The sequence below is a fragment of the Lycium ferocissimum genome, chromosome 1 (assembly GCF_029784015.1).
Source record: "Lycium ferocissimum isolate CSIRO_LF1 chromosome 1, AGI_CSIRO_Lferr_CH_V1, whole genome shotgun sequence".
Taxonomy (NCBI): domain Eukaryota; kingdom Viridiplantae; phylum Streptophyta; class Magnoliopsida; order Solanales; family Solanaceae; genus Lycium; species Lycium ferocissimum.
The window spans coordinates 64,260,183-64,332,271 of record NC_081342.1 but is presented as its reverse complement, the minus strand read 5'-3'; the positions used below and the strand labels follow the sequence as shown (position 1 = coordinate 64,332,271).

The 72,089-nt window shown below is 33.1% G+C and overlaps 7 protein-coding genes and 1 pseudogene across 7 annotated transcripts in view; 4 read left to right on the top strand and 4 right to left on the bottom strand.

Annotated features, from left to right (window-relative positions):
- Window positions 1-7,668, bottom strand: part of LOC132066257 (uncharacterized protein At1g32220, chloroplastic-like) — a 16,446-nt gene extending 8,778 nt beyond the window's left edge. The window contains exons 1-6 of the mRNA XM_059459605.1: window positions 7,495-7,668; window positions 4,578-4,695; window positions 4,392-4,480; window positions 2,653-2,708; window positions 2,510-2,565; window positions 1,051-1,144 (exon numbers count right to left, since the gene is read on the bottom strand). Of these exons, the coding sequence (XP_059315588.1) occupies window positions 1,051-1,144; window positions 2,510-2,565; window positions 2,653-2,708; window positions 4,392-4,480; window positions 4,578-4,695; window positions 7,495-7,538 (457 nt within the window). The 5' untranslated portion in view covers window positions 7,539-7,668. The remainder of the gene's footprint in view (window positions 1-1,050; window positions 1,145-2,509; window positions 2,566-2,652; window positions 2,709-4,391; window positions 4,481-4,577; window positions 4,696-7,494) is intronic.
- Window positions 7,669-14,069: 6,401 nt separating this feature from the next.
- Window positions 14,070-15,156, bottom strand: LOC132030537 (protein GLUTAMINE DUMPER 2-like). The gene has a single exon (XM_059420219.1). The coding sequence runs from the start codon at window positions 15,026-15,028 to the stop codon at window positions 14,489-14,491; it is 540 nt and encodes a 179-aa protein (XP_059276202.1). The 5' UTR covers window positions 15,029-15,156; the 3' UTR covers window positions 14,070-14,488.
- Window positions 15,157-35,364: 20,208 nt separating this feature from the next.
- Window positions 35,365-39,816, bottom strand: LOC132066246 (extensin-3-like; annotated as a pseudogene).
- A 6,166-nt stretch (window positions 39,817-45,982) lies between these two features.
- On the top strand, window positions 45,983-47,000 carry LOC132066237 (serine/threonine-protein phosphatase 7 long form homolog). Its single transcript, XM_059459590.1, has 3 exons — window positions 45,983-46,087; window positions 46,174-46,602; window positions 46,692-47,000. Exons 1-3 carry the CDS (start codon window positions 45,983-45,985, stop codon window positions 46,998-47,000), a joined length of 843 nt encoding a protein of 280 aa, XP_059315573.1.
- A 2,097-nt stretch (window positions 47,001-49,097) lies between these two features.
- LOC132057165 (zinc finger protein CONSTANS-LIKE 4-like) lies at window positions 49,098-51,453 on the top strand. The gene is made up of 2 exons (XM_059449634.1): window positions 49,098-49,864; window positions 50,923-51,453. The coding sequence occupies exons 1-2, from the start codon at window positions 49,196-49,198 to the stop codon at window positions 51,220-51,222; spliced, it is 969 nt and encodes a 322-aa protein (XP_059305617.1). The 5' UTR covers window positions 49,098-49,195; the 3' UTR covers window positions 51,223-51,453.
- A 4,032-nt stretch (window positions 51,454-55,485) lies between these two features.
- On the bottom strand, window positions 55,486-59,213 carry LOC132057155 (peptidyl-prolyl cis-trans isomerase FKBP13, chloroplastic). The gene is made up of 5 exons (XM_059449623.1): window positions 58,788-59,213; window positions 56,888-56,980; window positions 56,183-56,243; window positions 56,033-56,101; window positions 55,486-55,763 (listed from the first exon to the last, which is right to left on the bottom strand). Exons 1-5 carry the CDS (start codon window positions 59,148-59,150, stop codon window positions 55,699-55,701), a joined length of 651 nt encoding a protein of 216 aa, XP_059305606.1. The 5' UTR covers window positions 59,151-59,213; the 3' UTR covers window positions 55,486-55,698.
- Window positions 59,214-67,750: 8,537 nt separating this feature from the next.
- Window positions 67,751-68,785, top strand: LOC132057139 (putative late blight resistance protein homolog R1B-12). The gene has a single exon (XM_059449602.1). It carries the CDS (start codon window positions 67,751-67,753, stop codon window positions 68,783-68,785), a length of 1,035 nt encoding a protein of 344 aa, XP_059305585.1.
- Window positions 68,786-68,894: 109 nt separating this feature from the next.
- On the top strand, window positions 68,895-70,006 carry LOC132057148 (putative late blight resistance protein homolog R1A-10). Its single transcript, XM_059449611.1, has one exon. The coding sequence runs from the start codon at window positions 68,905-68,907 to the stop codon at window positions 69,934-69,936; it is 1,032 nt and encodes a 343-aa protein (XP_059305594.1). The 5' UTR covers window positions 68,895-68,904; the 3' UTR covers window positions 69,937-70,006.
- The last annotated feature ends 2,083 nt before the right edge of the window (window positions 70,007-72,089 follow it).

The window sequence follows — 72,089 nt, the reverse complement described above, 5'->3', positions numbered from 1 at the left end:
TTATTAATCACCGCACCAAAGAAATTAGGTTCTTTTGAATATCCCAAATACTATTTACCGAATAAGGAAATGTTTTCGGAGTCTTTCCTCCTACTTAGATAGGGCTCACAAAGTCCAATCAACAAGACACCCCCACCCCACCCCCCCCCCCCCCACCCCCCAAAAAAACCCTCAACTATACCTGTCAAAAGAAATTTATACATCGAATATCAATACTAAACTCCCATCGGGATTTGTAATAAAGAGCTGAAATGCTTGGTTAGAGCAATATGCTCCTCAAAAGTAATAAAGACCCTTTCCAACAGTTCAACATCACTTACAAATGCTATCAATATTGGGTCCTTACAGGCAATTAACCTACTTTTACCTTCTTCAGGCAGCAATAAATATTAAAAATCCAGGTCAAAACGAAGCAATCAACTGTATAAGCAATATTCAATGTGAATTCCCAACAGGAATTGTTGAACTGTGTGACCATCTCATCTAAAATCTTAAGCTGTTAGAGAGAGTAACTTTTATTTATTTAATCATATTCTCGACAACCCCTCACGTGCAAGCCTGATTCTTTTTCATGGTTCAAGCACGTGGAAATTCTTTTTGATAATAGTGGCGGTGAGACTCGATCCCAGGACCTCTGCCTGCTCTAATACCATGTTGAACTATGTGACCATCTCATCTAAAGGCTTAAGTTGTTAGAGATAGTACACTTTTATTTATTTAATCATGTTCTCAACAGGAATCTCTAAGACTTCAAAATTCAGGCCAGAGAGAAAAATAATTTTAAAAAAAAAAACAAGAATTATCTTAATACTGTGGAAGGTGCTTTGATTGGTAGAAAGAGGCAGGATTCCATCCATAGCAATTAATTAGGGACTTCATAGCATTACATCATTCTAATTCAGGTAAAGTTATCTACTTATACAACTAAGCTTCTCTTATGGCAATGAGGAATCATAGTTTTCATGGTTTGAGGAAAAAAAAAAAAGTATAAAGCTGATCTCATACCAATATGGAGAGGTGCTTAAGTAGACTTTTATAACTAGCTAATACCTTCTTCTGAAGCAGCTCTGATGGCATTTATATTAGCTGTCCCATTGATTTTATACATGTGCGAGTTAGAGCCGAACCCACCAACACAAGAAATCTGCAAAAATGTTTTGCCATTGCATAAGAGAGAAAACAACCAGTCGTCATAACTTCTCATATAAATAACATAAGAAGAAACTGTGAACATAGTGGCAGTTCAGAGAGACTTCACGACAATCAGATTGAATTGGATCAGTAACTTTAAGTCTTTAACTGGAAAAAGCATAGACAAATATCTCAGAACCTAAAGAGGAGGGAAGACATACTTTATCAGTAAGTCCATTTAATTGACGCTGTGAATGAAAAGAAATAGATAAGGCTATCCACCAGTACAGGAAAATTTAAATGTTTTCTGGAGATTGTGAAGCTCTATAAATGACCCTATTCATTTTCAAACCACTAGGGATCCAACTTACTTTCCTTTATTCACATAGCAAAAATTCTCAGTTTTGAAGGTAATAAGATAGTAGAGTCGATAACATCTAGTCTCACACCAATTATACACCTGCATCAATTAGTCCAATTATTCTATGACTCTGTTCAATAAGCAGCATAAGAGACAAACTCTCTCTCTCTCTCTGGTTTTTCTTATGTAACCATCCAGTATCCGAAACACGAAGCCCACTAGCCCAACGAATCCAGGTTTGCGCCGGGTAGGCCGCTAGGCGTAAGAGTCTCTAGCAAGAAGTTCTTATTAGGGCTTGAACCCAAGACCTCTGTGAAGGGATCCCAGACACCCCATAGTAACAAACACACTCTCTCCCTCCCTCTCTCTCTCTCTCTCTCTCTCTCTCTCTCTCTCTCTCTCTCTGGTACAACCAATCTGACTGATTGACTACTTGCATACTGTATCTAACTTCTTACACCCTATTAAACAAAGATAAACCAGATAGTCCCTTCATAACATGGAGAATCAACTCTTCCTAATATTATCATGCACATAGGTCAGGAGAAGTTTCAGTACGAAAAGAATCCATCAGCAACAGCCAGCGGAATTATATCAGCATCAATGACCCAAAACATATTCTTCAGTTTTTACCACAGATGAGCACTTCTGTCATAAAAACGATTCTTCAGAAAATACCACATATTAACAACGCATCTTTTGCAAAATTAAAACACGACTACCAATTTTTGTAAAGAAAAGGGAAAATCTTTAAACGTGGCAGCCAACAAGTTTCTTAGAAGGATTACCGACTAAAAGGAGGAAAATCTTGCCAGCAACCACTGAAACTTTCAAATTATCCACACCCTCAAAAAGGAGGAGATAAACAGAACCAACAAAAGAATTTTCAAAAAAAAAAAAAAAAAAAAAAACAACAACAAAAGATAGGTAGCAGCATTTCTGCTTCAGCCTGCTTTAACCCACTAAAGATTACAGCTAGCAATTATGGTAAAATTCAGGGCTAGAGGCAGTACATACAACAGAAGTTACTCCCTTGAGTGCATCCTTCCATGAATCAGTTGAAAATAGGTTTCCTGTCAGGAGGAGAAATGCATAGAAGGCCCATCAGCATCATACAAAAGAAGAGTTAAGGGTAAGTTGCACGATGAGAAATAGCCAACCTTGATGCCAAATCACACTGTTAGCCCACGAATCTTGTATCGACGACCTTCCTGTTCTACAAAAAGGCCAAAAAATGATTTGAGCAACAAGATTGGCAACCTAACAAGAATGCCAACTAGAGAAGGGTCATAGCCTAGAGGGACCTCAGAATACGATAGATGATAAGAGGACACAACAGGACACTTAGACTGCCCCACTCCCTTTGACTAAGTCCAAAAACTATTTTAAGCACATTTATATTACATATAGACGGTATGCACGTGGAACTTAAAAAAGAGGGGAGAAAAAAAAAACTTCCTGTCATCCATGGTTTTGCATTGACATATGGAAACAGATAGCGCAAGGAAAAAAAGAACCTACAACATGGTGCCTAATATTGAGAGGATTGATAGGCAAATTCTCTTCCCCTAAATGATTATAAACAAATTGCATTCACTTTGTCAGATAATAATTCCTCTTCAGTTTTCGTTTGGATAAGGAAACAAAGACTCCGTCACGAGAGAGAATTCATGCAAGAGGAAAACCCATTAAGATAGAATGTTCAGAACAAGTTAACTTTAATGCAACAGCCAGTTCCAGTCCTTCATTAAGCTTATTATTATTTTTTTAATTTTGAGAATGGTAATGTTAAGCTTATCAATCTTTACAAAGTAACCTTAATTCAAGTTGATTGGTAAAGAGTAATTATGTACATGTAAACACTTTTTTCCATATAAATGAACCCCCTAAAGATTTGGAGTAGTGTGGTGTGCCAAGCTATCTAATGCTGTAAAGGAGTGGAAGGATGTCAACCAAGTGGAGCAAGACTACCTTGATTCCAATACATAAGAACAAATGAGATATTCAAAGTTGTGCGAACTTCATCACGTCAAACTTATGAGCTATACAATGAAATCGTGGTAAATAATGATAGTGCTTAGAATTAGAGGAAAGAAACCAATTTGGATTTACGCCTGCTAGATCAGATGTTGTATTTGTTGCTGAAAAATGGAACTTTATAGGAAGAGGAGAAAGGATCTACACATATTGATCTGGAGAATAAGCATATAAAAAGTGGTCTCAGCTACGACCGGAGAAAAAAAGAAATTCACATTAAATATATGAATCTCATAGAAAGTAAAAGAAATTCATATTAAATATATGAATCTCATAGAAAGTATATGTATGAAGGAACAGTCATATACGCGATAGGACATACAAAGGAGTTCCTCTTCCCCATGAGTTTACACTAGGGATTTGCATTGAGCGCCTATTTTTTTACTCTAGTTATGGATAAGCTAGTGAACTATATATAAGATAGATTTTAATGATGTATGCTATTTGCAGATGATATTACATTAATGGATATCTACCAAATTGAAAAGAAAGTTCTATAAAACAATAGTGAGACTAGCAAAGTTATATAGGGGTGAATTTTCGACCTCTAAAGTCAAACATATTCCACAAGATGAGTGTAAATGTGGATGTTTAGATTGATATGCACTTTCACAAGATTAGACAAAATAGAAATGATCATATTCGCCAGAAGGTGCAAATGGTACATATAAAAGAAAAAATCGGAGGTCACTCGTCACTTGAGATGATGTAGTCAAGAATATTGGATTTTGTTAGCACCCAAAAAAAGGACAAATTCCTGCAAAAACTAGAAGTACCTGACGAGACAGTTCCTAAGGAAATGCTCATGCTCCAGTACAGCAGACATATATAACTAACTGACCATGAAAGTGAAGCTAAATACCTGCTAAGACTAGCAACTGTGAGACCACGATCCAGAGCTTCTTTGCACACATGTGAGCCGACAAATCCATTTCCACCGAGCACAAGTAACTGAAGTGAAAGTTTAAAGAGACTTCAAATGAGTGAGTGCAAGCAGCAACATATTGAAAGTGATATAGTCCCACTAAAACTTTAAAAGCGTTAACACCTTCTCCGTTGGTGGTGGAGGCGTATTTACTGTTTCTGCTTCCTCAACTTTAAAAGGCTCATCTGTTTTATTGAATTCAGTTGACAAAAACCGCACATTTCTGGATGATGCAACACTCCTGTTTAAAAAATTGTAAATCAGCCAAACTAGAAGGACATAAATCTCCAAATGATTGAAATTATACCCCAATTTTACAACAAAAAAAGTAATGGTTTCCCAGTAAATTAGGCAATAAAGCAAAAATGAGAGGAGAAAACTTACCAAATGCACAGTCCTAGGAGTGTATAGATAATCTACAGATATCTAAACAAGAATAACATCATGACCAGCAAAAATATCTAAACAGAAGTTCAGTGGCTAATATGGAGGAATTGAGATACCTTGGAATTCCATGATCATTCTAGTCATGTGCAACAGAAATAAACTGCTTCAGATGTTTTAGGCTTATTTATCAATAAAAACTTGAAAACTCAAGAACACATCCCATATTTAGACCACAGCTTTAATATTGTGGTATCTTTCTTTATTGTTAATAGTGTTGTGGTATCTCGCACCAAAAATATCTCTTCAGCTACGCATATAATGAAGTATTGGATTCTTTTTTCTTTGGCATAACACATAGTAGACACCTTAACTTGACCTCAACTGGCAAGTAATTTTGAGAATGCACATCTAAACACCTTGACTTGATTTAAGTTTCCCCGTAAACACACCCATCCTACATGGAATTTAGTGTGAGTTACATGACATCCTACATGGCATTTCGCACGTGTTTATGGGGCTAACATAAACCGAGTTGAGGTGCCTAGATATGCATTCTCAAAGTTGGGGTGGTTACTTAACAGTTGACAACCTTAACCCCCAAGTTAAGCTGTCGTATTATGCCTTTTCCTTTCAAGTTAAAAACTAGGGCATTTAAGAACCAATAAGACTCTATAGGGCAATCTGTTGGAGAAACAAGGGAAAATAGAACAACAACAACAACGACATACCCATTGAAATCCCACATAAGTGGGTCTGGGAGGATAGAGTATACGCAGACCTTATCCCTACCTTGGGAGGTAGAGAGGTTGTTTCCAGGAGACCCTCGGCACAAGAACAAGCAATTCAAAGCAGTAAAACAAGTCATGGCAGAATACTATACAAAGCATGATAAAGCTGACTAAAAAAAGGAGCCGTAAAAAGAACAGCAAATGTTATTTATACAGTGCACTGTTCTAAGAAACTATTCAACCGTGTGAAAGTTTCCCAGAATTAAACAAGCCTTCCTCTATTAAAGGATGCAGGAACAACAAAAAGTAGATAACTATCCCACCAAGTTGTGAAAGAGAGTAAGTATGAACCAGTGATAGTTAGGCTAATTCTTGGTATTCAAATGATGAAATCATAATGAGGTATTTATAGGTATAGCCGTATAGGAGATGGACCCACTTTTCTAAGAACATGACAAGTGGGACATTCGTTACTAACCATGACACATGTCACATTTTGGTTCACCTTTTAGACACTTGTCCTAAATAGTGACAAGTGTAAAGAACCTCCCATTTTGGCCAATTAAAACAGTACGACTTGTCCAACTTAGGACAAGTGTCACTAATCTTCCCAAACAGCCAATAGTCTTTGGACTATGAACCAAACTTAGACGGGTAAAATATGACTTACAAAATTATTGGTGAAAAATAATATTTTCATGAACCAATAATTCCTATTGTATGTCAAAGATTTTAGCAGTCCACATTGTGACCCCACAATTATGCTGTTCGACGCGGTTTTGCACGAATAGGTCATGTGCATGCCTGATTATCCATGAGAGCCCTAGAGACTTGACCAAAATCTCATAGAAGCGGCCCCACTCCACTCTCATTAAGTGAATTCATCAAATGTGCCTAGTAGCACCAGAGTCTATCACTCAATCTCTCATATTGGACATAGGTTTTATTTAAGAAATGACCACAACAATTATATCATCCCCTTTAGCCAAAATCATTTTGGGCTTAGCCGAATTGTCATTTTTCCAAAATCTTTTCTTGCATTGAGATGCACTTCCCTTTAAAAATTTTGGTAGTATCAGCAATAGTATCGGAAACAACATTGTTTGTCATAATTTCTTACATTGTTGGAGAAATAAGGGGCACATAGAACAATAAATGTTGGCAATATTAGATATTTCAAAAGAATCTTTGTCCAAATGTCATGTCTTGTGGACAAGTGCCCAAAGACTATTGGCTAACCAGCAGGTTAGTTACACTTGCCCTAATTTGGACATGTATCAATGTTTAATTAGCCAAAATGGCAGGTTCTTGACACTTGTCATTTTTTAGGACAAGTGTTCTAAAGGTGAACCAAAATGTGACACGTGTCATGCTCTCAGCAAAGTGGACTCATCTCCTACACCTATAAATACCCCATTATGATTCCATCATTTGAATACCAAAAATTAGCCTAACTATCGTTCCATCATAAATACTTTCGTACACAACTTGTTCGTCTCTTTTTATATTTTGTTGTTCCTACTCCCTCTAATAGACGAAGACTTGTTTAATCCTAGGAAACTTTCATACTGCTGAAATAGTTTCTTAGGACAGTGCATCGCACGACTCAAACCTATTTGTATTTTTTTCCATAAATAAATAACATTTATTGTTCTATTTTCCCCTTGTTCTCCAACAGAATGTCGAGGTATATATTTAGGCCATTTGTTTCACATTATAAATTGGGATTTAAAACCTCTCTTCACACGCAATACGTTCCTTAACTCAAAATTAACAAAATCCACAATATACAGATACAATCAACAATGCAGAAAATTAAACATAACCATTAAAAACAAAACAAAACGAGCATTTCAGTTTCTTCTTATATTCTGTACTAAATATTCGAATGAAAAATATGAAGTTAGGGCCAAAAAATGGCTTACAAGAATCTGGAGAGAGCCAATCGAGCTTGGATTAAACGTGACATGATCCGTTCACCTTTCCACTGAATTGCAAATTGAATACAGAAAAAGTCTGGGTTTTTTTTAATTGTAGTGATGCTGCTGCTGCAATGTGTATCTACTGTTTAAAGGTTAGTTAGAGAGAGAGAGATTTACGTGGACGGTTTATGTAGCAGCACGTAAGTGGAACATGTGGCTTAATGTGCGCCCAACCAGACTTTTGAGTTTTCAATTTTTGTCATTTTAATATCATAATAATAATAATAATAAACTTAAGTAAACACTACTTCCCCCTTTTCAGAGGTATTTTTTTGGCACAACAATTAAAAAAAAAAGGGACTACTCACTTGTTCTAGAGAGTAAGAATTATTTTTACTAATTTATCTTTAATCAAATATCTTGAATGAGAAGTGGATCTTTAATGGTTTTTTGGTCATGTGAAATTACGTTTATTTAAATAATAAGGTAAAATCGAAACACAAATATTTTCTTGATTTTGTGAAACAAAACTTATTTTGAAATGGAGGAAGTAGTTTGTTTTGTGTAGTAAATATTTATAAAAGAAATTAATTAAGCTAGTCATATTTAGTTTGGGTAGTGCAAAGTCTAAATAAATTAGAAATAAAGGACAGCTAAAAAGGGCTAGTGCACATATACCAGATTTTGACACACCCATTTAAGTTGTAGCTGCAGTGTTTAATTTTTTATAAGCTTAGCAATTTTAGAATTAACTTTCAAGTTTCAACATATGTAATTGAATTTGTGTCCAAAGTTACACAATTCGCGTGAAAGTCTGGCATATTTTTTGTGCTTGCGACATGCGCTCAGAAGTTTGACTTGCTATGGCCAAACTTCTGACATATACGTTTGAAATTTGTATTGAAAGTCTCAAACTGTAAGTGTTGAAAGTTTGGCTTGTCAAGACCAAACTCCGATATTCACATCTAAAGTTAAGCTTCTAATGTCTTAATTCAAATGTATATATTTGAAACTGAGAGTAGTTTTTTTTTTAAATTTAAACTACCAATCTTCATTCCCAGGGGCAGACCCATGTATTAGGTTTTGGTGCTCGAGCACCCATTAGCCCAAGCGGATACTCTATGTAGACATATAGAAAATATTGAAATTTTGTATAAAATAATAAATAGCACCCAAGAAGTAATAAAAGATCGTGATGCTTTGGTTAAAAGGTGGAAGGCTTAAGGCTAAGCCAAGGCCAAGGAGTAGTGGAGTTCAAACCCTACACAAAGCAATATATTTTTTTGTTGATTTTAAGATGAGCACCTAGGACCATTGAATTCTAGGTCCGCCACTGTTCATTCCTACTAATGTTTTCAAGCTTTTTCGATAATATTCAAATAATTTGAACTCACTTTACATATTCGAATTTCAAAATTCGCTTTTTCTGATTTGTAGATGGTTTTATTCCATAAAAATTTATACATAGGAGTTGTTAAATATTTTTGAAAAAAAAGGCTATAAATTAAATGGGAACATCCCAATAGGCTGCGTCATGAAACTATGATCCATGCTTGATTATGGGCTAAGTTCTATGGTACAAAATGGACCTCGGCATGGTCTCAACTCTTAATTTTTGTCCACCTCCATATTTCGATGTGCCCACTTTGGAACTCCTTTAGCTTTCCTAATAAAATTAGGGGGAAAACATGATTAGCCAGCCGATTATCTCCTTTTAAAACACTGCTTATTTTGAAATGGAGGAAGTAGTTTGTTTTGTGTAGTAAATATTTATATTTATTTTTAAAAGAAGTTAATTAAGCTAGTCATATTTAGTTTCGGTAAGTGCAAAGTCTAACTAAATTAGAAATAAAGGACCGCTAATAAGGGGCTAGTGCACAGGTACCCGATTTTGGCACACCCATCTAAATTGTAGCTTTGTTGTTTAGTTTTTTATAAGTTTAGCAACTTCAGAATCAACTTTCAACATATGCAATTGAATTTGCATCTGAAGTTACAAAGTTAGCCTGAAAGTCTGGCATATTTCTTGTGCAAGCAAATTTGCGACATACGCGCGGAAGTTTGACTTGCTACGGCCAAACTTCGGACATATGCAATTGAAGTTTGTATTGGAAGTTTCAAACTTCAAGTGTTAGAAAGTTTGGCTAGCTAAGGGCAAACTTCCGACATACACATCTAAAGTTAAGCTTTTAATTTCCGAATTTCAGACGTATGTGTTCGAAATTAAGAGTAATTTTTCTGAAAGTTGAACTATCAATCTCCATTTCTACTAATGTCTTTGAGCTTTTTAATAATACCAATTGATTTGAACTCACTTTACATATTCGAATTTCAAAACTCCCTTCTTCTGATTTTTAGATGGTTTTATATCATAAAAAATTATATATAGGAGTTGTTAGATATTTTTGGAAAAAATAGCTATAAATTAAATGGGAACGTCCCAACAGGCTGCGTCATGAAATTATGATCACTGCTTGATTATGGGCTAAGCTCTATGGTACAAAATGGACCTCGGCATAGTCTCAACTCTCAATTTTTGTCCACCTCCTTATTTTCGATTTGCCGACTTTGTAACTCCTTTAGCTTTCCCAATAAAATTAGGGGGGGAAACATCATGGTGTTGTAATTGTTCGTAAGATTAATAGAGATGGTGTAAACTCATCTTAGATATTCAACTGTAATGTTAGAAATACAACAGCTTAAGAGGCAATAAGAACGAATGAAATATAAAAAACACATCGCAAAGGGTGAGGACAAACGGTAAGCCAACCATATTAAATGAGTGACTTATAAGTAGAATGACCATATATCACAACGAGAAGGATAGAAGAATGTTAGCACAAAAAGTGATAAACGAGTGGTTAGACGGCGATATTTAATAAGAAATACAAGGAATCAGGAATTACTTTCAGGAGTCAAGACTACATGAAGTATGAAATTATTTATAGGCTTAATGCATATGCAGTACCCTAACTTTGTCCCTTTTTTCCATTTTGACACCTCAACTAAGTGTTGTTCCTATTGAATCTTTGAACTCGTCCTCAAGTGTGTCTATTCCCATTACTTTCGTACCCCTGAAAAAAATCAAAACTATTTACCCCAAATGCCCCCAAATTACGATCTAACAATACATGATATAAATATCTTTATTGTATCATGGAAGACTGCTTCAGTCTTTTTTTAGTCCTCCATGATACCATCATGATATATAAATATACTGAGATGGTATTATGGATGATCATGTTCATTTATTCAAAAGGACACACTTTTCTCGAAAAAAAAACTCTATGATACCATCATCTTATATACATATATTGTGTCGGTATCATGGAGGACTGCTTCAATCCTTCAATGAGACAATCCTTGGGACCATGGATACCATCGTGGTATACAAATATACTGAGACGGTATCACGAGGACTAAGAGAAGGACTTCTTAGTCCTCCATGATACTATCACGACATATAAATATACGGCGATGATATCATGGAAGAAGGGTTTTGAGCGAGGGGGTACGTCGGGTAAATAATTTTGGGCGAGGAGGTACAGTGGGTAATTAGTTTAGAAGGGACATGGGGCGGATAATTATATATTTGAGGGTTATTTGGGTTAGTTTTCCAATTATTTGATCTCAAAGGTGCAATTGTCTTTTGTTCAGTTAGACATCCAAAATTGGTCTTCGATTATCCAATACTTCAACAAGGTTTATATTAATAGTCTAAATAATAAAAATCTCATAAATTGGAATAGATTAAATAGTGAATATATCTTTTTATTTTATAATAATCTAATATCTTGTATTTAATGGTTCAATTAATTTAAATTTATATAAACTTTTGATATTGCTATATTTAGAGAGATGAATACCTTTCTTTGGTCTATTAATAGTAACCAGTTTACCCCTAGATTGTTTTCAACCAATCTACGCTATGTACCGGAAATCAAGGTCGATGTCCTCCTTCGTGTAATTATCATTTTTTAAAATGAACACGTTGAAATTGTGTCTAACTCCTTCATCATAAAGATGGAACCTTTATAAAGAAAAAGTTAAATTTATACTTGGCAGTACTTATTAAAAGGAAAATATTTTCAATTTCTTGTTTACGCTTATCCAATGCATATATAATTAATACTCTCTCCATTCCCTTTTGAGTGAATACCTCAAAACCTCCCTAAAGTATTCAGGTCGAGTACTAAGGACCCGTTTGGTCATGTGAATTATTCACTTTTTTTTTGGGTTTTTATTTGAAAATCTACATTTGGTCATGAAAATTTTAAATACAATTTGAAAACACATAAAATCCCGGTTTCACTTTTTTTTTCTTCCACTTTTTTACTTTCAATATATTTAAACAACCAAATATTCTTTATATATAGAAACTATAATCAAACACTACTCCATTTTCAACTCCTATTTCAAAAATTTCAAATAAAGTGAAAAATATGTGATTTCTATGGTCAAACGCCTACAAAATTTCCTAAAAGGAAATGTTAATAACTCAAAATAAATCAGTTAACAGTTGCATTAAAAGCTTTCACAGGCACATTTCGCCGCGGCGCCCACTTTCACGGATCACCCACCAGCCTCATTTGCCTCAATTTGACATCAGCCTTCGCCTTATCTAACACTTGACACGATGCTTCCAGAAAACAGTGCCACAATCATTTCACCTTCCACCTATAATTCAACTGCCAACCCCAAGAAAATTGAGACATTGCTTTTTTTATTGATTTTCTATCCGATCTCCGATATTCGCATTGTGGTGTCGACTAATTCGAATTTGCATTACCGGAAATTCATTTAAAGGGAAGCGCTTCTTAATAGGAAGAAATTGCACATTTTGCCCTTCAATTGGGTTGGTCTTTAATTTTTCCCTTTAGCAATATTCAAACTTATGTATTGTGGGTATAAGTCCTTTAAGGGCAAAAGATATTATAATGCGAAGATATAAACTTATACTTTCAAAAAATCATTTATTATGAGGGGCGAAAATTAAAGACAACACACAATAGGTGCACAGGTGCCAAGAGCCCTTCTAATAGTGTTTTTAACATTCAAAACTCGTACACGAAACCTCCAATTAAGGGGGAAGGAGTGGTGTCTATCCTACCATAATCCTTATGGGTAGTTGAGACATTGATAACATCACTTCCCATACAACTGGAGAAGCATTTAACTCCACTTTATTTATTTTTTTAAAATGGCAAACATACTTGATTCCAACAGTTAGAATATATACTTCCATTGTTTCTTCATCACTTTATTCTAATCTATAGTGGAGGATCAAAATGCAACATACCTTTTTAGTAGTGTATGTTAATTACATAAGCACTATGGATAAGATCAAAACCGAGATCTTTCTTTTGAATTTTGAGTTTTCAATTGGAGTTTTATAAAAATATTTAGTTTTTTAAAACTATTCTCTTTCCTCGATACCTACATATGTAATTAGGAGAAATTTGAAAAATCTTTGTGCAGGCACTTTGGAAAAAATTACCAACAAAGTGTTCCACCTTGGATATCAGTGACAATTTTTTTTGGTTTTTTTTGTAGTTCTGACTAATTTAGATTCGCGTTTTTTGATTGATGTTCTCGAAACTGACTTACGCTTCCAACAAGCTAATTTTTAGAAGTGAAGTCTCCTTTAGGGATTAAAACGCTCCCTATCCAAAGCAATGCCATTTTAAACTCGAACCCAAAATCTCTAATCAAGAATGATTAAGTATTTATCACGCTACCATAATCTTTTATGCATGGTAGTTGTCCATAGTTGATATTTCACTGTTAGTACGTAGCTCTTGTAATGTGCTTGTCCAAATATGGAGTAAATACCCCAAGATTCAAATAACATCCAAGAATGAGTGAGCAGCTGAATTAAGAATTTAAACTTCATAGATTTGGGATATGACTAGATTTATTTACCATTTAGATTATTAAATATTTATACATATTTAATAAATTTCTTAATATATGTACATAATTTACCTTACCTTGTATATTCACCTCGTGAAATGAGGTTTTTGTCATCGACTTTAGAACAAGAATAGATGTTTTTATAATTTGGTAAATTAGAGGATGGAATTATCTATAACCAAAAAAGCCTCGAATTTCGTTTCAACTTATATATTAAACGATGCCATTTTAATTTTCTGATTCAATTAATTGTACTAAATGCTTCTCATTTCATGTGTATGAATATGACTAACAATATTTGCCTTGGTACCATAATATACAATGCGATGATGGTGCGCCATAAACTAAAACTTCCCTCCAAAATGATGGCTAAGTTATGTATTTAAGTGGTAAATATTAATAATAAAACTATTTTTTTTTTTTTTTTACAAATATCCACTACTGCATTTGTCTTAGCTCACTTACAAATTATTACTTCAATTGGAATAAGATTTAACTTATGTATACTGGTAATAATATAATAAATTTTACATTTTATCAGTATATTAATCGCAAATTAAACTCGTTACCATTTTTATTAAGTTATTATATAATTCTAATTAGTAATTATTGTATAGACTTACTCGTAAATATGATGATACAAATATCTTTTTACTGGCAGTGCATAAAAAATTAAACTTTATAAAATATTATAAATTAAAATTTTACAATCTTCTCATCTCAACCAACAATTTTCAATTTCCGTGATCGCAAAACTGGAAATCCAAACCAAAAAAAAGAAAAAAGCAAATAAAAAGTAAAACAAGAAAAAGAAAAAAAAAGAGGAAAAAATAGTTTTGTTATAAAGAGAAAGGAAAGAAGGAGAAGAAGAGGCGTAGCAAGTTGGTGTAGCGAGTGGTTTCCACATATGAAGCTTGGGACCAACAGCCTTTTCAGTCTGAACATATCTCATGAGACTTGCTTAGTATGATTTACATCTCCTGTGCGGTTTGTGAGCTATTGAACTAGAAGCGAAATTTATCCGGAGCGCAACAAAGAGTAACGGTTGCGGGTTCAAAAAAAGTTTTAAATTTTTCAAATTAGCTCACTGGTTTTGCCCATAGCTGTTTTGAGATTCTACATGGCTCTCTTCTCTAACTTCAATCACCACTTCTTCTTTCTCCTTTTCATCACCTAATTCTTCACTTTCCTTTCCCATTTTCTTCTCCTCACATTTATTCAAATTATCATTACTACTTCCATCTCCCAAACCATTTCTTTTACTCAACACAGGCATAGCCAAATAACTCGGCATCAAATCTCCTGCCATTATCACTACAATCTTCTCTTCATACAACACCGGCATCACCTTCACTGGTTTTTCACCTGAATCCTCTTCAGAATCTTGATCATTATCGCGGTGTTCTCTCAAATGACCAGAGAGTTTCCAGTAAGAACATGCTAATATTAGAAGAGCGAAAGCTATTAAACCTAGCATAGCTGCTAAGCCACCGAAGAGATATGGTACTGGAGAATGCCATGGTGATCTTTGTACCATTGCTGGTGGTGAAAATGTAGCTTTTATAGTTGATTTTGTTTGTTCTATTGTTGATGAAGTTGTAACAAAGCTATTTCCTGTTCTCATTTTTTCTTCTTCTTGAAAGTTTGATCTTATAGGGTAGGGGAAAGTATTATGGAAATTGAGAGTTGTTATAGAAATTGAGAGTTGTTTTTCTTTTCTTTTTTCTCTGAGCTTGAGAAGTGCAGAGCGATGAATGTGTATATTTATAAGCAGAGTGGAAGGAAAGGAGAAAAAGTAGAAAATTCCTAAAAGGGGAAATGGGAAAGTTGAAAGAGGAATTAGAAGGTTTTACTGTTCCTCAATTTCTGAAGATGGGATGGATATTTCCTAGTCTAGGGCCCCGTTTAGACATGGTTTGAAATATGGTTTGAAACCATGTTCGGACATTACTGATTTGAATATTTTAAGGAAAGATTTTCTCTTATAGACATAAAAATTCCACAAATTGTGAAAACTATCAAAACATTCTCAATTCTTATTCAATCTTACCAAATGAGCAAGTTATAGTTCATAACAAAATTAATACGCTAATTCATAACAACCGGCTTAAAATTAATACTAGAAGACCTTTCTAAAAATACAACATCAATTGATCAAATATAGTTCAATAAATAAAATTAAACTATGGGTCTTTTTTACAAAATTAAAAGGTTGGTAGACATAAATAAAATTTGGTGGAAGTTAATGAGATTGGTAAATGATTGATAGGGGTAATTGTTAAAAATATCTACCAACTTATGAGTCTTTTTTTACAAAATATAAACTTATGGATTAAATTTTATATTTTAAAAAGTTTGAAACCATGGTTTGAAAATTGGTTTCGAACTCATGTCCAAACGCTAGTTTGAAACCATGGTTTGAAAATTCATGGCCAAACGTCTACTATAGGTAAAAACATTTATCGGCACTCGTGTTATCGCCAAGTCAATAGATGTACGATATGTGTTTGGGGTGGAGACACATTGCAAGTTACGTGTTAGGTAGATTCCAATTTTTTTGGCTCAAACTTTATATGTAAAACTGTACAAGTAATTTATGTAGAACCCAGTAAGTAAAACGAATCGTCGTTCAGAACCAATAAATAAAAGATCTCAGCTTCGCCTCTGTTTGCACATAAACTTTTATCACTTAACCATGATTAATTAATATACATTCTTATATTATTGAACCATTTAATTATAGTAAATTTATACGATTGGCGTAAATACCTAATGAGACTAATTTTTTTCTTTCGTGTTTGGACTTGGGAATCCCTTGCATGATTCACACCTAAAGGTATAGCCTAACCTTCAATGAAATGGGTGAAACAAAGACAAAGAAGTTCTATTTGTATTTGTTTATGTCTTGATCATAGTGAGTTATTTGGTACTAAGGCAGAGTCACCTTTGTTCAATCTTCGGCAGAGCCACCCTTGTCCAATCTTCTTTATTTCTTCGTATGTTTATTCTTTATATTTTGGCTTTTTAGTAAAAATATTGACTTCGCCATTGATCCAGTATACAATAGCGTACGTATAATTTTCTATAAGGGCTGTCAATATTTTAAAAATGAACAAATCACTATCATGACAAGCGATGTCGTATTCTAAAATTTAAATATATACCCAATATTTTCATATTGCTTAGTGTCTTTAATACATATCTAGTAAAGTTTTTTGACAAGGAGGTATCATAATATTTTCATAGTGCTTATTATCTATACATATGTATCTACTATCTAGTAAAGGATGTTGATGAAGCGGTTTTTCTTAACACTACTTGAGGCGAAGTATATCCGCTCCTGCTAGTATATGTGGTGATATGAGACAAATAATCAGATGAAATAGTCGATGTGCAGAAATTTATCGGGACACGACCATTATTATAAAATGTAAAAAGAGAAGTCATTGCACAATTCACTTTGTTAAAAGGTCACGGATTCGACCATGTTAAAAGTGAGCAAAGTCAAAACCGGGAGGGAACTATGATCCTTTCTTTGTTGCAGCTTTGTTGGGCTCAATTTGTCGAGTATTCATGCATCATGATAATAATGGACCTAAAAACATGAAGCATGCTTTGAGGATTCTATTTTTATGTGCAACTACAAAATTCTTCTCATGGCCAATTTTATTGACACCTCTTTATGCGTGTGTTCAGTACGAAGGAAAATGTTTCACAAAAAAATAAGTGGATTTCTTACTTATTTTCTTATGTACGATACGTAAGCAAAAGTTATTATCCTAAAAGCATTTGTATATAATTTAGACAAATACTTTGGGATGAGGTGGTGGGCGTGGGTGTGGGGTGGGGGGTTTGGGAGTTGGGGTGAGGTGAATTCAAGGTTGGGGAGGAGATAATAAAGGTGGAATGCCATTTGTGAGATTTGTTTTCCCTACTTTCATTTGGAAAGTTATTTTCCTCATTTTTAATCGACTAATTTTTCTAAAGAAATGTTTTTAAATTTTTTAACTAACCAAACATGAAAAAATTTAATAGAAAATATTTTCCTCCATACCAAACACATATGTGAAAATAATTTGGTTTCATCCTATAACTAGCTAGGCAGGAAGAAAGGCCCTTTTAAGAGATCCCATTCTCAACAAATTAAAACCGAACACTTTTTGTAACGGCATATTCTTCGGTTTGAGTATTTGTGTTCTAAATTATATTTTGAAATTTTATATAAACTGATATTATATTTTGTGACTTGTCAGTAAAATTTGTGTTGGCTCGAAAATGTTTCAGCACATGTTGATAAAACCTAACTTACACTAAAGTGCACAAGAATATCACAATCTTCCTATTTCATTGAACTTTTATTTCCTCATTAACGTAATTATTATTCAAGTTATATTTAAACGCATAAGAATATCACATTTTCCCTATTTCCCTTTCACTGCTTCGCATGGGAAAGAAAATGAATACAAAATTAAACTACTACATGGCTGTGTTAATATCCACAATTGCGATTCGAAACCAAATTAACTCATTAAATTCAAATATTATTAATTACTGTGTTCAATTAATGTAAGTAAAAAGTTAACATCCACTTTATCCAATGCTATATTTAAATATTAGGCATCTCCTTATTGAATCAAAATGAACGAATCCTCACTGTGTGTTGAGCATGGATAAGTAGGTGCGGCTTTTTTGTTCACCTTAAATTAGCAAAAAGAACACTACTAAGACAAATTACAATGGAAAAAATTAAAATACTTATAATCTTAAAACTTCACATAATTTTGATCCTTCAACGTCATCTTTAGCCATCATGGACTAATCATGAACTAATATATACACATTTCTTAAACAAAGACTTCGTTATTTCTCTTTTCGTATGGAAAATATTTATCAAAACATGAATTGGGACACAAATTCATGTTCGAATTGAAATTGAGAGACTGATGCCAATTCTTTCCTTCTGAGTTAGATAGAGGTTGGCAATAAGTTCTTTAAAAAATGACTATTTGCCCTCTGATAGAGGTATTCTAGAATATTTGTAATCTGAGTAAATATCTCTACAAAAGGATTGGACCGTCTTGTGAATGTGTTTGCATCCATTACATTCAACTTAAATCATATTTAACTAAAAGCATTTAAACATACAAATATACACGTTAAATTAAAGGTATGAGTGACATTAAAGTGTGGCCTGGTGATAAAAAGAGTGAGTGCAAACTTTCCAAATTCCAGAGACAATAAACATTAGGTTATTTTTTCCTTATTTGTCTAAACGTTTGTGGACAAAATTATCCAATACATATATTGGGAGGAAACAAGTTCACGGTGAATAATCTAGATGCACACAAACCGAACCGGTCACCACCATTATAAACAAAATTAAATTAAATTTACGAATGTAAAATCTTAAATTTTCTTTGAGTCTAACTAGATGCCACTGCTTATTAATATGCTCTTTCTTACACCTTCCGTTCAATTCGTTTGGTTTTATTATTTTATCAGTCTGTTTTAAAAAAAAAATTATATTTTGTAACAATCAACTTTAAATAGTGTTACGCTTGCTTAGTCATTTTACAAAGAATGAACCAATCAGTTGAATTAAATATTACATATTTTTTGATACTCCTAATATAATTTGTTTCCTTACCTTAATTTTGATGGCCTGTAATTCATGTTTTTGACATATTCCAGCTTAGTTACCGAACACAGTCTTTGTTACGTCTGATAAATCAGTAAACTTTGGTTTAGGCATATTCATCGTTCCAAAACGTCAAATTAGTTTGATAAGATTTTTCCTCTTATTTTTTTGTTTCGATTTTTTCCCCTTTTATCTTTTTTTCGGAAAGAATTAAAACCCTTTACTCGCACGGATCAAGTGGATAATCTGATAAGTAGAGGATATCATCAAATTACATAAAACTAATAATTTAACAATCATGATGTTGTATGCAAAAACTTAACTTCTCTCTAAATAATTCAATATCTTACAATTATTCAAATTGCTATTTTCCTTAATAGTTCCTTTGATTATCAAATATGCATGTTTTAAAAGTGAAAATTGGTCAAGTTAAAAAAAAACTATTTTTGTTGTTCAGCATTCAAAAATCAAAACGTAAAAAGGTTTTGAAAAAAAAAAAAGAGTCAGGGACATAATAGAGAAAATTTAGATTTAGAGATAGAGAGTGGAGACTTGAGACGTTTATATCATTATGTGACGTCTAAAATGAGTCTTTTTAAATCTCGCATGAGACTTGTTGTTCGTTATAACAGACTACAACACATTTTTGACTTTTTTTGTATTGAATCTTTATATAACATTAATTAATGTATGATATGTGTTTGCACAACACTTCTTTCACTAAAATTATGTTTAAGTAATTGTATATTTTCACCTTATTAAATTACTTAATCATGATAAATTAATATAATTTAATATAACTATTTGGCATAGCTAAGTTTTTACAGTCCTATTGTTCTTTGATGCAACAGTTTATTTGTTTTATTAGCACGTTGTATGTATATAATTTTTGTTTTTACACATTTATCCTCCATTAATTGATTCTTTTAACTCTGAATAAAAATAAATCACTAAAGAAGTACAAGTGTCAATAAAATTTTAATCAATATTTCAGAAACGAGTTTTATTGAGCCAATGAAAAGAATAAAGTAATAAAGTAAACTGTACCCAAAAGAGAATTTAAATCAATGTATAATCACCTGTTTTAATCATAGATGTTTTAGATTTTAGAAATATAGTAGCATATTGGCATGGATTTTGGTGTGTTGCCAAACAATTTTGTCTCCGTAAAGCCACGTGGCTAGCTATGTCGATACAGGTTCAGAGGCTGTCAAAAGTTTGTATTGATAAGGGAAATGGGCCCAGCAAGTTCAGAAAAAACATACATTATCTTATAGGAAAATATCTAAAATGCCATTAATATTAGCTGTGAAAAACAAATCGAAATAATAGATTCATCTCAAATGGCAAATCATTTCGAAATCACGAAATTTACAATGTTACCCTTGGTCGTCCACCTCTTCACTCTTCTATATATTCGTAAAGCCACGTGGCTTGCTCTATTGATATATAGGTTCAGAGGCTGTCAAAAGTTTGCAATGATAAGGGAAATGGGTATAGGAAAATATCTAAAATGCCATTAATATTAGCTGTGAAATTACAATGTTACCCTTGGTCGTCCACCTTTTCACTCTTCTATATATTCGTAAAGCCACGTGGCTTTGCTATATCGATATATAGTTTTAGAGGCTGTCAAAAGTTTGCAATGATAAGGGAAATGGGTATAGGAAAATATCTAAAATGCCATTAATATTAGCTGTGAAATTACAATTTTACCCTTGGTCGTCCACTTCTTCACTCTTCTATATATTCGTAAAGCCACGTCGCTTGCTATATCGATATATAGGTTCAGGGGCTGTCAAAAGTTTGCAATGATAAGGGAAATGGGTATAGGAAAATATCTAAAATGCCATTAATATTAGCTGTGAAATTACAATATTACCCTCGATCGTCTACCTCTTCACTCTTCTATATAATAAAATAATATACTAGACGGCACGGGCCCAACACTTTAGATTATAGTGTATCTATGTGTATGTAGTTGTGTTTCGATAGTGATAATATGATAACTATATAGAAGCATGTTTGGATAATTCCAATTCAAATTATTAAATTAATTTTACATGTTTAAAACGAAACAAAGTAGAAATTGATTTTCTATTTAAACGAAGAAATACTATTTTTTAATTTTTGGTAAATATTTTCGGTTTAGCTCATTTTACTTGTCATGTTGTCTTTTGCATGGTTTTTTAAGAAAACGTCGGTTAGAATTATAATTTGACTAATTTACCTTATTCATTATTTGATCTCTATTTGATTTTTTTTTTACGACATTAATCTCTTTTCACATTTATTAGAGTAAGAATAAAAATAAAAAAAGTAATTAAATTCTATCTTATTTTAAAATATAAATATTTTAAGTATATTTATTTAGTAAACATAACAAATAAATGACATGGCAGAATAGCAAATACAACAGCTCAATATCTAGATTAGATCTCAGGCTAATATAAAAAAAAAAAAAATTATATAGTTTGGCTACTTAACCTTTTGAAGAAAAGCAATAATAGGAGGTCCATGTTTTTTGCTGTATAATAATTTCATTTGCTCCCACTAATGGATTGATACACATGTCGCAATGAATCCATCATTATTGACTTAATGGGATACTTTGAAAATTACATGAATATTGTTTGATTTTTTAATATGGGGTGCACTTTTTTTTTTTTTTGACATTATTAGTTTGCACTGTTTTTATGCATATATATATACACACACACACACTATGTTCAAAAAATGATTAATATAACATTGTAATTTGTGCTCCGTATGTAAAACTTTATTATATTAGTGTTTGCTACGAATACAAAGTCTGCACTTTTTTTTTTACATTATTTATTTTTTAATATGGGGTTCCCTTTTTCTTTTTTTTTTTTTTTTTTTTGATATTGCTTGATTTTGTTAATATGGGGTCCACTTTTTTTTTCCGTGAGTTTGGAGATGGTGGGTTCCACTTTTTTTTTTTTTTTATTTTTTTTTTTATATATATTGCTTGGTGTTGTTTAGTATGGGGCCCACCCCGTTTAGTATGGGGCCCACCTTTTTTTTTTTAATGGACGACGGACGACGAAGCATGGGTTTAAACGCATGCTTCTATATATATAGTTACTAGATGGCGTATGTCCATGCTGCGCACGGGCCCAACACTTTGAATTATAGTGTATCTATATGTATGTAGTTGTGTTTGGATAGTGATAATATATATATATACTAATAAACATACATATATCTATGTGTATGTAGTTGTGTTTGGATAGTGTATCTATGTGTATTTTATATTGCTAATAAACATACATATATATAAAATATATGTATGTTATACATATAAAAGATGTTCAACACACGATTAATATAACATTGTAATTTGTGCTCCGTATCTAAAACTTTATTATATTAGTGTTTGCTACAAATACAAAGTCTGCAAAAATTTATTAATTCTTTTTAAAAGAGAAGACTTGTTTAAAAGGAAACTATTTTCCTCTCTTTGAGATAAAACAATTGCAATATTTAAGCATCAATTGATACTTTAATCGATTAATTTAAAGGTGTAAAATATTTATTATTTTTTATTAAATTTTGATTTGGATAATTCCAATTCTAATTATTAAATTAATTTTACATGTTTAAAACGAAACAAAGTAGAAATTTGATTTTCTATTTAAACGAAGAACTACTATTTTTTAATTTTTGGTAAATATTCTCAGTTTAGCTCATTTTACTTGTCATGTTGTCTACACAATTGTAAAGATTTATGTATTAGGTAGTGATAGTATATATATATATATATATATATATATATATATATATATTATATATTGCTAATAAACATACTTAAATTTGCACTGTCGATGCATATATATAGATGAACATTAATACATATACACAAATGTTATTTGTCTATTAAGTGAAATTATGTGAGTATGATAAAATAGTGAAAAGTAAAAAGAGTGTAAAAGTGACATGGCCAAAAACATAATTAATACCTGCCACTTGAAATGACATCATCTGTTGTGATGCAATTTTTATGAGCAGGGGCAAAATAGGGAAAGTACGAATATATTTAATACTAAGCTACAGTAAGATTCTACTTTTAACTAATGGAATTATTCAATGGCAAGTGCTTTGACCAAATTGCCCTTGGTCGACGATCCACTTCTTCAACTCATGCTTTTATATAGTTTAGGTTTAAAAAAAGGAATTTGTCTATTACAAATTAAAAACTAAAAAAATGGAAGAAATTGGACGAATTGTCCTTCAAATGGGTTGGCAAAAATGCTGCAAATGCAGCGCGTGGTATAGAAATCCAACTGAATGAATCCATCATTATTGACTTAATGGAGGATACTTTGACAATTACATGGATATTGCTTGATTTTTTTAATATGGAGTCCACGTTTTTTTTAGGATATTGCTTATTTTTTAATATGGGGTCCACGTTTTTTTTATATTGCTTGATTTTTTAAAATATGGAGTCCATGTTTTTTTTTTCAACATGAGTTGGAGGTAAAAAATAGTACCACATTTTTTTTAGACTGTCTAAAAAAATGATATATTTTTATGTTTAGAAATCATTTAATTTGAAATTTTTCCTTTTACCTTTAATGAAATTATTTAAATTCACACAAATATCTATGACTTATTTTAGACCACAAATTAGGACAGAGAGAGTACCTTTTAGTAATATAATTATGAAATTTTTATTACATAAAATATTATAATTCAATTAATTGAGAATATCAATAAATTATTTTATTTAGTCCGCTTCTCCCATATATGAATTTCCTAGTTTGGTTCTCTATTGAAAGATTTGAAATTTGCCTTTTCTTACCGAGTTTCATGCCATCATCTCTTTCTGCTCAACAATACTGAAAAACACTTTCATGTGTCAGCATCTGCTGTAGTCTTAAATTTTTAAGTATAGACCAACTTCATCATTTTAAGAAAATATGTGTATATATTTCTTGACCGTTTATATTTCGTCTTCTTGATGTTATTCCTCATTATTTGTGTGAGACGTATGTGTCTAAACTTATACCCAAAGGTATAAGTTTTGAATCTTTTGATTTTATGACTTCTTTAGCAGTTTTTGTGTTCAATTTAAATCGTTATTTCTTTTTTTCGAACTTCTTCTTTACATTTTCTCTAAGCGTACCTTTACCATTTTCTGAACTTATTATCATTATTTAAATATTCTATTTTTTTCTGTTGCAATTGTCTCCTACTTCTTCACGTGGACCCCACCTTAATTTTTTTTCCTAGCAATTGTCTCCTATTTCTTCACGCGGATCCCACCTTTATTTTTATTTTTTTGCAATTATCTCTTAATTCTCCACGCGGATTTCACCTTAATTTTTTTTAATCTCTACTATTATAGAAGAGTGATCCCCACCTTAAATTTGTTTTTTTAATTCCTACTATTATAGAAGATTGGATCCCACTATTTTTTTTTTTTTTTTTTTTTTTTTTTTTTTTTTTTACAATTTTTCAACTATTAAAGAAGATTGGGGCCCACCTTATTTTTTTAATTTTTTTAATGATGGACGACGAAGAAGTGAGCAACTCCCTCTTCTATATAGTTAATTTTTTTTCCTAGCAATTGTCTCCTACTTCTTCACGCGGATCCCACTTTTTTTTTTTTTTTTGCAATTATCTCCTAATTCTTCACGCGAATCTCACCTTAATTTTTTTAATCTCTACTATTATAGAAGAGTGAGCCCCACCTTAAATTTGTTTTTTTAATTCCTACTATTATAGAAGATTGGATTCCACTTTTTTTTTTTTTTAATTTTTTATAATTTTTCTACTATTAAAGAAGATTGGGGCCCACCTTATTTTTTTTAATGATGGACGACGAAGAAGTGAGCAACTCACTCTACCTTATTTTTTAAATTTTTTTAATGATGGACGACGAAGAAGTGAGCACCCACTCTTCTATATGGTTAAAATAAAATAAAATAATATAAAATATAAATATATATTACTATATTATATAAGAGCAAATGTGAGGACTTTTGTAGTCCTCACAATAATTTTCCAATTTTTTAAAAACTTTTTAATTAATTACTTTTATGTCCTAATCTTATTTATTTAAGTCAATTTTTTTGTTTTTTGTTTTTAAAGTCTACTTTTCAAAAGCTATCGAACCTGGGGACTTTTGTAGTCCTCACAATAATTTTCAAATTTTTTGAAAACTTTTTAGTTAATTACTTTTAGGTCCTAATCTTATTTATTTAAGTCAATTTTTTTGTTTTTGTTTTTAAAGTCTACTTTTCAAAAGCTATCGAACCTCCTATCTCATTTTTCACGTTCTTTGATTTTCTGATTGGCGCTCGATATCCGCATTTGAGCCCAATTAATCCAGATAATTCGCACTGCATCGCGCCTATTCGGGGGGAGCGCTTCCTCCAAAGATTTTTTTCCATATCCATGTTCGAACCCCTAATCACACGATTAAGAGAGGAGCTTAGCTCCATCTCCATCGTACTAACGCACAAGTTAAATTATGTATTTGTCTTAAAAGTTCATTAACTATGTATAGATTATTTATTTAGAACTAAATAACGGAAAATTAGGATACATAAGTTATAATGTCAAATTCTGGTTCCAAATTTGATTTGAATTAAATAATTTCATCAAAATGGAAGTTAAAATATTAAAGGAGTGGAATGAAAATTTTGCTTTCATATAACTACCCACTTGTGGGACTACAATGAGTATATGGTGGTTGTTGTTGTTGTACACTTGTACTAACACAAATTATATTTCTTTAGTTAAAATATCTACTTTTATATCTTGAGTTTGGGCCCGGGCTTAGCACGGGCCTCACATAACTAGTAGTATAATATATATGGAACGACAAGAGGTTGTTGTTATTGACATCAGCCACTAGTATTATTCCTAGAAGTGAATGTGTCTCTTTAATGATGATGATGAAATACAACATTATCCGATTGAAAATGAAAATGGATCCTAGATTTGGGCCCACCTTGTGGGCCTTAGTTGGGCCTAGTGGCAGTGTTAAGTCCATATCTAAGCAATAGCAAAACCGCACTCAGGTTTTTTCAGTGTGATTGGATATGTGTCCCTTGAAAAAAAGAGGTTACAATCATTAAGCAAAGTCTTAAAGAGGGGAATAAAAGAATAGAATTGGTGGGCAAAGTGAAACATATAAATCATCCATTAGATGCTATTATTTGCTTTATGATTTGATGGTATTTGTCTCGTACATATCCACTAAACCAGTAGAACTTGAAATAAATTTTGCATATTTTTGTGAAAATTTTAACTCTTTTCGCTTTCTCTAATTGTTTTATGTGAAGATATTTGATTAGATACAAAATTAATTAAGGAATTCAAGAAAAATTTTGACATGTTGCTAAACGTACACAAATTACCAAATTTTTCCTTTTAAGTGAATGGTAGCTAGTGAGAGTTCTAAATGACGTTTTTTCCCTCCTTATAAAACAATAATCGTTTATATCAGTAATACATGGATCACAACAAATCATGTCATTAAGGGTAAAATGAAGATAATCAGATTAAAAAGTTCGCAAGAAGCGACAAAATGTCATTTTTTGTGATAGACTAAAAAGAAAAGTGTGTCACATGACAGGTGAAAATAATTTTTTTTAGTTTGTTAAAATTTCAAAGGAAGATTTTAGTGGATATTAGAGACAATAATCTAAACGAAAATCATTTCACAAATCTTTTTTGTGATATAATTGATTAATCGTTGCGATGCTCGCATAATATGTGATGAGACTCGTGAGAGTAAAAAAATTGTGAAATTTTCTCGAGTTATTCTATTCTGAGATAATTGTTTAGTAAATTATCTTCTTTTTATTTCTTTTGTAATTTGTGGATCTTTTAGACCATGGTTTAAAAATAAGAATATAATTTAAATGATAATTTAAAAAAAAAAGTGACATTTGCCTAAATCAACCGAGAAACATAGACCATGACACAAACAACTAATGCCACTTTGTATGGATGGACATAAATGGTAAGGAATAACAGTACGTAATTATGGAAGAAAATAACATGTGCTCCTCTTGGATGATGTAACTGGTTTCCTTCTATTCGATTGAAAACATTTTCTTTGAGGAAAAAAAAACATTTTAATACTTTAAAGGATGAAACACCATCAAAAGATATTTATTATCAAGAAGAGTTTTTCAGAAGCTTCTATAGTTGAATATTCATAGTTAATTATTTGACTTAAATGCATATGTCATCATTGAAAAAGTAATATCCCGTTTAATTTTATGTGATATTATTTTTTAGTGGTTCATTTCAAAAAGAATGATACAAATATTTATTTTTGATAATATCTTAATTTTTTGTAATTATTCTTAATGAAAAACTTTTATCGCCACACAAATATTGTACTAATTAACATGTTTAAATCTACAAGTTTTAAATCTTTTATTGTCATAATTTATGTATTTGCTATTCAACATAATATGCTTTTATTAAGATGTATGAACTGTGTCATAACCTAGCACATTATGATTACTATATAAAGCTAATCATGGTTGCCGCATCTTATTAGTTGAATAGAATTGTAAGAAAATAATGGCACTAATAATTTTTAAATAGAGGGCATTTGCTTTTTGCGTTGTCTGTTTTAATCAAATAATCTGCACGCCAGCTAATAGGATCACATAATTATTATATTGGTGAGTGGATAGGGCACACTCCACTCCAAAAAAAAAAAAAAAGAAGAAGAAGAAGAAGAGAAAAAAGAAGATATTTTTAATGTGCAATTGTAATCTATGCTTGATCGTGCAAATCGTACTTCTGGTTAGCCCTGCATTGTTCAGTGTGGACAAGTTTTCTATGTATTGATTATATTTTTCTTGCACTATTTTTGTATTTGATACTCTTAGAGCATGCTCTATAATGTCACATGATATAACGTAATTATCGTATTTAGATCGACCTGAAAAAGTGCTAATATTCAATAGGCCTCATTTATTTGTTCTTAAAGAATATATGAATCTTATTTATTCATATTTCAGTTATTAAATGCATTTGTTTTTTTAATCCGGAATCTCTATATCTCAATTATTAAGTACATTTTTTATAACTACTTACTTAGCCTGGATAGATAATTAAGATCTATAACGAAGTTTTAATATTATTATGACGTTATCCATTCAAGAATTTCTGTAAAATCACACTACTTAATCCACTTTCACCACTAACCACTGCCATTGGCCATCACTATTTACTATTACCACCCACGACCAACATTGTCGTACCACTACCATCACCATCGTCATCAATCACCACAATTATCTGTCACCACCATTTACAATCATCATCACCATCACTATTACCATAATAACCATCAATCATAATTACTACCATCAGACACCACTATAAATTACCAACAACCGCCAACAATCATTACCATCACAACTACACTACTAAAAAGGCTCAAAATTGATCGAAAAATCAACCACAATCAGTCGATTTTAGGAAAAATCGACAGAAAATCGATCGAATATGGGTGATCGTAAATGAGCTAGTCGGTCCAAACACCACCGAAAAAATCAATCAAAATCGTTCTACCTTAAATATAAATTTATCGATTTTCCTGACACACTACGAAAAGAAATCGATCAAGTTTGGTCGGTTTCTCGATCGATGTTCTAATTACACAATTATAATAATGCATCATCTGAGGACCAAACTCCCGTTTACCGTGGTAAAATACCACTAGACAAATGATGTTTGTTGTTTAAGACTTTCGTTCTTTGTTCGCAACAAAAATCGGTCGAATTAAGTCGATTTTTCTAAAAAAGTTAAATTGTCGGCCAACGTTGTTGATTTTTTAAATAAGTTGACCGAATATTTCACCAAAAATCAGTCAATTTTTTGAAAATTATTGCGATCAGTTTTCTATTTATCAGATTTTGGCGCTAAAAAAACTACAGCTCGATTTTTCTATTTTTTGAGTTTTTGTACCAAATTAAATACCGACCGAATTCAACATTCTTTTTTCTCCTAAACCGACCGAGATCAATTGGTTTTTCAATTGGTCGGTTTTTTCGGTCAATTCTAGACACGTTTTTAATAGTACTAGCAATCACTATCATCCATCACAATTATCTGCCACCACCACCAACTATGATCATCAACTACCATCATTAACCATTACTGTCAACCACCATCATCATCCAACACCACCACATATAGTTGATACACAACCAATATTGTAGTCATCGCTACCATCAACCACCATATAATTTTTAAAATGCTTTGTTGAATCTACTATTAGATTAATTAGCATATTTATAAACTTTAGCTAGTAGTGTTCTGATACCATCAAATTAATTGAGCAAGAATAATGTAATCAGGAATGAACGCTAACATGCATAGTGAAGAAGAAGATGAACTTGAGAGAGAAGATTGTTTTAATCTCTTATACATCAATCTAACAACCTAACTAAGGGTGTGTTTGGTATGATTTTTTTTTTAAAAAAACAAGTGAGTTTCTTACTTAATTTTGATATTCGGCAAGTAAAGCATAATAATATTATTTAAAGAGTATTTATACGTAATCTATCAAAACATTATGAGGGTGGGATGAGGCGGGAGTGGGTGTCCAGGCCCTTTGAAGGTGGAGGAGGCGGGCTGGTCAAGGGTTGGGGATTGGGGGTGTTGAGTGGGTAGAAAGGAGACAATGAACTTGGAATGTTTCTCATGAAACTTGTTTTTCCTACTTGCATTGAGGAAGTCATTTTCCTCATTTTTAAAGAAATTTTTCCTAGATAAAATAATTTTTCAAAATATTTTGACCAACGAAATACGAGAAACTCAAAAAACGTCTTCGGTACCAACTACACCCTAACTTTCTAATCTAGGTAATTATTGGATTTAACTCTTAATTAACAAAATTTTAGTAAATTATAAAACTACCCTTTACAACAGCCTTCATTCTTTTAAGATCAAAGTGCATGTCTCATAGTATGTAGTCACCCTTTTAGTCTTTGACCCATATATATAAACTTTTTTTTTAATCATAAAGGGGCTAGGAGAAGGGAAATGAGGGAGGGGATTACAAGGCGGGAAATCGAACCTTCACCAATAAGGTGAAAGTTCAGATAACCAATCAACTGAGCTACTAAGCTCCCCCAGTCTTTGAACCATATTGTGCAGTTGTATAAATTTTTACTTTTCCTTCCGTCCCAATTTATGTGATATAGTTTGACTAGGCACGAGGTTTAAGAAAGAAATGAAAACTTTTGAAACTTGTGGCCTAAACACGCCATAAATATTTGTATGGTTGTAAAGCATTTCATTAAAGGTAAAAGGAGAACTTTTAAATTAAATTATTTCTAAATATAGAAATGTATCATTCTTTTTTAAACAGACTAAAAAGAAAAGTGTATCACATAAGGTGGGGACAGAGAGAGTATTGGATATGTGACACAAGTAAAAATGAAGAGTTAGTGTCAATGCAGTAGTGAAAGATAAGAATGATATTAATATGGGTTGTGGTGGGTTGGTTGGGGTCCCTTTATCCTTAAACGGAAGTCTCAGATAGAGCCTGAGAATGAAAAAGGGAAAACAACAAGGGAAAACAACACAAATCACCACTAAAATGTAACATATTTACCCGCCCATGCCTCTTTCTAAACTAATTTCACTTTGACCCAGACGACTGAAAATATTTACCTGAGTACCCACTCGCCCAAAATTCTTCCTCCCTGACACTATCTCATTATATTTATATACCATGATGATATCATGGAAGACTAAGAGAGTGTCTCATTGAAGGACTGAAGCAGTCCTCCATGTATATATATATATATATATATATCATGGAAACTGAGGATTGTCTAATTGAAGGATTGAAATAGACCTCCATGATATCATCTCACTATATATATGTCTATAAGATGATAATATCATAGAGGTTTTTTTTTTATTTTTTTTTTAATTCAAAAGAAAATGTGTTTTTTGAATAGATGAACATGATTCGCTATCATGCCCTGTCAGTATACTATTATACCATATGGGTTTCATAGAGTGCTGCTGAGTGTTTTTGAAGAAATGAAAGAAGTCTTATGTAATACCATCATGGTATATAAGAGATAGGTGATACCATGTTGGTATCATAATTTTGCGGGCATGAAAGTAAGGGGGGTATGCGGTTTTTTTTTTTTGTTCAAGAAACATTGACGTTCTTTCCCCATGAAAAAAATCTTGTTGGGAATGCTGCCCCCAAAATGGGCCCTGTAACGCGCGATCCCGATAAAAGCGGCCTCCAATGCAAGTATCGAACACCGGGTAGAAAACCAAAAAGAGAGAAAGAAAAAAAGAAAGAAAGATAACAACGATCATAGCATTCCGGGACAAACATTGGGTAAAACCCGTAAAATCATGTTTATGAGAATAAAGTATCAACATAATAAACGGATCATATTACACAAACACGGATCAATTGATTTTGTGCTCCTATACAAATTTATTTTTAGTTTTATATTTTTTACAAAAAAATCTTCATTTTAATACATAAAAGATCTCAAATAACATACAAGAGATCTAAAAAAAAATCATTTTCTTCTATTCAAATTTATAAATGGCCATTGGGACCATTTACTCTATCATCGGTTGTTGCTGAATGTATTGCAAACAGTGGCAGATTTATGTGCTCAAATTAAAAAGACATAACGATTTGCTATGATTAGTTTCTTTTAATAGTAACCGCAAACGCATTCTGATACTAGTGAGAACTAAAATACGGAAACAAATCATAAAACAAAAAGTCACTAAGAAAAATGTTGATTTCTAGAATCTAAGGGGCCCCTAAAATCCATCTTTTTGGCTTTTTTTTTAAAATTCCATTTTGTTTAATTTTAAGGATAATGGTAAAATATGAGAGAATGAAATGACAACATTTGGAATCACTGAGAGAATGACAGAACATAAGAGAAGATCATGTAAATGCATTTAAGAAGCATGGAATATATGGGTGACCTCAAATTGCAAGTGTAATCTTGAGGTAAATTGAAGATTATGATTTGATATTTTAGGCTATTTTTATCCTATTGAAAAGTGCATTTTAAATGGAATATAATCTACAATATAGAAATAACAACAAAAGGTATTCTCTGTTACCTAATATTTGTTAGAACTGCAAGTCAACCTTTTTTTTTCCCTTCTTAAGTTGGATCCATCATCCAAGGACCAATATTTTACTATATTAAATTTTATAAAGCTGATATACTTTCTTGACTGTTTAAATTTTATTTTGACAACTTGCCTTGATTCTTAAGATCACAAATTTTGGATATTGTCTCCCATAAATTTGCATAATATGACAAGATAAACTAGTAGTAGAAATAACTTTGTCTAACTTCAATATTTTTGTTAGAAAACATAGGGTATGCATGTAAGCAACCAATTTTTAATATTCCTCTTTATCTATTGCTATAAACTGGTCATGCATAATTTCACCCTCTCATTATTGTTGTAGAGGAGTAAAAATTATAAAAATATATATGTTCTAAGATATATATAGATTCTATTTTGATTTTTCTTGATAAGCTTATGCAAACTAAGTGAATCCTTTTTACATGGTTCTAGTTGATACAAGTATATATATAATTACACACACACAAAAAAAGTCCAAATGCAACCCAAGGAAATTGGAACATGTAAGTTGCTATCATATCTGAAAAATTCTTCAGTTATTTTCTTTATATCCAAAACAAAAGCATATAGAATAAATAAAAATGTAGTTGACCCTATTAGTATTGTCACATCTCTATTTAGTAGGAATTAATCGATGAATATGTTCTGAACCAAATCTCCAGATGTAGTAACATATTATTGATTCCATATCGTAATTTTTACTGTAAGATGTTTGATATTTTGATACAATGTTCACTTTTGCACATTGGAATAAACTATATTCCATATATTTTACATTAAACGCAACTATCTTCGTCCAATTATTTGGTCCCGTCCCATTTGGAGAATGATCCCTCATGGTATAGCTTAATTAGTTATTCTTGCAGTATCCGTGGAGTGTTTAAACACCATAATGGTAATTGAGTTATGGGCTGCAACAAATGTATAGGCTATAGCACATAGCAAGTTAGCAACATACAAAAAATATTTTTGCGGATCTCTTAGAAAAAAAAAAAAAAAAGCATAATACACGGAGATTTTCTGAGAATTCTAGACAAAAATACGTAGGAATTTTTGACAAAATAAATCTTGAAAAAATCTTGGTAGCTCCCAAATGTTAAAGAATGAGCTGACCTACCGAACGACTTCAATCTAGCATAATATAATTAACCAATTCCCATCAATTGGTATTCATTATCATTATCATTCAATCAATTCAAAATAATCCATTTAGAACTTATAAAACTTTGCTAAAATTTCCAAAACGGCCATTCTTGGCCTTAAACCGCAATTTGTGTATACAACTCAATTTTTAATCATATCTAAGCTATAGTCATCTTAACAAGATTCACCTTCCTCTTTAAAGAACCTTAATTCACAACAACCATCTTCAAGGCTCGCATAATACTTCCACCAAATGACGGTTTCTATTTCACAATTAATAATAATCCATAATCATATTCAAAGCTTTGAGGTAGGGTGAGGAACTAATTACCTCTTGGAGATCAAATTCTAACTAGAGCCTTTTTGAGAATTCTGAGTGTTTTGTTGAAATCTAGACATTTCAATCTTAATTAGGAATAATCATAATGCTAAAAAACTAGCATTAATCATGATATAATTTTTTACGACGAACGAATACATGATGGACAGGAATTTTATCTCAAATTCGTCACAAAATCAAATTCGGATTCTTCCATCACAATTCTTGTTTTTTCTTGTCGCGTGGTTCAATCCTAATCGTTCAATACATGGATCATATCGGGGAACAATCCAATAAGTTTTTCACTCTCAATAGAATTACTTCAGGGAAAGCACATTATCCTCTTAGTGTAAGAGTAAATTTCGAACATCGAATGACCGATAAATGAAAAGAAAATGGTGAAACAGACAAACACTAATACAAGTGTTATGTGTTGTATTCTAATACATAATGAGTTTATATACAACCTAAACTGAGAAGGTGACTTGATAATTTGGATAATAAAATAATCCAAAGATATCTGAGATTTTCTCATTTACTGGTTAATGCTGTTTGTTGCTCCCAAACGCACACGCAAGTATACGTGGTCGTACAAGTAATATAGACTGTTAAGTCCAGATATCGATCTCACAGAGACTTAGATTCTACTGTTAAGCTAATTCAAATTCGGATGAAACTATTCAAGGAAGTGAAAATCAAGATGTTTATTGTACTAAACTAAAACTGAAAAGTAAACAATGTGTGATGGGTGTTTTTGTGACTGAGAATATCTTGACAAAGATTGTAAGAATTATCAGATGAGAGAAAGATGTAGGGTCATGGCTTTCGACAATCCAGTTGATCTTCGGACAATTCCACCTATTTTATTTCTTGGTTACTAGTTGACGGTTAATTATACTTTATGATATTCTCTCGAACTACTCACAAGCCCGTAGATGTTACTATAACGCCTATATCTCTATGGTCATCGAGGGTAACAAGAACGCATTTATTTCTCCGTATTCAACTAAGTAGGGCTAAAGGGTATATCTCTATCCTCGCAGCGAAACGATTAAATCGAACAAACTCTATTTATTCTTATTACGTACGTGAATTCCCTTTCAAGTCCAATTCGCGCACCACGTATAGTGTCTAACTATTGGCCGTATAATCAAACAATTAAGATCAAGAATAAATAAGCAACCCAAAATATGGAAAATCAATAGATAATAATTGTCATCAAACCAACTTTCAAGTCTTTCGCCACAACCCTAGAATTAAGAAGTTTAGCTACTCATGATTCGATCATAGACAAAAGAATTCATGAATAATCTAGGGTTGAAAAAGATGAAAAATAAAATAAACCTAGAGAGAGAAAATAGAACGGTGGCTTACAAGTCTTTGAATAATCCCAGCACACCGTTTTCAGCTAATAAAATGTCTATATATAGTCTAGGGTAAAAATAAAAAAAATAAGTAAACCTAATCCTAGTCGAACCGGGAAAGCTTGCGCAGAACCCCGCTTTCCTTCCGCATTGCGGAAGGATCGCGCAATGTACTGAGGCCTCCCGCTTTCCTTCCGCATCGCCTGATGGTAATGCCTGGAGCTGGTTTTTGTCCGCTTTCTTCACGCGATGTGGAAGAAAAGCAGACCCTTCAGTCGAATTATTTTCCTTTTAGTTCATCCTTTGTGGTCTTCGACTCGTCACCTCGTCTAATCGTCATATGCTCCAAAATCAATCACTTTAAGCACAGTTTTCCATCGTTTGTCATCATCGTACCTATACACATGAAATATAACGACATAAGTTCAAATACGACGATTGCATCATGAATTAAGCGATAAAAGTCATAAGAGTAGGATGTAAAATGACACAAAACATGATATTTGTGCCAAATATCACTGTTCCACTAAGGCCTTAGGATAATGGAAAGCCATGAACAAATCACAACTTTCTTGACTAACTTATATTTAAAAAAACTAAAAAGTCCAAACTTTCATGACTTTCCAGAAAATGGTTTCATATCTACATACATGTCTAAAGTAGTGGCAAAGAGGGAAAAAAGAGAAATTCGAATAAGTATTTTATGTGAATTCAGAAAAATTGTAAACTAAAAGTTGGTAAAAACTACATTTATCGATCTGAGGTCTTGCCGTTATATGTAATTCCACGACTTATAATAAGAGGCGGAGCCAGGATTTGAAGCTTACGGGTTCGGGATTCAAGTTACTGGGTTCCAAACTAAATAATTTGTACATATTTAATGAATTTCTTTAGAAAAATACAAGATTTTGACTAAAGCTACTGGGTTCGGCCGAACCCGCATGCTCTACACTAGCTCCGCCCCTGCTTATAATTCACATAATGAGACCATATGACAATTGTTTACCCGTAAATCGGTACAATTATGTTGAATGTGTATACGTGGTCAAGGACACGTGGATCAATATAATCAAACTAATGAGATAATAAGCAATAACAAGTAAGATTATTAGAATGAAAGCAAGTAATAATCAAAGTAAATAGCATGAGCCTTGATGAAATGATGAGCTAGAATATCCGGGCAAGTTGTACGTACGTCAAAGCCTTCTCAAGAACAAATCAAGATCAGGAATAAAAAAATTGCTTCAAGCGTATTTGTTTTCTATTAGATTTCAGATGTTCTTTACAATGAAATGAGAAGCTCTATTAATACTTGAGCTATGGGGTACAAGTTCCATGAATCGTGCCCTCTTACTTCCAATATTAATGCTATGACAATGAATGGAAATAAAGAGTAATAATGCACATTTACGACTCCAGGAAGACTTGGGATTTCTTGTAAGGGTCGTACATTGAATGACGTTTGACCGATGAGTTGGCATGCTTCTCCAGGCCCTTTATAGTTTCTTTCTCCGGAAGTGGGTTACCAAACTACTTCTCTAGAGCTTCGTATAATTTCATGTAGCCCCTCGCTTGTTGACTCGAATTGAACCTGTCACCAATCACCATCGTCACGTGTCATCTTTTGATACGCTCACTTGGTGTCTACGAATTTTGCCCCATACAACACTATTTTGGGTTTCATTCAGTTTTGATACAAGCAAGAAAAAATAGAAGCTATTATTTCCAATGTCAGATATTCAATTTATTTTGGTTATTGTTTGGTATTTGGTATCTAGTGACCAATTAATTAAGATCGCTCCGTGTAGATTTTTTTTTTTTTGGGGGGGTTTTCATCGGTGTTCGATACCCGCATTGGAGCTCGATTAAATCCGAATTCATGCCGGGAAATTTCACATTGGGGACAAAGCACTCCCTAACAAAAATGACTCCGCACTCTGAGGGACTCGAACTTGAAATCTTTGGTTAAAGATGAAGGAGTACTTACAATAATTTAAGGGGAAGCTCGAGAAAGTAATCCATTACAGGGATTGAGCCCTACCAAAAAACAATCGAGTCAATCAAATCTTTTAAAGATTACTTTTAAAAATTTCTAATAATATTTTAGAAATTATGGCTTTTAAAAAATATTTATAATATATAAAATATATTTCTTATAATTTTAAAAATTCTAGATTTTAAAAAATTTCTACTTTTTTTTTTCAAAAAAAAAATTGGAACTTTTTGAAGCTCAAACTTCTGCAAAATAGGTAAAAAGAAAATGTCAGAGAGCTCTTAATCTGCAGCGGTTACACGAATTGTCATAAAATTCACCATAACCGTTAATTAAACGCACGTAAACCACCACTAAATTTTCAAATAAGCCACTAAATACACCTAAATCGCCGCTAAGTCCCCACACCCCGCTAATTTCACACAAACCCCTGCTAAATTCACCTAAACCTCCTTTAAACATCTGAAGAGTAGTCCAAACCACCATTAAATTCTTTAATATCTAAAGGGGTAGTCCAAACTGCCGCTAAATTTACATAAAGTGTTGCTAAGTTCTTTAATATCTGAAGAGTAGTACAAGCTATCCATAAATGCACCAAAAATCGCCGCTAAATTCATCTAAACAACAACGAAGTTCTTTAATATTTGATGGGATAATCCAACCTGCCGCTAAATGAACCTAAATTAACCACCGCTAAATTCTTTAATAGCAGAAGGGGTAATTCCAAACGCTTTTAAATTCTTTAATGTCTGGATGAGTAGTCCAAACCGCCGCTAAATTCTTTGATGGCTATTTTTATCCAATTGAAAAGTGCATTTTAAATGGAATATAATCTACAATATAGAAATAACAACAAAAGGTGTTCTCTGTTACCAAATAGTAGTTAGAACTGCAAAGTCAACTTTTTTTTTTTTCCCTCTTCTTAAGTTGGATCCAAGGACCAATATTTTACTATATTAAATTTTATAAAGCTGATATACTTTCTTGACTGTTTAAATTTTATTTTGACAACTTGCCTTGATTCTTAAGATCACAAATTTTGGATATTGTCTCCCATAAATTTGCATAATATGACAAGATAACCGCTAGTAGTATAAATAACTTTGTCTAACTTCAATATTTTTGTTAGAAAACATAGGGTATGCATGTAAGCAACCAATTTTTAATATTCCTCTTTATCTATTGCTATAAACTGGTCATGCATAATTTCACTCTCTCATTATTGTTGTAGAGGAGTAAAACTTATAAAAATATATATGTTCTAAGATATATATAGATTCTATTTTGATTTTTCTTGATAAGCTTATGCAAACTAAGTGAATCCTTTTTACATGGTTCTAGTTGATACAAGTATATATACAATTACACACACAAAAAAAGTCCAAATTCAACCCAAGGAAATTGGAACATGTAAGTCGGTATCATATCTGAAAAATTCTTCAGTTATTTTCTTTATATCCAAAACAAAAGCATATAGAATAAATAAAAATGTAGTTGACCCTATTAGTATTGTCGCATCTCTATCTAGTAGGAATTAATCAATGAATATGTTCTGAACCAAATCTCCAGATTTTTGATTCCATATCCTAATTTTTACTGTAAGATGTTTGATATTTTGATACAATGTTCACTTTTGCACATTGGAATAAGCTATATTCCTTATATTCTACATTAAACACAAACTATCTTCGTCAAATATTTGGTCCCGTCCCATTTGGAGAATGATCCCTCATAGTATAGCTTAATTAGTTATTCTTGCAGTATAGTGGAGTGTTTAAACACCATAATGGTAATTGAGTTATGGGCTGCAACAAATGTATAGGCTATAGCACATAGCAACATACAACAAATATTTTTGCGGATCTCTATAAAAAGTATTTTTATAGTAGTAGTAAGGAGGAGGAGGTGAATTGTAGTAGTAAGGTTGTAGAGGAGAAGATGATGGTTCCTTGCAGTAGTCATTTTTGTGCAAAGCAGACACCTTGTATTCTTGTTTAGACACTGAGGGTACTTTATTGTAGTTATCTTTCGGAAGAGATGGCGCATTCTTGTAGTTGTTTTTTGGAACTGATGGCTTCTTGCAGTAATCATTCTTTGGCAAAGATGGCACCTTGTATTCTTGTTTAGGTATTGATGGTACCGTACAGTCGTTACGTGTCGTCTTCTTTTAGTTTTCTTTTGGAACTGATGTCTCCTTGTAGTAATCATTCTTTGGCAAAGATGGTGTCTTGTATTCCTGTTTAGGAACTGAGGGCACCTTGTAGTCGTTAGGTTTTGGAACTAACTACACCTTCTTGTAGTTATCTTTTGGAATTGATGGCTTCTAGTAGTAGTCATTTTTTGGAAAAGATGGCGCTTTGTAGTCCTGTTTAGATACTGAGAGCACCTTGTAGTCGTTAGGTTTTGGAACTGATGGCATCTTCTTGTAGTTATCTTTTGGAATTAATGGCTTCTTGTAGTAGTCATTCTTTGGCAAAGATGATGCTTTGTACTCTTGTTTAGGTAATGAGGGCACCTTGTATTCATGTTCAGGCACTGAGGGCACCTTGTATTCATGTTCAGGCACTGAGGGCACTTTCTTGTAGTTATCTTCTGGAACTGATGGTTTCTTGTAGTAATTATTCTTTGGTGAAGATGGCACCTTATATTCCTATTTAGGCATTGATGGTACCTTATAATCGTTCTTGGACAATTGTGGCACTTCGTATGCCATAGTGCAAGTTGCAATCAAGAAAAATGCCAAAGCACAAAAAAGTTGGTGCAGTGGCTTCTTCATTTGTCTTCCCATTGACAAGATTTGGATTCTAAGGCTAGATGAATTTTAATTTCTTTTTCTTGTGTATTTGAGGAAGGAGTAACTCGGAGTTTATATAGCGGAAATTAGGAATGTGACTTGATGATTTGGATGCTTAAATTAATCAAAATATTTTTGCCACTAACATCTTGAGATAATGGGAGGCCATGAAGATATCATACACCTTTGCTTGAGTCACTTTATAAAATTAAATCCAAACTTTTGTTGACTTTCAAGAACATGGTTCTTGTTACATTTGTAAACTAATGGCAAAAGGGGAAAATAGAGAAACTGCATTTTGGATTTCCTGGAAAACTCTTTGATGTGTGTCCCTACTTTCTTTTTCCTTTTGGTAAAACACATTTAAAGACGCGGGACATAATTTGTAGGATATTATGATGCAAAAGTATAAATTTATGCTCGAGAAAAGTTATTTGTTATGAGGATCAAAAATTAAAAACCAGCACAAAATGTGCTAATGACCCTTAAAAGATGGAACAGATGTGTTTGGGGATGCGGCCAGGCCCAACAGTAAACCAACCCCTTTTTTTTGTGTGGATTCAGGGGTGGTCTTTAATTTTTATCCTTCAAATTGGTGGTCTTTAAGTTATGCCCTTCGTCTAATACTCCGAGGATCTGAGTTCGAACCCCAGCTCAGTAATAAAAATAAAAATTCGCAAGGTAGAATTCTGTCCATGCAAATTTTGCCTTAAGGCCCATGCAGAATTTGGGCCTTAAGGGAAAAAGTTAAAGACTACCAGTTTGAGGGACAATAATTAAAGCCCACCCTCAGCGAAGGCCAATCCTGCAAATTACCCACATTCATGGGCCTTTCGCTCTGGACTGATGAGAGCGCAGGCCCATTCTATTGGGCTCTTTACCACCAACACCATTATCTGTTTTGGAATCTCTTACATAATTAGCGAGGTTACTGCTCCTTTTTGCAAAAAAAATAGCGATATTTTTTTCCAAAGATAGCAATATTTTTCTTTCAAAACGTAACAATTACACTCTATGCGTGCTCTTTCAAAACGTAGCATACCATTGATAAATTGTATACAGCGATAGATAATACAATGATAACATATACAGTATGCGCTCACATACAAGAATTGTGCCTACAATTTAAGAATACGTGTGTCAATGTATATCTGCTAAGAAATGATAATTACTTTTCATAATTACTTTAAGTTACTGCTATAAATATAATTATGCAGCATACATGATTACATTAGGTAATTTTTCCTTACAGGGACAAATAACTTATCTGCTCTGTGCGTTTCCATGCGCCAATGATTAAGCCCAATTGAATGGCCGTACTGAGAGTGAAGGGACATGTAATGTATTCTTTAATACTGTATTTGGAAACTGAGCTCATTTCTAGGGGTGATTAAGTTAAATCGAATAAAATCAAATAAAAAACCAATCCAAAATTCAAATCAATTAAAAAGATACTCTATTATTCAGTATTAGAAGTTGGATCGAGAGCAAACTCCACTCCATGTTTGGTCATTTGTTTCCAAGTTAATTAGCTTAATCTTTTCTTTTCCTACTAAGAATAAGGGACCCAAGTTTTCTGGAAATTTTTTCCCACATTATTTATACTAAATTAATACATATATAACTGAAATCTTCAATAAATACGCTGTTATCATTTAAATATAATTATTTAATATGTACACTAACCTAATTTGTTACTTAGCCATAGTAAAATCATGTCGTTTGGATTCCCTTATGCCTCTTTTATTCTTTGTTTCCTTCATCTTCTTTCTTTCCTTTTCACTTTTCTTGCTTAAAGTTCGACTAACCTAATTTACCCCTATATTATAGATAGAAATTGAGTTACTTCGTTGGATTTGACAAGTTCAAAATAATTTGATTTTTTTTGAAATAGACAGTTTCTGGAATAACTTATGTTTTTATGCGCATGCAAGAAACTAATTGCGTTGAATCATTACAGTAAGATATTGAAATTATTAGTTCACTTACACATAAGGTGGGACTAATAGAAAGTCTTTTTCATGTCATTTTAGTTTCAAAAGGAAAATGGCATCTAAGATAGTATCATGCTTAAGTCTAATGTAGGACCATATGTAGGGAGGGAGATGTTTAATTGATTAGCTCAACTACATACAACAGGGTGCAAGAAAATTAATTGCAGTATTATAGTAGTAGAAAATTTTACGTTGACATACATGTTATAATACATGATTAAAAAACATTAAAAAGTACCCAAATGAATGAACTGTAAGTTCGATTTGGTTTACATATTATCAAATTAAAATAATGGATTTTGGTTAAAAAAGTTATCCACATTCTTTGTTTCCACCAATTCACTGAGGGGTCGTTTGGTAGTTGGACGAGAGACATGCTATTCATGTGCATTAATTTTTTTATTAACTTATATCACGTTTGGTAGCTAGTAAAGTGACACCTTATTAATGTATTAATATCTGCATACTTATACCGCGTTTGGTAGCCAGTTACGAAGTAAGTTATTCATATATAAATTAGTACGACGTTTGATTTGCAATCGAGAAACCCGCATAATTAATACATGCATAAGTTATGAGGGAATCTATGTATTATTTTTGCGGGGTAGAAGATGGATAACTAGTACATGAATAAAAAGTTGAAATGACAATATTACCCTTATCATTCCCCCTAAAATAATTTCCTTTTCTAAACAAATATTTTTATATAAATTTTTAATATAATATTTTACTATAATACTTTAATATTTTTTTAACAACAAATATTTTAATTTTAAGAAGTATATAATATTTATTAACTTTTAATATAACTAAACCCTGCATAACTAATATTTATATTACTAATACCTGTATAATCCTAACCAGCTACGAAACGACCCTTGATTACATGAACACATTGCATATATTGTTATCACTAAACGCTGGTTAAATGATACACATTCTTACTTTAATTGATTTTGGTAAAATTCAATATTTACCTGGTGCTCTATCAATTCAATAATTACATGACACATGTATCTGTATACACTATTATCACTAAATCGAACTCCCAAGTTTCAGTTATGTGACAAACTTTTCTTATCGTTCGTTTAAAAAAGAATAACGCGCTTCTAAATTTGAAAATAATTATAACTATAGAAATATTTTGGTATGTATATCATCACAAGTTTTAGAATTTCTGAACATATAAATTTTATGCTAAGTTTAAAATCATAAGTTTCAAAAGATCATTTTCTCTTAAATTTATGCCAATTCAAACCATACCATGTAAATTGATCAATTAGTTAATTATACACATTTTTACTTTATATTTTATCACTTAATCATGATAAACTACGTAGTATGATTTGATACAAACCTCCCCAAACATAGCAAAATGACCAAAAATGTCCGGAACAAAAATGATGCAAAAATTTTTTTTTTAACCAAAATACCCCAACAAAAAAAAATGTTACTAATATACCTTTAGCGCAAGATTTCTTGCGCTAAATCACTTAACCGTAATCTGCCTCCGTTAAATCTTTAGCGCAAAGAAAATACTTCGCTAAAGGGGACTTTTCTCGTGTGCCTATAGCGCAAGATTTTATCGTTACGATATAATAACGCAAAATGCGTTATAGTCATCAACATAAACGATCGGTTCCACCACCGGTCCCTCCAAAGGTTGAAAAAAAAAACACACGGCCATTGACGAGAAAAAAAGAGGTGGTCCCACTTCCAAAAACGTCACTTTCTATTAAATTTCGTCCAAAGTTTTTGGTTCTCGATATTCAAGTCCGTGAGCAAGATTCTAAGTTCAAATTTTGGAGAAAAGCGGCGTAGAACTCGATTAAATAACTCTACAAAAAATCTTCGATTAAGGTTTTTTACTATGAACTTTTGTTATTATTTTGTTATATACATTATATTCTAAGCATGCTTAACATTTAATCCTTGCTATGTTTTAAAAAAAAAAAAAACAATTTTTTTTTGTTCTTTTTCGATCGGGCAAAAATGGCTTTTGCCAATCGTTCCGATTTTTTTTTTTTTTGGTTTAATTCAATATTTGTTAAATATTTATGCATTGTTAATTTATTAAATGTTTATGAATTGTTAATTTGTTATATGTTTATGAGTTGATAATTTGTTAATTATTTATGAATTGTTAATGAATTATTATTTTGTTAAATATTAATTATGAATTTATTAGTTGTTAAATATTGTATATGAATTGAAAGAAATTGAATGGTAATGAATTATTATGTTGTTAACACTTTGATTGGATGATTGTTATGTATTATTTTGACATTTTTCGTATTGTGTCATATTGTATAGGACCAAATCAATGATTACGTAAAATAGGACCTTTCGTCGTTACATAAAAATTATCTAAAAAAGTAACAATCAAAACAAACATTGTATTTAAATTAACAACATAATATAATACAATAGGTAACAACCATCCGATAAGTTGTAAATGATTATGAATTGTTATCTATATAATTTTAAAAGCGTGAATATATATATGTTAAATAAAAAAAGATTATCTAAAAAAGAATAGTTAAAGTTCTTCTTTTCATAAATACATAAGTTAACGATAAAAATGTAAAGATTATCTAAAAAAGTAACAATCAAAACAAACATTGTATTTAAATTAACAACATAATATAATACAATAGGTAACAACCATCCAGATAAGTTGTAAATGATTATGAATTGTTAGCTATATAATTTTAAAAGCGTGAATATATATATGTTAAATAAAAAAAAGATTATCTAAAAAAGAATAGTTAAAGTTCTTCTTTTCATAAATACATAAGTTAACGATAAAAATGTAAAGATTATCTAAAAAAGTAACAATCAAAACAAACATTGTATTTAAATTAACAACATAATATAATACAATAGGTAACAACCATCCGTATAAGTTGTAAATGATTATGAATTGTTATCTATATAATTTTAAAAGCGTGAATATATATATATATTAAATAAAAAAGATTATCTAAAAAAGAATAGTTAAAGTTCTTCTATTCATAAATACATAAGTTAACGATAAAAATGTAAAGATTATCTAAAAAAGTAACAATCAAAACAAACATTGTATTTAAATTAACAACATAATATAATACAATAGGTAACAACCATCCGTATAAGTTGTAAATGATTATGAATTGTTATCTATATAATTTTAAAAGCGTGAATATATATATGTTAAATAAAAAAAGATTATCTAAAAAAGAATAGTTAAAGTTCTTCTTTTCATAAATACATAAGTTAACGATAAAAATGTAAAGATTATCTAAAAAAGTAACAATCAAAACAAACATTGTATTTAAATTAACAACATAATATAATACAATAGGTAACAACCATCCAGATAAGTTGTAAATGATTATGAATTGTTATCTATATAATTTTAAAAGCGTGAATATATATATATGTTAAATAAAAAAAGATTATCTAAAAAAGAATAGTTAAAGTTCTTCTATTCATAAATACATAAGTTAACGATAAAAATGTAAAGATTATCTAAAAAAGTAACAATCAAAACGAACATTGTATTTAAATTAACAACATAATATAATACAATAGGTAACAACCATCCAGATAAGTTGTAAATGATTATGAATTGTTATCTATATAATTTTAAAAGCGTGAATATATATATATGTTAAATAAAAAAAGATTATCTAAAAAAGAATAGTTAAAGTTCTTCTATTCAAAATAGAGTTCTAAACAAATATTCTTTTCCGAATTTCGATTCTCAAACTAATTAACTTAAGATGATTATCAAAAAAGTCTTTGCCATCACATATGTGTCCTTACTATCACATATTAAATTTGTTGCATATCCATATTAATTATTCACAAGATATAATACTACATAATTCACATATTCCCTACAAATTATTAATTAGTTAATATAATTTATCTTTCATTTCAAGAATAATGACTAATTTAGTTTTGTACAGATCGGACTCTTTCATGGATCCGAATGTTCCCCCTGGGCCCGATGTTCCCCCGGGGCCCGATGCTCACGCGGGGCCCTCTGTTCACCCGGGACCTCTCGATAGACCGGCGATTGTCTTTACAAGACAATCATAGATCAGACTTATTATGGGTCGGTACTATAGGGATATCTACTAGGCTCCGCCCCCGTAGGCTACAGAGAGCTTGACATTGACATGCCTTATGCGAGGAGGTGGACAGCGGGTTTTGATCGGGATGTGGATATGCACCACAGTATTCTACCATTCCGGGACCAGCTTGATCACATGACGGACGATGCGGTAAAACAATTTAAATTTACATTAATAATTTAATTAAACGTCTTTTCGACTTGGTGATCACTGATTTGTATGTATATGTTATGCAGCTATTTATATGGACGCCGTACGCTGCTATATTAGATGGTTTGCCGGCCTTCTGTAGGGCAGGTCAGGGGGTTTGGATGTCGCGGTGTCCATTGATACACCTGGACATCGTAGAGGAGCACATGCCCGAGCGTGTCTTACGACAGTTTGGGCATACACAGAGTATACCCCCTCACGTCCGTCATGAGCTCCGACACTACCAGCGGGACGATCGAGCTGCCGTTGATGATGATTTTCTGGCTTTCATGCATGTTCAGCTCCACCGTTGGGAGAACAGGTTGGACACTTTAGCTGTCGTCGGCCATTTGACTCCCATTCAGCATTACATGCGCTGGTATCATCAGATCACACGCCGATTGATCGGCAACCCAGCTTTGCGTCCCCCTGGGGATGTAGGATACTCAGCACTCGCCGGGCAGTACGAGGCATTGGTAAGTTTATCGTATTTAGATTTATTTAATTGCATTGAATGTTACGTTTTAAAAAATAACTTTTTTTTTTCTGTTGAACACAAATGCAGCTGGTGGCCGTACAGCGTTTACGCATGTTGGGGTTAGAGCATATGCCTTACCCTGGGCTTGCGGGGCTTGCGGCGGAGATGGTACGGATAGCAGAGGATGGTATCCGGCAGGCAGGCGAGATTAGGCGCAGGGAGGAGCCTATTCCGGAGGCTGACTATCAGGCAGCGCCAGGAGGAGGACCGGGTGCTCCCAGAGGAGGCGGCCGTGCTGGCAGAGGACGCCGTGCTGCCGGGGGACGCCGTGCCCGTAGAGGCCGCGGTGGTGCGCCAGAAGGGACCTGGTGGTGGAGGACACCATCTGGTAGATGAGGCGGATGAGGCCGATCCCATTCCAGAGGGCGTTCACGGTCTAGTCCATCCGCAGCCGTTCCAGGCCGGTGGCAGCTCACCTGGGGACTCACCTACGTTTACGCCGGCGCTCTTGCTTGCTGAGATACCCGGGTCGTCATCACAGCCGAGCCAATGCATACATGGAGGAGCGTGATAACGTTGATTGGGCGGCGTTACGCGCTTCATTAGCTGATGAGCGGCCTGTGAGGAATTTAGAGGGACCCAGGATTCTTGACTTCGATGAGTTTTTGATCCCGGTTAGTATTTAAAATGCTTATTTGTTCATTTAAATTATTTATTTAAATATATATATATATATATATATATATATATATATATATATATATATGTTACTCATTATTATTTTATATTTTAGGATTCGGCACCGGTCCACCGCAGCCACCCACTCGTGCTTTTCTCATGGGTCGTCGAGCCGCCGTGTCTTCCATACGACCACCGAGCCACAGTAAGCTTTTTATTACAATTTCTTTTATTCAACATAAGGTCAATATTTAATATATATATTTTATTATTTAAAGTACTTATTTTAAATATGTATGTTACTTATTATTTCGTTATTTTGATATTTTAGGATTCGACGCTGGCCAAATGATCCGGGCAAAGAGCGACCCACTCGTAGCATTCGGTCACCGTCGAGGCAGAGGTGTCTTCTCATGAGACTACCGGGGCGCATGTAAGTTTTTTACTTAAAACTACTTTTATTCAATATAAGGTAAATATTTATTTAATTTTTATAACCTTTACTTGACTTCGAACAACATCTCGTCCGGAGACTACCTCATATTCACCACCACCCCATCCGAGGAGCCTACGTACCCATCTCGGAGCCTACTCGGCGCCCGTTGACACAAGTTTGATTAAATAAATAACGTTAATGTATTCAATATAAATAAGAAATGGTACTAATTATTATATACTTTTTAGGTTCATCCTTCGGCGCCGAGGTAGCGACTCCGTACGAGGAAGTGGTTGAGTCTCCGTACCTAGCTCGACCGAGGTTCCCGAGCGTGCGGCGGAACAGATCCCAAGAAGAAGCACGTTCTAGTCAAGGGCGCACGCCAGGGAAGAGAGATGATGTGACTTGGAGCGTTGATAAGAGGTTAAGAAGGACGATGGAGACGATGGCGAGGGCGGCGGGGATGGCATGAGCCTCAGTATAGTCTCGATACTACATGTGGGACCCATCCCTCGATAGTGTATATATATTAAAGTTGTACAATTTATCGTAAATATAATATATTTTTTGTATATTTATACATATTATCTTAGTTTTTATTATTATTTATAGTTTCACACCCTAAATTGATTAAAAAAAAAAAAAACTGACACGTTCAAAATAAACTTAAGCATTAATTTAAAAATAAGATGAAACCCTAAAAGATAAATAACGTAAAGCTAATGACTACAAGTCTTCAAACAAAAAAGAATACTTCGAAAGACTTTTCAACCACTAAACGACAATCCAAAAAATTACGATTCTTTACGTATTTAGCCTATCTTATTAATTGTACAAATATAAGTAGGTTCTATATAAAATATTGAAGTCTTGAGCCTCAAAGATGATTAATATACGCTAAACTACGTAAAAAAGTGTAAATAAATGATTTAAAATGGCACCGCTATAGCGCAGAAGAAAATACCGCGCTATAGGCACACGAAAAAAAAACTTTTAGCGCAAGATTTTATCGCGAAAGACTTAACGAACCGTTACGATTAAGTGATTTGTATGATAAGAAATATCGCGCTAAAATGATATTTAACTTTTTTTTGTTGGGGTATTTTGGTTAAAAAAAATTTTTTTTTGCATCATTTTTGTTCCGGACCCCACTAACACGTTGTGTCAAACCGCGCATGGCTCTTTTCTTCGTGGACCCCACCCTCCCATAACGACGTCGACAACCTAACCCTTCATTCGTATTTTCCAATATTAATTAATTCCAACTTATTTGGCTAAGACCAGTACACCTGTCATCCCCTCATTCGTCCATCTCAGATTTCCTTCGTCCATATTGTAGATAACATTGTCTGAATAAAGCACAAAACAGTCCCCAAAGCTAAAAACCACTCTCCATTATTGCAATTTTAGTGAGAGAAAGCACCAACTAGAGAGAGAAAGCGCAGAGGAAAAAAAAGAAAGCAGAAAATCAACCATAATGTCGGCGAAGCGCTGCGATGCATGCAAAACAACGCCGTCCACGGTGTTCTGCAAGGCTGACATGGCGTTCCTTTGCTTACCATGCGACTCCAAAATCCACGCGGCCAACAAGCTCGCGTCTAGGCACGCGCGGGTTTGGGTCTGCGAGGTGTGCGAGAACGCGCCCGCGTCCGTCACGTGCAAGGCGGACGCGGCCGCTCTCTGCGTCGCGTGCGACCAGGACATCCACTCGGCGAACCCCCTCGCGCGCAGACACGAGCGGGTCCCCGTGGTGCCCTTTTACGACTCCGCGTCCGCCAGGTCTCGGGCTGCGGACGATGAGAGCCCGCAGCCCGAGGAGGAGGCGGAGGCCGAGTCGTGGTTGCTGCAGGCCCCGAGTATTAATAATACTCAAGGGATTGAGTATAAATCAGTTGAGTATAATTTGTTTAGTGATGTGGATCCGTATGTGGAAATGGATATGATAACGGATCAAAAACCATGTAGTGATATTCAGCTTTATAATCAAGAACATAAGGAAGATTGTGTTGTGCCTCATGTACAGAACAAGAATCATGAGATCCATTTGGAAGGTCCAGTTGTTGATGGATACCCGACTTATGAAATGGATTTTTCTGGATCTAAACCTTTTTTGTACAACTTCAGTTCTCAATCCATTAGCCAAAGTGTATGTACTCTTCTCTCTCTCTTATTTTCACTTTAAACTATTCAGTACTGTAATTCAGTTCTTACTTGTCCTTATAAATGTTCCACAATTTTATCGATCTCAAATTTTTTTAATCTTTGAAGATGTGCTCAACTTCGAAGTAGTTATTATTGTCATGCAACCTACAAGTGCGTAATCTCCTAACAGATCTTAATTGATTACTTTAAACCTAATTTAATAAAGATGATTTTTTTTATGAGAATCTATGACCCAAGGGTGAATTCTTTACGCAATTAGGTTACTTAAAATACCGTTACATGTAGTTGTCTATAAATAAGTAATCGGGAACTTGAAAAAAAAAACATAATTTAAGAACATATAATCTAATCTTTCTGAAAAAAAAAAAAAATCTACTGTATTAAACTAAAGAGTCGTAATGAAATGGCGGATAGAGTCTTAAAATGAAAACATGACAATTGGCTTAGTATAACATCCGTTACTGGTGCGGCATGCTTAGGACTAGAAGCTAGTAGTCAGACTTTTATTTTGCATCTAGTAATTAGGACTTCTAAAATTATGTTTGATATAACAAATATAATAGTTGGGCTCGACTTTATTAAAGAAGTAGGGATGAAAGTCTCAATTACCAAACTATTATTATACCAAACGCACTCTACCAATAAATTAGTTGAGTGACTAGAGTACTGATACTCTAAATGTACTACCCAATTACCAAATTTTAGAAAGTAGCAAAACTCATTAGAGAAACAAATTTCTCTTAAGGTTGAGAAGACCATTAGCATGCATAATCAGTGGCACAACCTGACTTTTCACTAGAGGATTTAAAATATAAAGAAATAAATGCACGACTATGTTTACAAAATTATTTTTATCTTATATATACATCATAATTTTCCGACAAAAAGGGTTCCTATGAAACCCCTTGGCCACTCCAGCGTGCATAAGTTAGATCTTATTCCTTCAAAAATATTTTTACTGTCAATGTATAGAAGTTAAACAACCATCTTTAATTTTTGTCCCACATAGATGTCCTTATGAAACATTGGCTATTTTAACAGGTCTCTTCATCATCACTGGATGTGGGAGTTGTGCCTGACCATAACACCATGACAGATGTATCAAACACATTTGTGAGAAACTCCTCCATTGATGGACTACCTACCCCGGTCTCGAGCTCAGACAGAGAAGCAAGGGTATTGAGGTACAGAGAAAAAAGGAAGAATAGAAAGTTCGAGAAGACGATACGATACGCTTCTAGAAAGGCCTATGCTGAGACTCGACCAAGAATCAAAGGGAGATTTGCTAAACGTACTGAGAATGATGTCGATGCTTCGTATGGTGTAGTTCCATCGTTTTAATAATTATGTAATGTTAAGAAGAAGAAGAAGGAAAAGTAGTGTTTTTCCCTGTTGCTGATGAGGAGTATTACTATTATGTGTACATATTGATCTTGTTTTTTGTTTTGGATAGAAGTTCCCTTTCTACTTTGGTATGTTTTTGTAATGTAATGAGCTTTTCTTTTCTTTTTGTAAGAAAATTAGCTCCATGGAAACTAATTATGGTATTAAAAAGCTCTCATGTTGCTTCAATCTTTCACTTTTCATTTTCCTTTGCAGGATTTTGGTAATTAAAAGAAGAGGTGGGGGTGGGGGGGGGGTGTTGTTGTAATAAGAAAGGATATCTGATCTCCAGGAAAAAAGACATTGTGCAGGTGAAAATTCTCAAAATAGTAACTATATAAAAATTGCATGTTGACATGATAAATCAACTACTAATATAGTGTTAATACAAAAGAGTTTAATTATATATATATATATATATATATACACCATCAGTATATATAGGTTAATAAGAAATGATATTTATATATACACAGAGTTATACACCATCAGTATTATGCATTATTAGGTTAATAAGAAATGATATTTACAAGCAAGACTCTTTAAAACATGAAATTTGTAATATTGAAAATAAGATATTTACTACAACAAATAAACGTGATCTCATTATGTAAAATTTCTTACACTAACAATGTATGTAACTTAAATTCGGAAAGAAATATATTCTTTCATTGCTTCCGATGCTTCATACGACGTTGTTCCATCGCTTTAATAATTATGTAATATTCTAGTGAGAGGAAAATTAAACAAAAACGTTGCCTCTGTTTTTCATGTTGTTGTTGCTAAGGATCATAATTCATAGTGTACATATTAATTTTGTTTTGATTAGTTGTTTGTTTGGCAGAATTTTGATTTCTACTTTACCGTGTTTTGAAATGTAATGACCTTTTTCTTTTTGGAAGAGTATTAGCTCCACGGAATTACTAATTATGGTATGAAAAAAAGCTTCCATTTTGCTTTTATCTTTTACTTATTATATTTGGTTATGGAAGATTTTGTAAATGGTGGTGCATAAGAAGGGTTTATCTCTAAGAATTGAAAAAATTCAAGTTATATATAGACACCGTTAGTTTGATTTTTTTTTTTAAAAGATAACATTGTGCTATGTGTGTCAGAGAAAGTACATTTCCTTCAATATACACAAATTGCATGCCGAGTGCAAACATGTGGTTAATCAACTGCTCTATCATGACTAATTTTATGTATGAAAATATTTCAATAAGTCGAGCTAAATCATTTTCAAATGGTAAAAAGATTCATTTTGAATTTTTGATTATTTCATCAAGTAATAAATATAGTATAAAAAATGTGATATATATCAAGGCGATTAATGCCTTCTCATTTTGAATAACCTCTACATTCAAGCTTGAAAAAATAGTTCCTGAGAAAGGCACGTAAATTTGGGTAACAATTTATACACACCCGATATTCAATAGCGGATGCAAATGCAACTTACGGGTTCACAAGAATCCAAAGAACTTTTACTCATATAATGTAAATACTATATATTATAAGAAATTTACTAAATATTTGACTTTGAACCAATTAACTTTATAAGTTAATTTAAGGTCGTTGTAGGACACATAAACTCCAAATTTTGGATCCACCTTTGCCGATATTTACATCAAACATCCAATGAATATAAAACATGTATTTGTCATATACATATCTATGATTTGGTGCAAACATCGAGTGCCCATAAATATTTACTGTTTTTTAGAATGTACCAAAAGAAAAGTAATCTTTGGGAAATTGATGGATCGATCAGATGGTATAAAGGAAATGAGTTTAAGTAATATATGTGTCAGTTGAAAATCATTTATATTATCAGGCCACTTAAATTTTCAAAGGATATTTTTAAATAAGTCTTTTTAAAATATAAAATTTAAAATCTTGAAAATATGCTAAGTTACCTGTAAAAATGACATACCAGTATAAAAAATTCTTTATCGCTGATGATGTAAAACTTAAAATTAAAGAAACATAGTAGGTTTAGGCCGTTTGGATTGTGTTTTTCAAAAGCATTGTAGATATGACTTTAGTGAAATTTTGCTTACCGTGTGGTTTCTCTTACACGCTACACAAATGCACAAATAGTCATACTTCACTTTAATTTGAGAATGTTGTTTGACAGAAGCCCTCCAATATTAGAGACAATGTTTCTGAGGTGACTATTTTCCTTTTTAATTATTTATTTTTTCCAATTCCCTTTTATTTTTTGTGGACAGAAAATTCACACTAGTCAACATCCAGGATGATATTAAAAGTCATACTCACACGGTTTACGTAGCGCATTAGTCATTTTCACCCAACTACTCACCAAAGAAAAGGAGAAAAAAAGGAGAGAAAGCAAAATAAATTAATTCGTGGTCCAACTTTAATATCAAAATCTGAAAGCTTATTGGGGGAATAGATTTTCTGATATCCTAAACTTTCCAGCTGGACGTGTGAGACAGTGAGAGTGATAATATAATAATAGTATATTTTATTCTTCTTGTTTAGGTAACTTCTAATTGTTTAAACGGAAAAGGCTCATAAATACCCCTAACCTATTCAAAAAGCGCCATAAATATTTCTCCTTCCATTTTTCGGCCTAAAAATACCCTTAAGGTTTGTTTTTAACTAAATATACCCCTCAAACTAACAAGTTAAAATTAACTCTTTTAAAAAGCCAAATGGCATTTTGTAATTGGTCAATAATAAAATTCCGTAATTTAAAAAAAATCTGGAATTTTTTTTTTAAAATTTGGATTTTTTTTAAATCACGGAATTTTATTATTGACCAATTACGGAATTTTTAAAAAAATCTGGAATTTTTAAAAAAATCTGGAATTTTTTTTGACCAATTACGGAATTTTTAAATTACGGAATTTTTAAAAAAATCTGGAATTTTTTTTTTAAATCTGGAATTTTTTTTTAAATTACGGAATTTTATTATTGACCAATTACGGAATTTTTAAATTACGGAATTTTTTAAAAAATCTGGAATTTTTTTTTTAAAATCTGGATTTTTTTTTAAATCTGGATTTTTTTTTTAAATTGCGAAATTTTATTATTGACCAATTACAAAATGCCATTTGGCTTTTTAAAAGAGTTCATTTTAACTTGTTAGTTTGAGGGGTATATTTGAGCCAAAAACAAACCTTAAAGGTATTTTTAGACCTAAAAGGTGGATGGAAGGATATTTTTAGACCAAAAGGTGGAAGGAGGGTATTTATGAGCCTTTTTGAATAGGTTAGGGGTATTTATGAGCCTTTTCCGTTGTTTAAATAATAATTAATGCATGTGAAGAAGTGGGAAGCAGTTTTTATTTTTGTGGGCTGAGGAATGCGAGTCTCCCTAATGATTCCATAACGAATTAGAAAATTTTATAAGGATAACAGAGTCAACCAAGTCAATTTTTCCTTAAGTAATCAGATTGTTCCCTCTCTTTTTTTGTTTTGTTTTTAATTGATTAAGTGTAATGCACTTCATGAAAGAGAGATTATCAAAACCATCTTAGTGAAGTCGGTATCCTTTTAACAAAGCCCAATATAAATTGGGGGACGTGGATAGCCCATTTTGGAACCACCATTTACGTCATAGCCGAAATTTATAAATTTTCGTAAGTTTAACCACTTCAAAAATAACTTTCAACAGACGCGCCTAAAGTTACAAATATCGGCGTCTGAAATTTTGCTTGAAATTGGCATATTGCTTGTGCAAGCAAACTTCAGAAAATCGTGTGCCTAAGGCCAAACTCCCGACAATCACGCTTGAAGTTTGGCTCGCCGACGCCAAACTTCCGACATGGATGTCTAAAGTTTGAAACATATGTATGTTCAAAACGAAAAGTAGTTTTCTGAAGTTTGAACTACCAGTCTTCATCCCTACTTGTTTCCAAACTTTACCAACAATACCCACTTGATTTAAACTCGATTTTCACATTCAAAATTCAAGACCCACTTCTTCAAACTTGCAACAATGGTAACTTGCCAATGTTTTCAAGCTTTTCGAATAACACTCACTTCATCTAAACCCACTTTTCATTTTCGAAATTCGGAACCCACTTCTTCAAGCATTATACTTCAATTGTTATAGATTCAAAAAACACTATTATACAGCACCTAAGAAGAAGAAGAACCAGTGGATATCAACTTTTCTAAAGTTTGCCTATACTGGCTACAGATACAAAAAATGTTGGAAGTGCTGCGCCTTAAATGGCGCAATAAAAAGAGGCTGTCCCCCGAAATTACTTTATATGTAATAATCAATATACAAACACTTCATGGTATGTACTGCCAAGATCTCAAGTATTAACACACATTATCATTTGCACTGCAGCTTACAAAAAGTTTGCCCTTTGATCAACCAATTAACCTAACAATAGTCCCTCAGATATTGGTTGCAAAGGAGAATCGTTTTATGAACAAAATATACCTCTGTTGCTCAAATCTAAGCCTTGCCAACAAACTCCACATCGAACAATAGAACTGAATCCGGAGGAATAATGCATGTACCTAAACCACCGATACGGGACAGTTAGAACATATTTAAACCTACCACATATGCAACTGGCAGGCACCACAAAGGAGGGTCGTGGGATGGTTGGGTCCCTATACCCTTAACCAGAAGTCTCGATTTTGGGCTCTAAGAATGAAATTTCTTGCAGTAAAGAGTGTTTTACCCAGTGGGCCTAGGACTAGTCAGGCCAGTGGACTTTAGGCACCGGATGGCTAACCAGAAAAAGAACATATGTAATTGGGCATCGTTCGTCGAATTTGCTTACCTCCTCTGCAGCCGGCACCCCTTATTCCATATCCAAGTTCAGGAGGAATCTTCAGTTTACGCTTTCCTCCTGAAATTTAAGTGATGAGATAGTATTTTATTTTAAAATTTTAAAAATACAAAGAAATTTGAACTACAAATGTGCTCCTACCAGCTAGCATTGCAGGAAAACCGTCACCTCCAAGAATTCCCTGATCCCAGCCTTTAATAACCTATGAGATGAAACAATAAGCAACAAGAATGAGTTTAACATATATTACGAAACATTATAAAGTTGGATGACACTAAATTTAACATAGTTGACAAAACTTTACTTCGTATATTGGTCAAGTTTATGCCTAGTTAGTCTTGTTATGCCAAGCTACAAGAATACACCTAGTTTGGTTATATAGAAGCAACTGGTTGTAGATTACCATGGTCTACGGTCCAAAAACCTTGGTAATAAGAAGAGGGATTTTATACTGAATAACCGTCCTCCAAAATAATAGCTGGGAAATGTATATTGTTGTCTATTGACGATAATATACATAATTAGTGTATATATTTTTTGAATATTTGGCAAGCGGACGTAAGCCCAATAAAAAAGCGCATTATTTGAACCATATGACCTTTTTGGAAGCCACTTTTTAAATTCTGTCCTGATTAGCTTAGTGCTAATTCGCCTTTAAAAATAGTTGGATGGATTTTTATGTTCGCAGACAAATTTAGCCCACAGCAAGCTTAAATAGTTGCCTCAGAAAGTCCGTTTGTGCAAATGCCGCCCAAAAATCTGAGGAGAGCAATAGATAGAGATAATTTAAAAGTAAATTTAGCCCTTTCCTACTACAGATAACACTGCTGTAGAATAATAACCTACCTCGCCAACACCAACACGAAACGTGAGAGGCTTTCCACGGTTGTAGCTGCTATCAAAGACCTTCCCATTTTCCAGTTTACCTACATAATGTGCCTGCATAACATAATCTCCTTGTAATCTGATACAACTTTCATATTGCAGGAAAAAATAAATGAGGAGCTCATATGTCTAGTCTCACTATACCAAATAGCTTATTCTTTTGGGGGCTCGGCTGATCTCAGGCGAGAAGATAGTTTTGAGTCTTTTGACCTCGAGGGAAAGAACATCTTCTGAATCTTCAATTTATTTCATATCCTATCCGGAACCACTGATGAAACTACCCTTATAGAGCTATAACTTTCGGTATCAACTTTGTGATGTTAACAAATGTAACTAGCTAAAATTATTTAACTAGCATTTTAATTGTTAATTGAGATGATATGCACAATTTAACATGATTGCATAGACAAAGAGCAACGGGACTCTGATTTTTAAGAGATTTTAAATTGAGAATAAGGAAATATTCAAATGAATGAACAGGGCAAGAGAACTCATAATAACTGATATCCTGTATGATGGGCCTGTTTGGCCATGAGAATTTTTCGCTTTTTTCCAAAAAATTATTTTACTTTATTTGGAAATCAGTGTTTGGCTATGAAAATTTCAAATACAACTTCATTTGGAAAACAACTAAAACCTTGTTTTCACTTTTTTTTACTTTCAATACATTAAACAACCAAATATTCTTTGCAAAAACTATAACCAAACACAACTGTATCTTCAACTCCAAAATTTCAAATAAAGTGAAAAATATTTGGTTTTCATGGCCAAACGCCTACTTAATTTTTTTTTTCTCATTTCCCAGTTAAAAGTTTTCATCCCATTTTATGAATCCCATTCCTAGCAAATTACAGTTAGTTGTGACACTTGCTTTCTTGTCCATAATGAAGAGAGGCGACTAAAAGAACTATGCTTCTACCTAAATTTGTGCATACATGCGTCTTTTGCATAATTTTTTTTTACTTAACTTGGTTTATTTATGCATCTTTTTTACTTAACTTGGTTTATTTATGCATCAATTTGTGATTAATATACAACTGAAGTCATTTTCTGGTGTTTGGTTACCGTAAAAAAATATATGAAAAGGGGGAAAATGATTTCCTCGCAGTCGTGCATGGGCGGAAGGGCTTCCTTGGTCCGCCTAACACTTGGAGACTAGTATTTTTAATATTTAGTACTCAAAATTTTTTTCATCAATACACTCTCCGGTGTGCTAAAATTATCATTAGTCTTAATTTATACGATATATTATCTGGAGAAACTTACCACTCACCAACCAGAAACATGAAAAATGAGTTATGTCGTACCAAACGGACTTAGTGTTAAATTAACTTGGTTTAGATTAAAAAAAAAAAAAAACACTAGGATCTTTACACAGATAGCCAGCCAAATTCACTATTTACTTTTCCTAGATGGTATACATTGATAATACACAGATATACACATAATATACATGCATTACACACACACACACACACACACACACACATATATATATATATATATATATATATATATATATATATATATATCATACATTCACTAGCTATTTTCAATTTAAACGGTTAGGTGGAACAGCTATTTAAGTTAATTCTTCTAAAACTTTTTCTTGAGTTTCATAGCCCACCAACTATCAGTTGTTCCTTTTTCCTACTTGAACTATCACCATCTATGTATTAAAACACACCTACCAAGCTGATTAGGCCAACTACCAGATATTCCCTTTTTCTACCTAAATAACGAATAGTTGGGGTGTGAGACTCACCAAAAATTACCCGAACATCTGATAGTTCGGGTGTGTTTTTTTACCATTAAAAGCAAGTAAATAAAATCAAAGAGAAGTTCAAAGATGAAAATTAACCTTGATCAATTGTCCTTTAACAGCTTCAGTGCCATAACCAACAACTTTATCACAATAAGCAAGACCTGAAGGTGTAACCGTAAATTCACATTCCGTAGTTGTAGCTTCTTCTGCAGCAATTGCTTCAATATTCGACTGTGGCTGCAAAAAGTCCCTGAAAAAAGTAGCTGAAAAACTCAATCCAAGAGTAGTAAGAGTTTCTCTTCTTGTGAACAAACAAGGCAATGGACTAACTGTCTCTTTGAGTTTGGTAAAATGTGGAATTGAGTTAGTTGTTGTTTGAGAATTTTTGATACAGAGTGATTTGAGTGCGTTATGCTTTGTTGGAATGTATGTTCCAATGGAGAAAGGAACTGAATTCATTTCCACCAAACAGAGAGTTTTTTGAATAGATAAGAGATGATGCACAGGTGCGTCGGTTTTAGCCAAGTTTTTTAGGGTCTGTTTGGAAAGCCACCTGATAATTGGAATTGGTGTAATTATAAGGATAGTTATTATACTGCCTAGTAATTATGATGTCCTATTTGTTTGTCATAACGTAATTATAGTTTAATTACAAGTGTATTGTTTGGTTGTAAAAATATAATTACACAATTTGATTAAATTTTAGATGAATAAAAAATTAACTATCTTATAAAATTAATATTTGATAAATATGTGTCTGTATAAATGCTAATTTGAAATACATATTGTTTCTTTAAAACATATTAGTTAATAATATATTTGTAAATAATATTGTTACAAATAATTGATATATATTTCTCAAATTAATAATATTTTACTTTAATTAATTTATAAAAAATAAAGCATATATTTTTTAAGAATATCAAGGACCGCATGTTTAAGAAAAAGATTAATATTTCTATTATATATAAGTGGCTAAGGAGGACCAACACAACAATACCTACTTCTACCCAAAGCTTTACAAATTGTACACGCAATGAATGCTTGTACCAAAAGTTATATAACTTGTACACTTTAGCCAACTGCTTTTTTATCCCCACTTGGATATATGCCATAGTGCTTAATATTTATTCTCTCCTGTGTAGACGTACGCACTTCAATTTTAATTTTCCGACACATTTATGTTCTCCGTGTACTTTTACTTGTTCATTTTTTACTTTTCACGTTGTTTCTAAATATTTATTTTCTTCTCAGGTATAGACGTATGCAGTTCAATTTTAATTCTCCTACACAAATTTATTTCCTCCGTGCATTTGTACATGTTCACTTTTGACTTTTCACGTTCTTTAAGAGTTAATAAATCCCACGTGGACATATGTCATAATACTGAATATTTATTCTCTTATCATGTATACATGTATGCACTTCAATTTTAATTCTCCGACACATATTTATTTCCTCCGTGCACTTTTACTTGCTCAGTTTTGACTTTTCACGTTCTTGCTGAATATTTACATATGTCATAGTATTTAATATTTATTCCCTTCTCATATATAGACGTATACACTTCAATTTTAATTCTCCGACACATTTATCTCCTCCGTGTACTTTTACTTGTTTACTTTTGTCTTTTCACGTTCTTGCTGAATATTTATTTTCTTCTCATGTATAGACATATGCAGATCAATTTTAATTCTCCTACACAAATTTATTTCATCCGTACACTTTTACTTGTTCACTTTGACTTTTCACGTTCTTTAAGAATTAATAAATCTCACGTGGACATATGTCATCGTACTAAATATTTATTCTCTTCTCATGTATACACGTATGCACTTCAATTTTAATTCTCCGACACATATTTATTTCCTCGGTGCACTTTTACTTGTTCAGTTTTGACTTTTCACGTTCTTACTGAATATTTATTCTCTTCTCATGTATGCACTTCAATTTTAATTCTCCGACACATATTCGTTTCCTCCGTGCACTTTTACTTGTTCACTTTTAACTTTTCACGTTCTTTAAGAATTAATAAATGAAGTACTTCCTCCGTCCCACATTACTTGACTTTTCACGTTCTTTAAGAATTAATAAATGATGTGCTCCCTTCATCCCATATTACTTGGCCACATTACTATACTTGAGTTTTCATGTTTTTTTAAGAATTAATAAATGAAGTACTCGCTTCGTCCCATATTATTTGGCCACATTACTAGAAATATATGTCTATTTTTTTATTCTATATTTTTCTGATATTTTTTTTTTTATATATTTCTATTATATATAAACGCCCAAGGTGGACGAACACAGCAACAGTAAGTTGTACAAAAAGCAACTGAAGTTGTACTCTAAGCAGGGACTAACATGTGTACATTTCAGAAGTTGAACATTAATTCTACCTCTTGTATGTTTACTTTTTAAGTTCCTACGGGTCCGTAGTGTCTCAATTGTCTTTTCATTTCCTTCATTTGGCATATCTCCCTCTGTCTCAATTTAAGTGTCTGTGTTTCACTAGACACGGAGTTTAAGAAATAAGGATAGACTTTCAAATCTTGTGGTTCTAAATTAAAAATGTGTATAATATAATAAAATATCCTTTGAATCTTGTGATTATAAACATGACATGTAGGATATTTAAATTGTCAGCTTACTAAATATAAAAAGAGGCGGATATAACTAAAATAAGATAAATTTTAACAACAATTGAGAAATTAAGGGGAAAAATAAGAGGAAAAGAAAAAAAAATATGGAGACTCACAATGGAAAATCGCAAAGATCTTTTGCAAAATATACAAACTATAAAGACTAACTAAATTAAGTAACCAAATTAATTATGTTGGCCCCTTGCATCGCACGGGCATAGTTTGCTAGTTTATAAATATTCATAATATTATTCAAATGTTTGCCAAAAATAATCTATCACTTCTAACTGAAAAATGAACAATATTCAATGTGAAATAATAAGTCAATACTACTAAAGTAAATAACTATAACACAAATACAAAATTAATTTTTTAAAAAAAAATAATACTTTTATATCAAATTCCAACATAAGATAAAATAAGCTTCAACATAACTTAAGTAGATATAATTCAAGACAAGAAAAACATAAGTCTATAACATCATTTCAATAATGAAATTCTACTTTAATAATTCACTCGTTATATTCCAAGTTTGTTAATGACTAGGTTTTTTTAATATTAGGAGTAGTTTCAAAAACTAAATTCATAACACCATTACACTAAACAAAGAAAATAAAAAATAAACGAGCAATTGGATGAAATCACAAGAAATATCTGTTGGAAGATGAGAAGAAAAAATAGTGCCTGCTGTTGATAGATAAATACCAAAAATCTATCTGGTGGCTAAATTTTTTTTTTTTACTTCTGCAAAATATATCACAGATACCGTTAATGAAGTTTGCAATGGAATCACATGGTTAATACAATTTTCAATATATTGACATTAATTGCGATTAACGATAAATATGTCAAAAGATATTTTTTAAAAAAAATTTAAAAAGTAAAAAAAAAAAAAAAAAAAAAAAGGAAAGAAAGGAAAAGTAACCTTGTAATTGCACCATGTAATCACACTCAATTCTCAATCCCCACTTAAGAATTGGAGAGTGTCTGTTACACTCTCCAATATACACCCAATTCCCTAGTAACCAAGTAATTACATGACCAAACAAACAGGTCAAACTATGTAATTACACCCAATTACACTCAAATCCAATTCCCATATGTCCTTCCAAACAGACCCTTATTATGTACCTATTTGATACTCTCTCCGTTCTAAAAAAATTATCCTCTTTTGACTTGACACAAAGTTTAAGAAATAAAGGAAGACTTTTGAAATATATGGTTTAAAATAAGCCTTAGATATTTGTGTTGCTGTGAATCATCTGATAAAGTTAAATTGAATCTAAATATAAAAAGAAGATAATTTTTTTATTGACTAAAAAGTAAAAGAGACAATCTTTTTAAATGTTAGAGATTTCCTCTTCCTTCTTTTTTTCTTTAAAAAAAAAGGCAAAACAGCCTGAGAGGCCCTATACTTGTCCAGTTTTATTATTCCGATGTTCGCACTTACGAGTTTGCCACGCAAACTCCTCTACCCTTAAAAAAAATGAGCACCGTTGATCAAGCATATGTGGCAATTTGATTGCTGAGTTGGACTCCAACCTTCAAATTTTCTTTTTGACTCATAATTTTGGAGAGAATCCAATTTTCTTGCCCAATAGCACGCCAACCCCCAGCCATGAACTCTCGGTGGTGAGGAAAAAATCCGACGTACAAAACGAAGAAGAAGATCCCTGTGTCTCAAGAATCTTGGAAGGCTGCAATCCAGGCTCCTCTACCAAGAATACTACAATCTCCAATATCAATTATTATTTCTTGTAATCTCACTTTCACTGATCTTTCAAATGAAAATTACTCATCCATCAAAAATCATTAGAAATGAAAAGATAATCTCGTAAATTGAAAGCTCAGGTTAGAAATGGGTTTATATTTAGTTTTTTTTTTTCCCAATTTTTTATTTATTCTGATTTGTTCATCCATGGAGGTAAAGGATCCATGGGTGAAGGAGAGACGAAAATGAGCAAAATGGAGTATATTTGTTTTTTAGGGGGATTTACAGCCGGTCAGGTGACGGAGATGCGGTGATCTTGATTTTTTCATTGGCGGAGTATTACCGGAAAAAATGGTTATAGGATCTGCAAAATATCATTTCTAGTCACTTTCAAATTTTTTCATATAAAAATTAAATTTTGAAAAGGATATAGAGGATAAAAATGTGTTTTGGTAGATGAATATAAAAAATGATGTGGCCAATGATGTGGTGATAATTTTTTTGATGTGTCATCAATGTTAGAGCAAGTGATGAACACGCATTAAAATGCTCATTTTTTAAGGGTAGAGGGGTTTAGTTGGTAAACTCATAGTACGAATATCAGGATGACAAAACTGGACAAGTACAGGGGCCTCACCAGCTATTCCGCCTAAAAAAAAAAAAAAGGCTTAATGCATATGCGGCCCCCTAAACTTTTTTTTTTCTTCTTAATATTGGCACATCAACTAAGTGTTGTTCTTATTGAACCTCTGAATTTGGCCTCAAGTGTGTCTATCAAACACAATCCGACTTACATAGCATATATGGTGAAGAACCACCGCTTAAACCAATCCAATTTGGATTTCTTACTTTCCAGTTTTAGTTTTCAATTTTTTATTTCAGTTTTAGTTTTCAATTTTAATCTTATTTTCCATTTGGTTTTTGATTTTCCAGATTTGTTTTTTCATTTTCAGTTTTGGTTTTTAGTTTTCAGTTTTTTGGTTTCTTATTTTTCAGTTTTAGTTTCCAATTTTTATTTTCCAGTTTTGGTTACTTTTTTTTTCAGTTTTACTTTTCAGTTCTAAGTTTTTATTTTCAGTTTTAGGTTCCAGTTTTGATTTCTTATTTTCTAGTTTCTATTTCCAGTTTTAGTTTTCAATTTTGATTTCTCATTTTCCAATTTTGTTATTTGATTGGTTTAAGTGGTGGTTCCTCACCATATATGCTATGTAAGTCGGATTGTGTTTGATAGACACACTTGAGGCCAAGCTCAGGGATTTAATAGGAACAACACTTAGTTGAGATGCCAAAATGAAAAAAAGAGACAAGTTTAGGGGACCACATATGCATTAAGCCTAAAAATATATATATAAAATTTGTTTGAAAAATTATATTGTATATTGAATGTTAAAATTATTGTTGCTTATATAGTTGATAAGTGTATGCTATGTAATGATTTCTCTAATATTTGTTATGTTCGCTTTACCGCTGTATTTTATCTTTTTAATACTGCTTTTATATGCATTACTTGAGCCGAGGGTCTTTTGGAAACAACTTCTGTACCTCCATGAGGTAAGGGTAAGGTATGCATACACTCAACCCTCCCTATACCCACCTTGTGGGATTACACCTAGTGTGTTGTTGTTATTGTTGTATCGTAGATGTTGAATTCCCTTGGCTTCTTCGTGTGTTTAATTCTTCATATCTTGAACCCCCTAGTAAAAATCCTGGCTCTGATATTGAAAATTGGGGAAGAAAAAGGAATAACGAGAATCGAATCCATGTTCATAGGGATCGGGGAAGAATCGAACCCACAATGATAGACTCCTACTGATACTGTTAGATTATAAGTTTTGGTGGTATTTGGCGTCTTCTTTCTTTTTTTCTTTTCTATGTTGTCTTTTTCCTTGTTTAAATTAACTTATTCTGCCCATTGTGGTACATTGGTACACCACAATTTTTTTTTTTTATGTGTAATTTTTTAAAATATTTTTACCCCTAGGAGTTCCCACCTTTTTGCCGCATTAGTAACTAGAACCCACAACCTTAAGTTTGGAGGTGATAGATACTTACCTTGAACAAACCCTCTTGTCGGTACTCCATAGTTCATGGTGTTGTTTAAAAAGAATTTAAAAAATTGAATTTGTAAAGTATATTGTCTTTGTTTAGTTTCTAATTCAAAATATTCACAATGTTTGGTAAAATAATTTTTTTTCTTTTATAAAACAATGTCTAGATATATTCATGATTCTTTGCTGGGATGTAATGTCAATACAGTGTGTAGTGAGAGGCTCAAATGCATTTTTTCTTGTAATGAATGTCACAGTTCTTTGGGTCGTCCCCACATAGGATGGTTGAGAAAAACATTTATTTAGTGACAAAAGATTTTTAAAACGAAATTGCTCAAGAAATTTGATAATCTGTCTTCTTGGTTCAATCAAAATTTCAACTTGGTTTTGGAAAACAAAGATATTTTGGCAAATAGAAGTCCGTTTCGAATATCTCTGCCTAGAAATTATTGCTAGCAGACAATGTGTAAGAATTCTTTAATGACATTTTAGTAGGTCAAGCAAGTCGGTTCCTATTAGACGTTTCCTCCTAGTTTGCAAGCAAAAGGTTTCCTCCTAGTCTCCAAGCAAAAGGTTCCCTATTAGACGTTTCCTGCTAGTTTCCAAGCAAAAGGTTTCCTCCTAGTTTCCAAGCAAAAGGTTCCCTATTAGACGCTTCCTCCTAGTTTCCAAGCAAAAGGTTTCCTCCTAGTTTCCAAGCAAAGGGTTTCCTCCTAGTCTCCAAGCAAAAGGTTCCCTATTAGACGTTTCCTCCTAGTTTCCAAAAGCAAAAGGTTTCCTCCTAGTTTCCAAGCAAAAGTTCCCTATTAGACGTTTCCTTCTAGTTTCCAAGCAAAAGGTTTCCTCCTAGTTTCCAAGCAAAAGGTTCCTGATTAGACGCTTCCCCCTAGTTTCCAAGCAAAAGATTTCCTCCTAGTTTCCAAGCAAAAGTTCCCTATTTTACGTTTCCCTCTAGTTTCCAAGCAAAAGGTTCCCTATTAGACGTTTCCTCCTAGTTTCCAAGCAAAAGGTTTCCTCCTAGTTTCCAAGCAAAAGTTCCCTATTTTACGTTTCCCTCTAGTTTCCAAGCAAAAGGTTCCCTATTAGACGTTTCCTCCTAGTTTCCAAGCAAAAGGTTTCCTCCTAGTTTCCAAGCAAAAGGTTCCCTATTAGACGTTTCCTCCTAGTTTCCAAGCAAAGGGTTTCCTCCTAGTCTCCAAGCAAAAGTTCCGTATTAGACGTTTCCTTCTAGTTTCCAAGCAAAAGGTTTCCTCCTAGTTTCCAAGCAAAAGTTCCCTATTAGACGTTTCCTCCTAGTTTCCAAGCAAAAGGTTTCCTCCTAGTAAAGGTTCCCTATTAGACGTTTCCTCCTAGTTTCCAAGCAAAAGGTTTCCTCCTAGTTTCCAAGCAAAAGGTTCCCTATTAGACGTTTCACCCTAGTTTCCGAGCAAAAGTTTCCTCCTAGTTTCCAAGCAAAAGGTTCCCTATTAGACGTTTCACCCTAGTTTCCGAGCAAAAGGTTTCCTCCTAGTTTCCAAGCAAAAGTTCCCTATTAGACGTTTCCTCCTAGTTTCCGAGCAAAAGGTTTCCTCCTAGTTTCCAAGCAAAAGGTTCCCTATTAGACGTTTCCTCCTAGTTTCCAAGCAAAAGGTTTCCTCCTAGTTTCCAAGCAAATGTTCCCTATTAGACGTTTCTTTCTAGTTTCCAAGCAAAAGGTTCCCTATTAGACATTTCCTCCTAGTTTCCAAGCAACAGGTTTCCACCTAGTTTCCAAGTAAAAGGTTCCCTATTAGACGTTTCCTCCTAGTTTCCAAGCAAAAGGTTTCCACCTAGTTTCCAAGTAAAAGGTTCCCTATTAGACGTTTCCTCCTAGTTTCCAAGCAAAAGGTTCCCTACTAGACATTTCCTCCTAGTTTCCAAGCAAAAGGTTTCCTACTAGACATTTCCTCCAAAAGGTTCCCTATTAGACGTTTCCTCCTAGTTTCCAAGCAAAAGGTTCCCTATTAGATGTTTCCTCCTAGTTTCCAAGCAAAAGGTTTCCTCCTAGTTTCCAAGTAAAAGTTCCCTATTAGATGTTCCTTCTAGTTTCCAAGCAAAAGGTTTCCTCCTAGTTTCCAAGCAAAAGGTTCCCTATTAGACGTTTCCTCCTAGTTTCCAAGCAAAAGTTTCCTATTAGACGTTTCCTTCTAGTTTCCAAGCAAAAGGTTTCCTCCTAGTTTCCAAGCAAAAGGTTCCCTATTAGACGTTTCCTTCTAGTTTCCAAGCAAAAGGTTTCCTCCTAGTTTCCAAGCAAAAGTTCCCTATTAGCTGTTTCCTTCTAGTTTCCAAGCAAAAGGTTCCCTATTAGACGTTTCCTCCTAGTTTCCAAGCAAAAGGTTTCCTCCTAGTTTCCAAGCCAAAGGTTCCATATTAGACGTTTCCTCCTAGTTTCCAAGCAAAAGGTTTCCTCCTAGTTTCCAAGCAAAAGTTCACTATTAGACGTTTCCTTCTAGTTTCCAAGCAAAAGGTTCCCTATTAGACGTTTCCTCCTAGTTTCCAAGCAAAAAATCCCTGTTTAGACTTTTCAAAACCAAAAAACAAAAAAGAATTGCAGCACATTCTTGACTTTTCATTCTAGCTTCCATTGTTCCTCCCTACATCACTAGAGAGAACACCAAGTTCATCAAAGCAAAGGAAGCAATGGTCGGTTTTGAAAGAGAGACTGAAATGCTAATAGAGCAACTTGTGACAGGACCTTGGGAATTAGATGTGATCTCAATTTTTGGAATGCCAGGACTAGGAAAAACAACTTTAGCTAAGAAATTGTATGATCATGAAGCAATTTGCAATCGCTTCGATATTCGCTTGTGGTGTTGTTCTTCCCAATCTTATGATAATAGGGCTCTCTTGTTTCAATTATTGGGTCATATTTCTGAGCTTGATAGTACCAAAAAAATGAGTAATGATGAACTAGCTGAGAAGCTCTACGAAAGTTTGAAGGGAAAGAGGTACCTTCTTGTTGTGGATGACGTGTGGAGTTCTGAGGCATGGGATGATATAAAGAGACCTTTTCCAGATGATGATAAGGGAAGTAGGATTATTTTGACAACCAGACTTGAATCGATCGTCACATATGCCATGATCTCATCAAGTCCTCATCACCTTCGTTTGTTCACAGAAGAAGAAAGTTGGATGCTACTGAAGGAGAAGGTATTCAGAGAAGGTGATTGTCCCCAAGAACTCGAGGAGATCGGTATGCAAATAGCGAGAAAGTGTGGAGGATTACCCCTTGCAATTGTATTGGTGGCTGGTCTTTTTGCAGAAAATGATCATAGGGAAGTAGGTTACTGGAAAGAAGTAGGTGAAAGTTTGAAGTCAAATATGCGAGGTTGCACGGGTATAATTGAATCCAGTTACCAACACTTGCCCATTCAATTGCAAAAATGCGTTCTCTACTTTGCTTCATTTCCAAAGGACCAGAATGTTCCTGTTAAAAAACTGATGCGACTATGGATCGCAGAAAATTTTGTTGAAGCCAGTACTGGATCAAACAGCTTAGAGATGGTCGCAATGGATTACTTGATGAATTTGATTGGGAGCAACCTAGTGATGGTGGGTAAAACAAATTTCTCAGGGGAGCCCAAAGCCGTCCATATTCATGACTTAATACACGAATTTAGCTTGATGAAAGCTAAAAGGGGCAAATTCTTGCTGAGGATACAAAATCAGCTGTAAGTGGAATCAATTTAGTTTATGTTTCTAGCTTGTTGCTGTTTGTTATGTATGAATTAATTAATGGCTCTGACACTTGTTCTCCTTCATGAACCAGTGTTTGTATATTTCCATCTGGACGTATGAATATCGGTGCACCAGCTTGTAAAATTATTTTTGGGCAAGATATCACCACCTTACGATTCAGTCCCAGACTAAATTCTGCTTTGGTTGAAATATATTTGACTAGATCCTGGAAACACCTGCGAGTATTAGATTTGAGTTCCGTAAAGCTGTGTAAGACACGTATAGAGGCATTACAATATCTCATTCACTTGAAGTATTTGGAGCTGCGGTATTGTGATTACATTCCATATCTAATATGCAACCTAAAGGAGCTAGAGACATTTATAGTGACCGGAATCTATCGTAAAGCCTGCATTCCAAATTCTATTTGGGATATGACAAGCTTGAGACATCTGCATTTAACTTGTCTATATACGTGGCAACTATTAGAGGATCTTGACAACTTGAAAACATGTTCTGATCTGGTTATTAATTCTGGAGAGTATTACCAGAAATTTATGAAAAGATTACCCAGTCTTGAAAAGCTCAGTTGTCGATTATATGATTCAAGAACCTCTTATAAAAATTTCTTTCCTGCTTTTGACTCTCTCAGACAACTCAAATCTCTCAAGATTGGTGTCTCTGAGCTTGTGCCAGCGGTAGATCCTTATGGTTTTGAGGACTTTACATACCCATCAAACCTCAAGAAATTAACTTTGGTAAATCTTAAGCTCCCCTGGAGTAAAATTTCAACCATTGGCAGATTGTCCAACCTTGAAGTTCTGAAATTAGAGCAACATGCTTTCAAAGGGAGACAATGGGACGTTAAGGACGGGGACTTTCCTAACCTTAAAGTCTTGAAACTAAAGAATCTAGGATTCTCAGAATGGACTGCATCTGATGACTCGTATCCCAACCTACAACAAGTAGTGGTGCAACGGTGTTGGCAATTAGAGGAAATCCCTGAATGTTTTGGGAGCATGTGCACGATGCAACTGATTGAGGTAAGATCATGTCGCGACTCTGTTGTTAATGCTGCCCTGAATATTAAGGAAATACAAATTCAAGAGATGGGGAATTCTGAATTCAAGGCCATTATTTCTAAGTGAAAGTCATGAGACTTGAAGAGCAGGGTTGTTAAGTTGCTTATGTTCTTGAAATAGAAGTGTATGTTTTTGCTGGCAGTGCAAGCCATCTTTTAGGATTGGTTTCTCTTTTTCGATTTTATATAGTTCATGAATTGTCTTTATCTTTTTTCCACAAGACTACTACACCTATGCTATTCTTTTTAACAACTCATTACCTTGAGCAGATGTTTCCTGAAAGAAGGGAGAGAGATCGGGTGTCATTCAACAGTCAAGGTGTGTTCAATATCAGAAAAAGTTTCATTCAGAAGGGTCTGGTGCACCCACCCTCTTTAGTCCATTTCTGGGCAAAAATAAAAACTCTTTTCTTTATAGCTTTCAAACTGCATTTCTGCAAAAGCTACTTCACTTTTTGCTTTGGCGCAATCGGCTCTTTCCCCACTCAGTGTGAGTTCTGCTTAAATTGCAAAGATGAAAGGAATGATGGCTTTTTGGGTGCTTGTCCACTGAATGAATGCAACTCTATATTCTAATGGGTCGTGTTCATTGATTCTCCAGACTCTTTTTTAAGTTCACAAGTGAAAATGTTTTAACTCAAAATAGTCAGATGATAAATGGTTCTTTCCACAATTTATAGCTATTATTAGACAGTGCAGGATGCATTGGATCTCCAACACAAGCAATTCTGAGATACTTGACCAATATATGATAATAACATAGGGTAGTTGAACAATGGTAACGTTTGAACAATAGAAGAATAGGCAATATACCCGATATCTGCATAGAGAATGAGCAACTTGTAGAGAGCGTTAAACAAATAGATCTCGAAAATCTCGGATTTTTAGTTAGGCCCTTAAACCTCCTTGACTCGTTTATCCTTCTAGAGCAATGTGGACCACTGAATACTTCAATAGTACATGAACTTTACAATGAAGGTAATTTTTTTTTTTCTAATTTAACGAACTAAGTCGAGAAATCCAGACATAAGAAGATTTTAAGTAACATAATCAAAATCCAGAATTTAAATGGAAGTTTTCAACTAATGCTTTGTTTGCTAGACAAATGCATAATATGCCACACTAAAGGAAAGCTAATGCTTTGTCAGGTGTGTGAAGTCCTCAAAAGCTAATTAACGTCAAGTTTGGGATTAGTTCAAAAATAGAGAAAAAGGTCGCAAATAAAGCCATTTTAGATTAAACTTTTTTAAATTTAAAAAATACATGGATTTACCACTGCCCCAGAGACACCAATCTTCAGAGATTTGAGTTGACTGAGAGAGTCAATAGCTGGAACAAAATTGCTAGAAGGGGTTCCTGAATAATCTAATTGACAACTGAGTTTTTCAAGATCGGTAATATTCCCAAGGAAAAATAATCATATTGGAACAGGTTTTTAAGTGGTGGTGGCAAATGGGTGTGGTTGGATTTGGGCGGGTTGAAAACGAGTTGAGTCTCAAATCACCCATATTTCATACGGGTAAAATATGGGTGGGTTGGTTAGGGGTTAGCCCGTATTATATAAGTGTAATATTATTTCAAGCGTAATATTTATAATTTTTTCTTTTGCTCAAATTAAATTAGTTTTTTCATGTATTTATAATTAAATACATGAAATAGAAAATTCGGGGTGGGGTGGGGTGGGGGTGGAGGGTAAGAAAAAGTTTCCCATTTTTTATAAAAGTACAACAACAACAATAACATACCCAGTGAAATCCCACAATGTGAGGTCTGGAGCGGGTAAAGTGTATGTTGACCTTACCTCTACCTCGGAAGGTAGGGAGGCTTTTTTCGAAAAACCCTCAGCTCAAGAGAAAGCATGGCAAAAAAGGTCAGATAAGAACAAGCAATTCAAAGTAGTATACGAATGAAATAACGACAGCAAAAAATCATGGCACAACAGACTGAGAAAAAGGAGTTGTAGCTACCACAGATGAATAAAAAATTGAAGTACAAGAAACAATAGATTGTAGCATAAAAACAAAGGACAAGAAACTATGGGGCAAAATTACGACTACTAGTGAAAGAGGGTAAGCGGGACTACCTACTAGTGTTCTACCCTAATCTGCGTCCTAATAACCTCCTATCTAAGGTCATGTCCTTGGTAAGCTGGAACTGCGCCATGTCCTGTCTAATCACCTCTCCCCAATACTGCTTCGGCCTACCTCTACCTCTCTTGAA

What these genes read in the sequence shown, in the direction of transcription:
- LOC132057139 (XM_059449602.1), top strand. Translation starts at nt 67,751, where the DNA reads ATGGTCGGTTTTGAAAGAGAGACTGAAATGCTAATAGAGCAACTTGTG.
- LOC132030537 (XM_059420219.1), bottom strand. Translation starts at nt 15,028, where the DNA reads ATGAGAACAGGAAATAGCTTTGTTACAACTTCATCAACAATAGAACAA.
- LOC132057155 (XM_059449623.1), bottom strand. Translation starts at nt 59,150, where the DNA reads ATGAATTCAGTTCCTTTCTCCATTGGAACATACATTCCAACAAAGCAT. An exon ending in TTTTCCTGCAATGCTAGCTG is followed by an intron (nt 56,102 to 56,182) that starts GTAGGAGCACAT and finishes CTTAAATTTCAG; the next exon opens with GAGGAAAGCGTAAACTGAAG. An exon ending in GGGTGCCGGCTGCAGAGGAG is followed by an intron (nt 55,764 to 56,032) that starts GTAAGCAAATTC and finishes TCGGTGGTTTAG; the next exon opens with GTACATGCATTATTCCTCCG.
- LOC132057148 (XM_059449611.1), top strand. Translation starts at nt 68,905, where the DNA reads ATGAATATCGGTGCACCAGCTTGTAAAATTATTTTTGGGCAAGATATC.
- LOC132066237 (XM_059459590.1), top strand. Translation starts at nt 45,983, where the DNA reads ATGCCTTATGCGAGGAGGTGGACAGCGGGTTTTGATCGGGATGTGGAT. An exon ending in ATCACATGACGGACGATGCG is followed by an intron (nt 46,088 to 46,173) that starts GTAAAACAATTT and finishes TATGTTATGCAG; the next exon opens with CTATTTATATGGACGCCGTA. An exon ending in CCGGGCAGTACGAGGCATTG is followed by an intron (nt 46,603 to 46,691) that starts GTAAGTTTATCG and finishes ACACAAATGCAG; the next exon opens with CTGGTGGCCGTACAGCGTTT.
- LOC132057165 (XM_059449634.1), top strand. Translation starts at nt 49,196, where the DNA reads ATGTCGGCGAAGCGCTGCGATGCATGCAAAACAACGCCGTCCACGGTG. An exon ending in CTCAATCCATTAGCCAAAGT is followed by an intron (nt 49,865 to 50,922) that starts GTATGTACTCTT and finishes CTATTTTAACAG; the next exon opens with GTCTCTTCATCATCACTGGA.